General features: G+C 36.7%; 1 protein-coding gene and 1 long non-coding RNA gene across 3 annotated transcripts; one reads left to right on the top strand and one right to left on the bottom strand.

Moving 5' to 3' along the window:
• The first annotated feature begins 26,874 nt into the window (after positions 1-26,874).
• LOC128126731 (uncharacterized) lies at positions 26,875-29,532 on the top strand. Its single transcript, XR_008224839.1, has 2 exons — positions 26,875-27,067; positions 28,758-29,532. It is a non-coding gene; the product is annotated as an uncharacterized LOC128126731 (long non-coding RNA).
• Positions 28,528-33,484, bottom strand: LOC111903845 (NAC domain-containing protein 7). 2 transcript variants are annotated; one of them, XM_023899599.3, is made up of 4 exons: positions 33,246-33,484; positions 30,947-31,131; positions 30,445-30,716; positions 28,528-29,378 (listed from the first exon to the last, which is right to left on the bottom strand). In XM_023899599.3, exons 2-4 carry the CDS (start codon positions 31,104-31,106, stop codon positions 28,746-28,748), a joined length of 1,065 nt encoding a protein of 354 aa, XP_023755367.1. In that variant the 5' UTR covers positions 31,107-31,131; positions 33,246-33,484; the 3' UTR covers positions 28,528-28,745. The 2 variants fall into 2 exon arrangements, with proteins under 2 accessions (XP_023755367.1, XP_023755359.1); XM_023899591.2 differs by lacking the exon at positions 33,246-33,484 and adding an exon at positions 32,869-33,239.
• Positions 33,485-65,255: the final 31,771 nt, after the last annotated feature.

Genomic DNA, 65,255 nt, shown 5'->3' with positions numbered 1-65,255 from the left:
TCATCCCCATCTGTCAACCATTTTAATCTTGATTTTTCTCTGAGATCAATGCTCACCATTTTCTCCAGTTCTGAAAGTCTACTGGGTAATCCAACCCATTTTTTAATTTCAGGACTCTGTAATTCCTTCCTTTCGACCTTTTTATCCAGTTCAATCAATCTTCCTTTAAGCTTTGATATCTCTATAGCCTCCTTTGAATGTTCCATTAATCTCCAACTTCTAATTTTGTTTTTTAAGAACTTCAGTTTATTAACAAAATATAGATCAGGTGCCCCGTATCCTCTAAATTATGATATTGCCCTGAGAACGACTTCATTAAACTCTGGTCGAAGAATCCACGAATTAAAGAGTCTGAATGGAATAGGCCCATAATCCATCGAACTTAATTCAAGAAAAATTGGGCAATGGTCAGATTGTTCCCTGGGAAGAGCAGTGCATGAGGCTTGTGGGAACTTTGATACAAATTCCGGACATACAAGAATCCTATCCAGTTTAATTAGTTTTGCACCAGCATTTTGGTAATATGTGAACTTAAATCCTCCCATTTTTAATTCATGTAGTCCGCCATCTTGAATGAACTTGTTGAAGTCAAGAGCTGTGATACAACAAAAATTGGAGTTTATCCTTTCATCCTTTCTTCATACTGCATTGAAATCGCCCAACTGTCTTATGACCTGGTACATTGTCAACCAAGTTCCAAACTTGATTGTCATACATGGACTGTATCTCGCTGTCCATAGCCTCTTTCCATTTAGCAGCCTCAGGGCCTGCCATGGCTTCCATGTAGTTGTTAGGTTCATCCAGACCAATCAATGTGTTATCACTGATAAGTGTATCACCTTCCGCAGTAATATGGAAACCATAGTAATTCTCAGGTGCATTCCTAACTCTCGTGGAATGCCTCAGAGGTATATATTCTTTTGTCGGATCAACAAGAGTTTCCTCTTCAGGTTGATTGCTAGTGTTTGAGGTTCCTTCACCATTTGACTCTTGAATTTCTTCAAGGTCAATTTGCCTCCCACTGTTTCCTTGGCTTATGAACTCTCTTTCTCTCTCTCTCTCTCTCTCTCTCTCTCTCGAAAGACTCCCCTCCTTGCTACAAAGACCACATTATCATTGGGTCTGTAGAAGAGCTAACCAAAGGATTTCTGTGGGTAGCCAACGAAAATACACCTCTCACTTCGGGGTTCGGGCTTATCGAGAGTCTCGCGCCTCATGAAAGCCTCGCAACCCCAAATCTTGATGTGGTCCAGATTTGGAACTTTTCCGGTCCACATCTCATGAGGTGTTTTGGCAACATTTTTGGTAGAGACTAGATTAAGAATATAGGTGGCAGTCTCTAAGGCATACCCCAAAATGAGATTGGTAGCAAATCTCAACTCATCATGGAACAAACTATGTCCAAAAAAGTTTGATTAGGCCTCTCAGCCACACCATTAAGCTGTGGTGTCTTGGGAGGTGTCAATTGTGAGACAATCCCACATTCCTTAAGATAGTCAAGGAACTCTATACTAAGATACTCACCACCCCTATCAGATCGAAGCATCTTAATGTTCCTGCCCAATTGATTCTCCACTTGCTGCTTGAACTCTTTGAACTTTTCAAAGGTTTCTGACTTATGCTTGTTTAAGTAGACATATCCATATCTACTAAAATCATTAGTAAAAGTCACATAAAAGCGGTTAGCATCCCTTGTGGCGGTTCTGAAGGGTCCATACACATCCGTGTGTACCAGATCCAACAAACCTTCGCCCCTAGCACAAGAACCAGTGAAGGGTGATTTTGTCATTTTTCCAAGTAGACAAGATTCACAACTATCATTTGAATTTAGGTCAAATGACTCCAAGACTCCATCCTTTTGGAGTTGGCCTATGCGTTTCTTGCTTACATGTCCAAGACTAGAATGCGACAATGATGCTTTATCCAAGTTAGTGGAAGAATCAATACACAACACATTATTTCCTAGGTTATCTACAACCGACACAACTTCATACACACCATCACAAGGTAATGCTTTAAAATAAAGAACATTATTAAAGAAAGCATTAATACTACCATATTCATTATCAAAAGAAAATATAAACCCTTTTTTGTACAAAGCATGAAAAGAAATAATATTCCTCACCATTTCAGACAAGTAACAACACTTATTCAAATCTAATGTTAACTCACTACTTAGCAACAAAGTATAAACTCCAATCTTTGTGACAGGTGATGCTTTCCTATTCCCCATGATTAAGCTTATCTTCCCATGCTCCACATCCTCACTTCTTCTTAGTCCCTGCAAATCAGAACAAATATGAACACCACAACCGGTGTCAAGGACCTAAGAGTCAGAATGGGGTGAGTTATTAGACAATATAGTGTAAATACCTGCATGGTTGGGTTTCACTTTCCCATCCTTCACATCTTGCAGATACTTTTGGAAGTTTCACTTCCAGTGCGACTTTTCGTGGTAATAGAAGCATTCATCCTCTTTAGGGTTAGCAGAAGGAGTGACGAAACCTTTCTTGGTTCCATTTGAAGAGGAGCCTTCAACGGACTTTCCCTTGGTACCCTTCGAGGGGCTCTTCCTCTTCTTCCCTTTTCCTTGCCCGATTGCCAAGACAGGGGCCGCGATAGGAGTAGGAGTGGTAACAACCGACTTACCCTTAAGACCACTTTCGGCGGTCTTCAAGAGTCCTTGAAGTTTCCTGAGTGTAACTTCCTCCTTGTTCATGTGGTATGTCATTTGGAATTGATCAACACAAGAAGGTAAGGAGTAATGATGTCAATTTCCAACTCCTCATGGAAGTTCACATTTAGATTCAGCAACCGGTCCACATACCTTTGCATTTTTTTGCAAGTGGTAGGTGATGGGTTCACCATCCTTCATTCAGATTGTTATCATTGAGTAGATGATGTCATACCTCTCTTGGTGAGCACTTTGATGGTAGCGGTCCATCAAGTCCTGGTGTATCTCAAAAGGGTAATAGTCCTCATAGGAATTTTGGAGCTCGGCTGTCATCATGGCCATCATGATACACGCCACTCTCGCGACATCTCTCTCATGAGTCCGGAATTCAGCGATCTCCTAAGGAGTAGCAGTGGACTCATCAATTTCCTTCAGCTCCTTGTTAAGGACATATTCCTTGTCCTCGTAGCGAGTGACCATCCTGATGTTCCGGATCCATAAAGTTGGAACCATCAAAGATGACTCTCCCACAAAGGTTCATGAGAGAGAAGGAGCCGGTAGGGTTTGAGCCAAAAGAAACATTTTTTGAAGACATATAAAAAAGAAGAAAGACAAGTTTAGATTAGATATAAAGATATTCCTTAATAAAACACCCAAATGTAATATTAAGGCTAGGACCCAACACAATCTTTTATAACTTAGAAAAGGGATGCCGTAATCCAAGCTATAAAATATTTGAAGGTAAGTGAATGACGATTCACCAATTTCCACCATGAAAAACGAAATAAATTATTAGGTTTTAATTGGTTTTGAAACTCCTAGATTCTTTGAGATTCACTAAACTTTTCAATGACATGTTTCAATCTCGAGTGTGCCCTTCAAGTTTTGTGACTGGGATGCCAAGGATCACAAAACAAGGTGTGAAGTAACTATGCAAATTACTTGGTACCCTTAATATTTACCCCTCAATTGATGTGCCAGTTAACCACACATGCTCCACTAACGACTTAAACAAAGTGCAAAGTGTAATTTCATGGGTTAGCACCTTATTCACATTTTCGTAAAATAACTAAGATTGGGAATGTATAAAACATTTAGTTACTTTAGTATAATTATACTTTTAATGAGGATTAAAGTCATTGTCCTACCCGTTCGGCTAACGACCCTCCACCAGTCAAGGAAGCGGTGGGTGAGAGTGGACACCCACTAAGCTGCCATTTTATAGGCAACAACCTTATACTCCCCTTATGGCTTTTTGAATGAGGCCTACTAACGGTAAAACGACTTGATCTTATATATATATATATATATATATATATATATATATATATATATAAAACTTATAATATTATAAAGTATAAGGGTTAAATTTTAACTTTTAAAATTCTAGGGGTTGGAACTAAAGTTTTTAAAGTGACTTTACATGTTCCAAAACTTGAGGGCAAGTTTTGTAACTTTACAAAACTTTTCATCTTTCATAATTTATGAATTAATGATGTAATAAAATGAGTGACTTTTCATTTTATGTAACCTATGTGTTTCTTTAATGGACTTTAAAAGAAAGACTTTTGGTATCCATTAAAACACATAATGATCATGAATTAAACATTAAACAATTTTAACAAGTAATTCCTATGATCTATCAAGAACTCATAAGAACATGAATATTCCTATCAAAATTTCAAGAACATATGAACATGAAATTTTGATATTAGCCATTGTAAATGGATTAGAACAACCATTACACCATCTAAAACAAGTTTTAAAACACCAAATCAGTTTAGGGTAATGTTTCTAGTCCATTTCCAGCATCAAAAGTCGAAAATCTGCAGTCAGAGGCTCCTACTCGTCGAGTGCATGAACCTACTCGACAAGTAGGATGAATTTGTGCTTGGAGTCGTCGAGTCCCCCCATGGACTCGGCGAGTCCACTGTCCAGACAGCAAGATTTTAAGCTTTTTCACAGTTTTGCATCAAATATCAAGCAAACAAGCTTAGTCTATGATATCACTGTAAGGTTTTGAGCATTCTAACACTCTTAAGGTGTACATGCAACCCTAGAAACCTTGGATCTATGTTTTACTATGATGGATGAAAATTTGATTTCCAAGGTTTATATCGTATCTAGCATACATGGGGAACTTTTAAACATAAAAGTAACTAAGAAAACATACCTTTTAGTTGTCTGGATTCCTTGAAAACCTTATGAGCCTAGCACCTCAAGTTTGATACCTCAAATGTCTCACACAACACCAAATGCACTTGGAATAACTTAGAGAGAAATAAAGAACACTTAGAAATCGGCTAGACCTCACTTGTGTATCTTAGTGACCGATTTTGGTGAACAAAGTGATGCTTATGTAGTGTGTTACGATTAGGGTTACACCATGTAAACCCTAATTGTCATGACTTTTCATTTCCATGACCCATGGATTCTATAAACACCATGGAGCATCTATGGAGCATGCTATGGGTTTTAGCCCATCTTGATAATCCATGAAGCATTAGCCCACTATATAAGTATGAATGATTTACACAATCAACCCATATATTTAATTAGTCTCCTTTTGATTACTTAATTAATTCCAAATTAATTATTGATCAATACTAATTAAATAATATTATTAATATATTAGAACGTATAATATATTAATAAACCTTAAGTGTTATTTCTCTCATTTTAGTCTATCTAAATACATGATGCCATGCAACCCAAATGGACCATGCCAAACTTGGTCAAGTACATACCAGAAATAATTATGGACTTAAACACCTTATCTAACAGTTTCTTCACGTGCTCATGTCCTACTGACCAGAAGGTTAGATGTGTCCCGAACTTCTTAAGGTCTGGGGCAAAGGATTGGTGGAGATTGATGACTGGGTTGTATATGGATGACAAGAGAGCTGCTATTAGTTGGGAGCAGTTCAGGGATATGTTCCACGCTTGCTACATTCCATGGGTTGAGCGCGAGTGGTTGTTACATGAGTTCTTGAATCTAAGACCGGGTACGGCATCGGTGACAGAGATTACCCGCATGTTTACCGAGAGGGTGATGTTTTTCCTGGATTTTGCTTCTGAGCAGGCTTAGATGACACGTTATCTGAGGATGCTCAAGACTGACATCCGTCAGTTTGTTGCCACCTAGCGATGTGATACGCTGCCGGCTACATTGAGGATTACTAACACGAGGCCAGGTAGAGCAGAGCCCCCGAAAGCTCTGGGACGCGCCTTCCAGCTCATAGCAGAGGAGGTTAGGGCAGCACCAGATGTGGTTGCTTGTATGTTTCTATCCCTTATCTTGCTGATTATATATGTCTTATGCTTATCTGTTTGTAACTGTGATTAGGTATGTTTTTAGTGAACTCCTTACCTGCATTGGTTTTATTTAACTCGGGGGCGAGTTAGTCGTTTGTATCTCAGACATTTAGTAGGTAGTTCAGTGTGCCAGTAGGAGAGCTAGAGTGTCCGTTGCGAGTCTTTATCGCCAACGAACACGGGGTTTATGCTTCTTCATTCTACCGGAGAGGTGAGTTAGAGATCTTCGGGGTATCCTTCCCGATAGACTTGATCCCGATTCCCATGGAGGATGTGTGTGTGATTATGGGTATGGACTGGCTTAGTCGTTTCAGTGCCATGATCGACTGCAAGGGTCAGCGGGTAGTGGTTCGAACCCAAGTGGGGGAGAACTGATTGTTTATGGAGAGGGTACCAGATTGGGATCACGGTTTTGTTCAGCTGCCAGGGCTCGACAATACATTCAACATGGGTATGCGGGTTATCTAGCGTATGTAGTGGATACACGGGTCAGGGATCAGATTTCAGTTTCAGAGGTTCCAGTAGTCAGGGAGTTTGTAGACGTGTTCCCGAAGGAGTTACCAGGAGTACCTCCAAAGAGGCAGATCGACTTTAGGATCGACCTAATGCTAGGTGCGGCTCCTATCGCCAAGGTGCCGTACTGGTTGGCACCACCAGAGATGTAGGAGCTCTTCATCACAGTTGTAGGAACTACAGGGCAAGCAGTTCATTTGTTTGAGCAGTTCTCCATGGGGAGCACTGATCCTCTTCGTCAAGAAGAAGGACGGTTCACCCCCGATGTGCATTGATTACCGGGTGTAACATCGTAAATTTTCAAAATAATTTTTCATTTTTAAAACATTCATTCATTCATAAATAATGTCAAACACATTGTATCAAATGATATTATCACAAAAACGTTTCCCCAGAATCTTTACAAAAACTCCAATGCGTGTGTGTGTACAAATCTTGCCGGCGCCTTCCCGCGCTCATCATTAGTACCTGAAACACATAACACAACAATGGTAAGCATAAATGCTTAGTGAGTTCCCCAAAATACCACATACATCACATACGCCACTCAAGGCTATAATACGACCCTCCGGTCAATGTGTCTCAACGGGACCCTCCAGTCCCGTAGCTCGTTGGACCCTTAGGTCCTGTCATAGCTCGTTGGACCCTCCGGTCCGGTCTATATCATCATACAACATACAGATATCATATAGCACATATTCTCATACATAACACATAAGACCCTCTGGTCATCACATAGTACCACTCTAGGTAATGTATAGTGAGAAGACTCACCTCGATGTCTCGAAGAATATCTGACTCGGAAGAAGTATGATCTAGCCTCCGCCTAATCACATAAAGTAATACTCTCATAAATACAACTGTACTTAACCCTAAAGTCAACAAGGTCAATGGTCGAACTTGACCTGACTTGGCGAGTACACAAGGGCAACTCGGCGAGTCCACACGTGTCCACTGACTCACTTAATCCCTCTCTCGACACGTCGAGTTCTTCCCCTGACTCGACGAGTTCCACCTGACATGAATCGAGGGGCCACCCTGACTCAACTCGCCGAGTCTCAAGAACAACTCGGCGAGTTCCACTTCAACTCAATCCCCCCCGACTCTCCCTGACTCACTGAGTTATACCCTAACTCAGCTAGTCCACTCACTGAGTGATTAACGGGCAATCTTCATACTACTCGCCGTGTCTGCTCTTCGGAATCGGTGAGTTCATGCCATGCACAAACTCTATACAACTCCTGAGGTCAAATCTATTCCATACAATCATAGATCTGGCCTCCCCAAGCATGGTAATCACGTAAAGTTCGGACCCTGACACACATATAATATAGAAATGGTCCAAAATGGCGATTTAGCCCCAAAAATGACATTCTAAGCTCATGACTTCCAAAATGGCTCATAAAGCTCCAAGGGTTTAGGTCTCTGGACCTCTTTGAGTCCAGATCCAAAGCACAACTCGAAAAGGGGACTAAATACTCTACATACTCTTCTTCTAAAGGGTTTAAAAACCCTAACTCTATGAATCAAAGCTCAAAACTGGAGAAGGTCCGAAGGAATATCTTAATATGAAGCCTTTGATCCCTGAGGACACTAGATTTGCACTTCCTTCAGCCTTCTTTTGCCTTGGACACCTTCTCCTTCAAATTTCACCAACAAAAACTCTAGATTGCCTCTCCTTTCCTCACAAACGCTCTAGATATCTTTAGGGTTTCTCTCTGGGGGTTGGTGGCCACAAATGACGGCCATAAGGCCCTTTAAATAGGTCTCAAGCCCTGGAAATTTGGGTTTCATTAAACAGCATGGACTCGCCGCTTCCACTCATGAACTCGCCGAGTCCAACTGTGAACTCGCGTAAAAATCCGCGACCATACTCGGCGAGTCTAGACGCCAACTCGCCGAGTACCCCCACAAAACCCAAAAATAAAAGAACAAAATATTATACCTGGGAATCCGGGTGTTACACCGGGAGTTGAAAAAGTTGACGGTGAAGAACCGTTATCCACTCCCGAGGATAGATGATCTTTTTGATCAGTTGCAGGGAGCATCTTGGTTCTCCAATATATACCTGAGGTTCGGGTATCATCAGGTCAAGGTTAGGGAGGAGGACATGGAGAAGACTGTGTTTCGGACTCGTTACGGACACTACGAGTTCGTGGTGATGCCGTTTGGGCTCACCAACGCACCTGCTGTATATATGGACCTGATGAATCGGGTCTGCAGACTGATGCTCGATTGCTCGGTCATCGTATTCATAGACGATATCTTGGTATACTCCAAGACTCAAGAGCATCATGAGGAGAACCTTCGTGAATTTTTGGGAGTTTTGAGGCGGGAACGACTTTATGCCAAGTTCTTGAAGTGCGAGTTTTGGTTACGAGAGGTTTAGTTCCTTGGATACCTCATTAATCAGGAGGGGATTTTAGTCGACCCGGCCAAAATCAAGGCGGTTATGCAGTGGGAGGTTCCGAAATCTCCTTCGGACATCAGGAGCTTTCTGGGATTGGCAGGGGACTACCGGAGATTCATACAAGATTTCTCCAAGATTGCAGTACCCCTCACTCGTCTGACGAAGAAGGGGGTGGATTTCCTGTGGGGCCCCAAGCAGCAGTGGGCGTTTGAGACCCTCTGACAACGTTTGTGCGAGGCTCCAGTATTGACTATTCCAGAGGGAGTAGTGGATTTTGTGGTGTTCTGTGATGCATCCATCACGAGACTGGGAGCGGTCCTCATGCAGAGAGGACGGGTGATAGCCTACGCATCTCGACAGCTGAAGCCGCACGAGACGAGATACCCTACTCATGATCTAGAGTTAGGAGCGGTGGTATTTGCTCTCAAGATTTGGAGAAATTATCTCTATGGGGTCCACTGTACCATATACACAGATCACAAGAGTCTGAGACACATCATAGATCAGCCGAACCTGAAGATGAGATAACACAGGTGGTTGGATGTAGTCAAGGACTATGACTGTGAGATCCTTTACCACCCAGCTAAAGCGAATGTGGTTGCGGATGATCTGAGCCACAAGTCAGCTGGATCTTCCACTCCAGTGATATGTATGAGGATCTCGGTGGATTCCCCACTCGTGAGTTTGATCAAAGAAGCTCAAGCTGCGTCAGGAGAATTGGAAGCTTGAGAATATCAGGGGTGAGAACACCTGGTTTGTGCAGGACAACTGGGGGCTATTGACCCGCTACAGTTAGGTATGGGTTATGATGTCTAGTGGGGTCAGACAGACTATATTAGAGGAGGCTCATAAGTCTCGTTTCTCTATTCACCCGGAGGCCATCTGTAACATCCATAAAACTCATGCCAAATTTGAATATTTTTTTTAAAACTTTTAAAAAAATCATTAATTTATTACAATTCGTTTTCAAAATAGTATCATATCAGAGTTACCAGAAATCATCAACATAAAATCGAAGAAGTGTACGGTCACGCCTTCGCCTTCCCGCGATCATCCGAAGTACCTGAAACAATAATCGATAAATGTAAGCTCGAAGGTTTAGTGAGTTACCCCCAAAATACCAACATCATACATATATAACCATATCATATAAACATATAAGCAAACAAAATGCATAATGAGCCTTCAGCTTGACTGGACCGCCTCGCAGGCCTTCAACCTATCTGGACCACTCTTCGAGCTTTCGACACGACTGGACTGCCTCACAAGGCCTACAGCCTATCCTTACCGCTCGCTGGGCCTTCGGCCTAACTGAACCCCTTTGCAGGGCCTTCAGGTTATCCAGACCGCCCTGGGTATGTTGACCTTCAGCACAAATCAAGACCGCCTCAACCCAACCCCCAATCAACAAACATGTGCACATACATATCATATGCTAGCATATATATAACAGTCAAACCGATCTAACAGATCACTAATCATAGCAACATCCTATTACCAGGATACAAACCTAACTGGTCACTAACATAACATCATCCTATATACCATGATACCGACCTAACCAGGTCACTAAGCATATCACCATACTAACATTTAGGATGAAAATTAATAAGCATATCATGCAATACACCTGGATACAAATTCGATAAGGGGCGACATTGGTGCCTTCGACTTTGTTAGTATAGTGAGGATAACCCACCTCACAATTGTCGCGCGAAAGTGATAAGCTCAAACTCTCAGATCACCTCCACAAACTCCACCACCTATATTCACCACAGAACCATATCCATAAATTTCTAGTTTCCCAAAATACCCCAGAAGTCAAACTGGTCAACCCTTAGTCAAAGTCAAAGTCAACAGTCAAAGTCAACATTCCGTGTTGATCCAACTCGCTGAGTGCCGCTAGCAACTTGTCGAGTTCCTTAAGGGTTCTAAAGGTCATAAAACCCTCACTGACTCGCCGAGTTTATGACCAACTCGTCGAGTCTATGCGTAATCTGAATTCGAGGAAACCTTAACTGGCTCATCGAGTCACTCTACTGACTCGCCGTGTCCATACAGAAACCTTCCAGGCCAATCTTCATCGGACTCTCCGAGTTGGCCAAGCAACTCATCGAGTCTCTCCATTCCTTCTCATTTCAGATGCTTATAATCCACCCCAAAGCTCCATTTCGCAAATCTGAGTTCCTAAAGCATACTTCTTACGTAAAGTTGCAAACTTTACGTACATGCAAGGTGTAAATGGCCAAAATCAAGCTAGAGAAGAGGTTCTAAGTTAGGATAAGGCATTATCTTGCTAAAGGCTGGAACTTTATGGCCATAAGAACCAAGATGAGTTTAGCTCCCAAAACGATGTGGATGGAAGATCCACTTCCTCTTCTTCAATCCACGCCTCTAAATCTTTGAGTTGTCTTAATGAAAGCACCAAAACACCCTTCATTTCCTCATAGACTCAAGAATGGGGTCTAAATCGATTAGGGTTTCTTTTTAGCCATCAACAAGTGATAAAGGGGATGAATGAAGGGACTTAAGGTCCTTTAAATAGGGTGCAAACCCCAAAATTAGGATTTTCTCTTTCCAGCTCCAACTCGTCGAACTGCATTCCTACTCGATGAGTCAGGGCATCCAACTCGTCAAGTAGACTTTTCAATATGAAAGAGTAATACTAAAGTTAATACCTGAGAGTCGGGGCATTATAATTCTCCCTCACTTTCCTCAAAGTTTGCTGCGGTGAACATCTCCGGATAGTGCTCCCGCATCTCAGCCTTCGGCTCCCATGTCCACTCAGACCCTCTATGGTGCTCCCATTGTACCTTTACCAAAGGTATCTTCTTGTTCCGCAGAATCTTCAATTTCCTTTCTAGAATGGCCACGTGCCTCTCCACGTAGTTCAGATGCTCATCAAACTAAATGTCATCCAATGATACCACCGCCTGCTCATCCAGGATGCACTTTCGCAACTGCAAAACATGAAACGTGTTGTGGATCCGACTGAGTTCCTTAGGAAGATCTAATATATAGGCCACCTTGCAAACCTTGGAAATGATCCTGAACTGCCCAATGTATTGGGGCCCCAATTTTTTCCTCTTCCTGAAGCGGATCACACCCTTCCAGGGCAAGACCTTCAGGAGTACCATGTCACCGACCTGGAACTCTAACTCTGATCGGCGCCGGTCGGCGTAGCTCTTCTGTCGACTCTGCTGGGCGGTCTGAAACTGTTGTCTACTCTGTTGAATCTTCTCGGTAGTCTATAAGACTACCACGGTCCGACCCATCATCCTGTGGCCCACCTCACCCCAATAGATCGGGGTGCAACATCTTCGCCCGTACAACTGCTTAAGAGGTGGGGCACCAATACTGGAATGATAGCTGTTGTTGTAGGAGAACTCTGCAAGGGGTAGGTGGGAATACCAGACCCCACCGAAATCGATGACATAAGCCCTCAACATGTCCTCAAGGGTCTATATAGTCTGCTCACTCTGGCCATCGATCTGCAGATGATATGCTGTGCTAAAATGCAACCGAGTGTCCAGCTCTTCCTGGAACTTCTGCCAGAAATGAGAGGTGAATCTATAATTTTCCGGTTGGACACAATAGAGACCGAAATGCCATGGCGAGCAACAATCTCGCGGACATACATGTCAGCTAGATTTTCGGCTGATGAGCTCTACCGTATGGCTGGGAAATGGGCACTCTTGGTCAATCGATCCCTGATGACCCATATAGCATCAAATCCCTTCACCTTCCTCGGCAACTTGGTAATGAAGTCCATCGTGATTTGTTCCCATTTGCACATGAGAATCTCTAGAGGATGTAGCTTGCCATGCGACCTCTGATGCTCGTCCTTGACCATCCTGCAGGTCGAGCATCTCTCGACATACCAAGCGATTTCTCATTTCATGAACGGCCACCAGTAGGTCAAACTCAAATCGAGGTACATCTTGGTGGTTCATGGGTGAATAGAGAAATGAGACTTACGATCCTCCTCCATAACCATTTGTTTGACCCCACCAGACATCGGAACCCATGCCCGACCGCATCGGGTCAATAATCCCCGACTATCCTGCACAAACCGGTTGTTCTCACCCCTAATCCTCTTCAACTTCCAATTTTCCTGACGCATACCCTCTACCTGGACTTCCCTGATCAAGCCCATAAGTAGAGAATCCACTGATATCCTCATACATAATGACGGAGTGGAAGACCCACCTGACTTGCGGCTCAGAGCATCCGCAATCACGTTCGCTTTACCTGGGTGGTAAAGGATCTCACCATCATAGTCATTGACTACATCTAGCCACATGTGCTGCCTCATGTTCAGGTTCGGCTGATCCATGATGTGTCCCGGGCTCTTGTGATCCGTGTAGATGGTACAACAAACCCCATAGAGATAATGCCTCCAAATCTTGAGGGCGAACACTACCGCCCCCAGCTCCAGATCGTGAATAGGGTATCTCGCCTCATGCGGCTTCAACTGTCGTAACGCATAGGCTATCACTCATCCTCTCTGCATGAGGACTGCTCCCAGACATGTGATGGATGCATCACAATATACCACAAAATCCTCGACTCCCTCCGGAAGAGTCAATAATGGAGCCTCACATAACCGCTGTCGGAGGGTCTCAAACGCCCTCTACTGCTCGGGGCCCCACTGGAAATCCACCCACTTCCTCGTCAGACGAGTGGGAGGTACTAGAATCTTAGAGAAATCCTGTATGAATCTCCGGTAGTACGCTGCCAATCACAAAAAGCATCTGATGTCTGAGGGAGATTTCAGAACCTCCCACTGCATGACTGCCTCAATTTTGACCGGATCGACCAAAATCTCCTCTTGGTTGACGAGGTGTCCTAGGAACTGGACCTCTCGTAATCAAAACCCGCACTTCGAGAATTTATCATAAAGCCATTCCCGCCTCAGAACTCCCAATAACTCCTGCAGATGCTCCTCATGCTGCTCTCTGCTCTTGGAACACACCAAGATATCGTCGATGAATACTATGACCGAGCGATCGATCATCGGTCTACAAACCCGATTAATCAGGTCCATAAGCACTGTTGGCGTGTTGGTGAGCCCAAACGACATCACCATGAACTCATAATGTCCGTAACGAGTTCAGAACACAGTCTTCTCCACGTCCTCCTCTCTGACATGGACATGATGATACCCAGACCTGAAGTCTATCTTGGAAAACCAAGACGCACCCTGCAACTGACCAAACAAATCATGTATACTCGGGAGCGGATAACGGTTCTTCACCGTCAACTTGTTCAACTCCCGGTAGTCGATGCACATCCAGTGTGAACCATCCTTCTTTCTGACAAAGAGTATTGGCGCTCCCCACTGGGAACTGCTCAGGCGAATGAACTGCTTTCTCAGCAGTTCCTGCAACTGAGATGGCAGTTACTACATCTCCGGTGGTGCCAACCGGTATGACGCCTTGGCAATAGGGGCCACACCTGGCATTAGGTCGATCCTAAACTCGACTTACCTCTCCGGAGGCACTCCGGATAACTTCTCCGGGAACACATCAAGAAACTCTCTTACCACTGGAACCTATGATACTGAAATCTAATCTCGGACCCGGGTATCCACCACATACGCTAGATAATTTGCATACCCGTGCTGAATATACCACTGAGCCCTGGTAGCTGAACAAAACCCTGATCCCAACCTGGTACCCTTGCCATAGAAGACCAGTTCTCCCCCACTTGGGGTTTGAACCACCACTCGCTGGCCTTTACAGCCAATCATAGCACCGGAATGACTAAGCGAGCCCATACCCACAATCAGACACACATCCCTCATGGGGATCGGAATCAAGTTGATCGGGAAGGAAACTTCAAAGATCACCAACTCACATCTTTGATAGATTGAAGAAGTAGAAACCCCATGATCGTTGGTGATAGAGACTCACAACGGACACTCTAGCTCTCTTATTGGCACACTGAACTCCCCACTAAACGCCTGAGATACAAACGACCGACTCGCCCCCGAGTCAAATAAAACCAATGCAGGCAAGGAGTTTACTAAAAACGTACCTAATCACAGGTACAACAGATAAGCATAAAACATATATAATAACTAAGATAAGGGATAAAAACATACCAGCAACCACATCCGGTGCTACTCTGGCCCCCTCGGCTGTAAGCTGGAAGGCGCATCGCTGAGCCCTCGGGGGCTCTACTATACCCTGCCTCTCATCGGTAATCCTCAATGTAGCCGGCGAGGGAGCCTGTGCCAGCCTAGCAGCTAGTTGCTGACAGTTGGTCTTCACGTGACCAACCTGATGACAATGATAACATATCCTCATATCCAAGGCTGGGTGGACTGGCGACAGTACCTCACGTAATGCCCCTCCTTGCCACGTTTGTAGCACCCACTAACCAATCGGCACACTCCTGAATGAACCTTCCCGCACTTCCCGTAAGTGTAGCCCTGCTGCCCTCTATACCTAGTATTAGCGGTCTTAGACCGCTTCGGCGCTGGCTGGGACTATGCCGGGGCCTGCCTTTTCTCTCGAACCTGCAACTTAATCTCAAGCCGCCTCCGCCTGGCGGCCTCCTGTAGATCTAGCAAAGTATCACATCGTTGGGTGGCAACAAACTGACAGATATCGGTCTTGAGCATGCTCAGATAACATGTCATCTGAGCCTGCTCAGAACCAAACTCCGGGCAAAATATCGCCCTCTCATTAACATCCGGGTGATCTCCGTCACCGACTTAGTACCCTGTCTCAGATCCAAGAACTCATGAGCTAACTTTTTCCGCTTAACTTGTGGGATATAGTGAGCAAAGAAAATATCCCTGAACTGTTCTCAAGTAAGCCCAACTCTCTGGTCATCAGTATAAGACCCAATCATCATGTCACACCCCGAACCAGACAGCGGACACGTCCGGGAGCTTGGATGACTTCATCTTGTAATGTCATCAAAACGTATATAATTGAAACAACACAACACCATTATCATACATATCAAAATACAACCATCATTGTTTACATCAAGTATAGTATCATAAATTACATACCAAAATATTCAATGTATGATGATAACAAAATACGACAAATTCCACATGTTCTTGGTGAGTTCATAAGCATGTTTGAATGAAAAGTTTTGTATTGGTCGTAAAACTCCAGAAAATCCAATATTTTCTGTAAAATGGTTTGGAAGTGATGTATCAAAATCAAGTATTAATGCATGTGTGTTTTCTGTTTTGGAAATGTATATAAAAATGTAATCCAGAAAATCTTGTATTTAGTGTTGTAAGTAGAAGGTATTGTTTAATTGCATGTTTCCCAGAAAATTCGATATTTTCTGTTTATAAAAGTGTCGTGGTCTTAAAACCCTAAGACCGAGTATCAGTTTATGTATGTTTTCATATCGACAAGATTTTATATGTATTCTGTAAATTTATGATGGAGTTAATCTCTACGTGAGTCGTTATAACCATACTTGATAATGAAAAATTCGCATGTCATGAAAATTTTCAAACACTGACTTGTTTAAGGTAAGGTTTGTCACCCCAGACTGGCCTAGTCTAACTTCAGCGAACAGCTCAGGTGTGGGGTGTCACCCCCCATACAGATCTATACACAAACTCTTGCTCTCCCTCCAGGAGACTTTGGTTATAACTACAGTCTATGATTGTACACTCGAGAGATGTCAACCGACATGTCTCACTAGATCCTTAATTGGGTTTACGCGAATATTGTATTACACCGTGTATAATGTTTCTGTGTATGTTTTAAGTTTGCAAAGTCCAACGAGTATGTACGTGAATGTATGAGGTCCAACAGACATGTAGAAGGACAACTACGACCCACTAAACATGTAAGTTATTTCCAGACCCAATAAGCATGTAAGTTATTTCCAGGCCTAATTTCAAATAAAATGACATTTCTAGCCTACTTTTGTTAAAAATAACATTTTCGGCCCAATATCATGAAAATTGACATCTTCGGCCCAATTATATAAAAGTTTACCTTTTTGGCATAATTTAATAAAATTGGCATTTTCAGCCCTTTTTAACCGAAAAACAACATCTTTGGCTCAAATTTGTTTAAAATAACAATTTAATCCACAAAAGTCATAATTTTTCCAATTTGGCCCATAAAACCTTGAAGGCCCAATTTAAGCCCATTTTGTAAAAAATTACTCTTTTGGCACTTTTTAAAACCATGAATATCATAAAGATCCATTTTTTATATAAAAATGACTCATTTGGTCCTTGAAAAACCGTAAGTATCATAAAAGCTTCATCTTTTTGTTTATTTGTCAAAAATGGTCCCTTTACAAGATTTTGTTTAGTTTTTCAACATCCTTAACATGTTTAACACTTTCATCTTCATGGTAAGTTGCCTAAAGTGTTTTAGTTTAGAAATATCACCATGTTTTGGTAGAGTTTTCGATATTTATGAAATTTCATCACATAATCACAACATATAACCTAGAAAACACACATAAACATGCACAAATACATTGATCTATCACAAAAGCAACTTGTATTCTCCCTAAAAACATAGTAAAAACCGAAAACAAGGGGGTATGAACTCACGTAGGGGTGTTGGATTCGGTTTTAGTGAAGAATGAGAGAGATTCTCGGCCTTGCTTGTTTCTTGAGGAGAGTTTTCGAGTCCTAGGGACTTCTAAGAGCATGAATCACGGTTTAGAATGTTAGTAAGTGAAAGATTTGTCATATGAAGTTAAACACTTTGAATAGAAAGTATCTTACTAAGTATGAACTTTAATGGAATGTTCTTGAACACACACACAAACACACACAAATTTCTTGATGAGAAATGAGAGGCCTCTTTAGAGTTATTAGAGGATTTTAGGGATTGAAGATGGATGAATTGGGGTTGGGTGTAGGATCTTTGGCCGTAAATAGAGAGGAAGGAGGAGAGAGATTACAAAATTTTGCATGAAGGATAATAGGTTTCTAGATGTATGTGATTATCTTGATACATGATAGATAATTATGTATTGTCAAGCTTAAATTAAATCTTTTCCCATTTCCTTTTTTTCCTTTTTTTTGAACCGTGAATGAGGTGAGGGAAGGAAAGAATTTGATGCTGGGCTTGAATTGAATATATCCGAAATATAAGGTCCACTAAAGGAAGTTTTCGACTCATTGGGCCTACCTATGTGTTTACGGCCCAATAAAATAAAAAGGAATGGAGTTTACGACCCATTAGGGATAAGATGAATCATTCTAGGCCCACATGGCCCACAATACTTTGGTTTCATGAATGTGTGTCTAATTAGGGTCCAAATAGAGTTCCTTGGCCCAAAATGGCCAAATTGAGAGTTTACTAGCCTATTAGGCCCAGTAAAAGGATTCTGGTCCAATTTGAGTTTTAACAGGAACATTAGGGTTACAACCCACAGTTGAGTGTATGAAATGCTTTGAATTAGGTTTTTGGAATGAACATCATGTATTATCAAGATTAAAGTTGCAGAACACATCAAAAGTTGATTATATATTGACAGAATTTCCTAAACAAGAGTGCTAGTTGTGACATCATCCCCCCGGTAGAGAGAATTTCATCTCGAAGTTCTTTTGAAAGGTAGGATCATGAATGAGAGAATAAGTGATGCGACCTCTGATGCTCGTCCTTGACCATCCTGCAGGTCGAGCATCTCTCGACATACCAAGCGATTTCTCATTTCATGAACGGCCACCAGTAGGTCAAACTCAAATCGAGGTACATCTTGGTTGTTCACGGGTGAATAGAGAAATGAGACTTACGATCCTCCTCCATAACCATTTGTTTGACCCCACCAGACATCGGAACCCATGCCCGACCGCATCGGGTCAATAATCCCCGACTATCCTGCACAAACCGGTTGTTCTCACCCCTAATCCTCTTCAACTTCCAATTTTCCTGACGCATACCCTCTACCTGGACTTCCCTGATCAAGCCCATAAGTAGAGAATCCACTGATATCCTCATACATAATGACGGAGTGGAAGACCCACCTGACTTGCGGCTCAGAGCATCTGCAATCACGTTCGCTTTACCTGGGTGGTAAAGGATCTCACCATCATAGTCATTGACTACATCTAGCCACATGTGCTGCCTCATGTTCAGGTTCGGCTGATCCATGATGTGTCCCGGGCTCTTGTGATCCGTGTAGATGGTACAACAAACCCCATAGAGATAATGCCTCCAAATCTTGAGGGCGAACACTACCGCCCCCAGCTCCAGATCGTGAATAGGGTATCTCGCCTCATGCGGCTTCAACTGTCGTAACGCATAGGCTATCACTCGTCCTCTCTGCATGAGGACTGCTCCCAGACATGTGATGGATGCATCACAATATACCACAAAATCCTCGACTCCCTCCGGAAGAGTCAATAATGGAGCCTCACATAACCGCTGTCGGAGGGTCTCAAACGCCCTCTACTGCTCGGGGCCCCACTGGAAATCCACCCACTTCCTCGTCAGACGAGTGGGAGGTACTAGAATCTTAGAGAAATCCTGTATGAATCTCCGGTAGTACGCTGCCAATCACAAAAAGCATCTGATGTCTGAGGGAGATTTCAGAACCTCCCACTGCATGACTGCCTCAATTTTGACCGGATCGACCAAAATCTCCTCTTGGTTGACGAGGTGTCCTAGGAACTGGACCTCTCGTAATCAAAACCCGCACTTCGAGAATTTATCATAAAGCCATTCCCGCCTCAGAACTCCCAATAACTCCTGCAGATGCTCCTCATGCTGCTCTCTGCTCTTGGAACACACCAAGATATCGTCGATGAATACTATGACCGAGCGATCGATCATCGGTCTACAAACCCGATTAATCAGGTCCATAAGCACTGTTGGCGTGTTGGTGAGCCCAAACGACATCACCATGAACTCATAATGTCCGTAACGAGTTCAGAACACAGTCTTCTCCACGTCCTCCTCTCTGACATGGACATGATGATACCCAGACCTGAAGTCTATCTTGGAAAACCAAGACGCACCCTGCAACTGACCAAACAAATCATGTATACTCGGGAGCGGATAACGGTTCTTCACCGTCAACTTGTTCAACTCCCGGTAGTCGATGCACATCCAGTGTGAACCATCCTTCTTTCTGACAAAGAGTATTGGCGCTCCCCACTGGGAACTGCTCAGGCGAATGAACTGCTTTCTCAGCAGTTCCTGCAACTGAGATGGCAGTTACTACATCTCCGGTGGTGCCAACCGGTATGACGCCTTGGCAATAGGGGCCACACCTGGCATTAGGTCGATCCTAAACTCGACTTACCTCTCCGGAGGCACTCCGGATAACTTCTCCGGGAACACATCAAGAAACTCTCTTACCACTGGAACCTATGATACTGAAATCTAATCTCGGACCCGGGTATCCACCACATACGCTAGATAATTTGCATACCCGTGTTGAATATACCACTGAGCCCTGGTAGCTGAACAAAACCCTGATCCCAACCTGGTACCCTTGCCATAGAAGACCAGTTCTCCCCTACTTGGGGTTTGAACCACCACTCGCTGGCCTTTACAGCCAATCATAGCACCGGAATGACTAAGCGAGCCCATACCCACAATCAGACACACATCCCTCATGGGGATCGGAATCAAGTTGATCGGGAAGGAAACTTCAAAGATCACCAACTCACATCTTTGATAGATTGAAGAAGTAGAAACCCCATGATCGTTGGTGATAGAGACTCACAACGGACACTCTAGCTCTCTTATTGGCACACTGAACTCCCCACTAAACGCCTGAGATACAAACGACCGACTCGCCCCCGAGTCAAATAAAACCAATGCAAGCAAGGAGTTTACTAAAAACGTACCTAATCACAGGTACAAAAGATAAGCATAAAACATATATAATAACTAAGATAAGGGATAAAAACATACCAGCAACCACATCCGGTGCTACTCTGGCCCCCTCGGCTGTAAGCTGGAAGGCGCATCGCTGAGCCCTCGGGGGCTCTACTATACCCTGCCTCTCATCGGTAATCCTCAATGTAGCCGGCGAGGGAGCCTGTGCCAGCCTAGCAGCTAGTTGCTGACAGTTGGTCTTCACGTGACCAACCTGATGACAATGATAACATATCCTCATATCCAAGGCTGGGTGGACTGGCGACAGTACCTCACGTAATGCCCCTCCTTGCCACGTTTGTAGCACCCACTAACCAATCGGCACACTCCTGAATGAACCTTCCCGCACTTCCCGTAAGTGTAGCCCTGCTGCCCTCTATACCTAGTATTAGCGGTCTTAGACCGCTTCGGCGCTGACTGGGACTATGCCGGGGCCTGCCTTTTCTCTCGAACCTGCAACTTAATCTCAAGCCGCCTCCGCCTGGCGGCCTCCTGTAGATCTAGCAAAGTATCACATCGTTGGGTGGCAACAAACTGACAGATATCGGTCTTGAGCATGCTCAGATAACATGTCATCTGAGCCTGCTCAGAACCAAACTCCGGGCAAAATATCGCCCTCTCATTAACATCCGGGTGATCTCCGTCACCGACTTAGTACCCTGTCTCAGATCCAAGAACTCATGAGCTAACTTTTTCCGCTTAACTTGTGGGATATAGTGAGCAAAGAAAATATCCCTGAACTGTTCTCAAGTAAGCCCAACTCTCTGGTCATCAGTATAAGACCCAATCATCATGTCACACCCCGAACCAGACAGCGGACACGTCCGGGAGCTTGGATGACTTCATCTTGTAATGTCATCAAAACGTATATAATTGAAACAACACAACACCATTATCATACATATCAAAATACAACCATCATTGTTTACATCAAGTATAGTATCATAAATTACATACCAAAATATTCAATGTATGATGATAACAAAATACGACAAATTCCACATGTTCTTGGTGAGTTCATAAGCATGTTTGAATGAAAAGTTTTGTATTGGTCGTAAAACTCCAGAAAATCCAATATTTTCTGTAAAATGGTTTGGAAGTGATGTATCAAAATCAAGTATTAATGCATGTGTGTTTTCTGTTTTGGAAATGTATATAAAAATGTAATCCAGAAAATCTTGTATTTAGTGTTGTAAGTAGAAGGTATTGTTTAATTGCATGTTTCCCAGAAAATTCGATATTTTCTGTTTATAAAAGTGTCGTGGTCTTAAAACCCTAAGACCGAGTATCAGTTTATGTATGTTTTCATATCGACAAGATTTTATATGTATTCTGTAAATTTATGATGGAGTTAATCTCTACGTGAGTCGTTATAACCATACTTGATAATGAAAAATTCGCATGTCATGAAAATTTTCAAACACTGACTTGTTTAAGGTAAGGTTTGTCACCCCAGACTGGCCTAGTCTAACTTCAGCGAACAGCTCAGGTGTGGGGTGTCACCCCCCATACAGATCTATACACAAACTCTTGCTCTCCCTCCAGGAGACTTTGGTTATAACTACAGTCTATGATTGTACACTCGAGAGATGTCAACCGACATGTCTCACTAGATCCTTAATTGGGTTTACGCGAATATTGTATTACACCGTGTATAATGTTTCTGTGTATGTTTTAAGTTTGCAAAGTCCAACGAGTATGTACGTGAATGTATGAGGTCCAACAGACATGTAGAAGGACAACTACGACCCACTAAACATGTAAGTTATTTCCAGACCCAATAAGCATGTAAGTTATTTCCAGGCCTAATTTCAAATAAAATGACATTTCTAGCCTACTTTTGTTAAAAATAACATTTTCGGCCCAATATCATGAAAATTGACATCTTCGGCCCAATTATATAAAAGTTTACCTTTTTGGCATAATTTAATAAAATTGGCATTTTCAGCCCTTTTTAACCGAAAAACAACATCTTTGGCTCAAATTTGTTTAAAATAACAATTTAATCCACAAAAGTCATAATTTTTCCAATTTGGCCCATAAAACCTTGAAGGCCCAATTTAAGCCCATTTTGTAAAAAATTACTCTTTTGGCACTTTTTAAAACCATGAATATCATAAAGATCCATTTTTTATATAAAAATGACTCATTTGGTCCTTGAAAAACCGTAAGTATCATAAAAGCTTCATCTTTTTGTTTATTTGTCAAAAATGGTCCCTTTACAAGATTTTGTTTAGTTTTTCAACATCCTTAACATGTTTAACACTTTCATCTTCATGGTAAGTTGCCTAAAGTGTTTTAGTTTAGAAATATCACCATGTTTTGGTAGAGTTTTCGATATTTATGAAATTTCATCACATAATCACAACATATAACCTAGAAAACACACATAAACATGCACAAATACATTGATCTATCACAAAAGCAACTTGTATTCTCCCTAAAAACATAGTAAAAACCGAAAACAAGGGGGTATGAACTCACGTAGGGGTGTTGGATTCGGTTTTAGTGAAGAATGAGAGAGATTCTCGGCCTTGCTTGTTTCTTGAGGAGAGTTTTCGAGTCCTAGGGACTTCTAAGAGCATGAATCACGGTTTAGAATGTTAGTAAGTGAAAGATTTGTCATATGAAGTTAAACACTTTGAATAGAAAGTATCTTACTAAGTATGAACTTTAATGGAATGTTCTTGAACACACACACAAACACACACAAATTTCTTGATGAGAAATGAGAGGCCTCTTTAGAGTTATTAGAGGATTTTAGGGATTGAAGATGGATGAATTGGGGTTGGGTGTAGGATCTTTGGCCGTAAATAGAGAGGAAGGAGGAGAGAGATTACAAAATTTTGCATGAAGGATAATAGGTTTCTAGATGTATGTGATTATCTTGATACATGATAGATAATTATGTATTGTCAAGCTTAAATTAAATCTTTTCCCATTTCCTTTTTTTCCTTTTTTTTGAACCGTGAATGAGGTGAGGGAAGGAAAGAATTTGATGCTGGGCTTGAATTGAATATATCCGAAATATAAGGTCCACTAAAGGAAGTTTTCGACTCATTGGGCCTACCTATGTGTTTACGGCCCAATAAAATAAAAAGGAATGGAGTTTACGACCCATTAGGGATAAGATGAATCATTCTAGGCCCACATGGCCCACATGGCCCACAATACTTTGGTTTCATGAATGTGTGTCTAATTAGGGTCCAAATAGAGTTCCTTGGCCCAAAATGGCCAAATTGAGAGTTTACTAGCCTATTAGGCCCAGTAAAAGGATTCTGGTCCAATTTGAGTTTTAACAGGAACATTAGGGTTACAACCCACAGTTGAGTGTATGAAATGCTTTGAATTAGGTTTTTGGAATGAACATCATGTATTATCAAGATTAAAGTTGCAGAACACATCAAAAGTTGATTATATATTGACAGAATTTCCTAACCAAGAGTGCTAGTTGTGACATCATCCCCCGGTAGAGAGAATTTCATCCCGAAGTTCTTTTGAAAGGTAGGATCATGAATGAGAGAATAAGTGAGGGTACTTTTGCTTCATCTGGTCTTCGCGTTCCCATGTGAATTCTGGTCCACACTTAGCGTTCCATCGAACCTTCACAATCGGAATACGACTCTGTTTCGTACGCTTCACTTCCCTATCCAAAATCTCGACCGGTTCTTCGATGAACGGGAGTTTCTCATTTTTTTCGATTTCTTCTAGTTTAGTGGTATTTAATTAACTAAATTTTTTGTATTTACAGAGAAATTTTGATTTGGATAAGCTTAGCTTTAATCCCCAACGTGCTCAGTTGTTGCATAGAATTGATGCAAGTCTACAAAAAATTTATAGAGGCCGGAAAAACAAAGCACATACTTATTTTCAGAATGTTGGACGACTTGCAGATATCCCAAGGGCATTAGCCACCCCCACCCCCCAAAGAGTATATCACCTGCAAATTGAGCGCACACAGTCGAACACTTTCAAACGCCTGAATTTATAAAGCATTCGATGACAAACAAATGAGTTTGTGCACAAGAAAAGGTTGTAAATAAGGGGGTATCGTGCTTGTATAGCAGTGTCTGTCTTAAAGAAGTAAGTTATGCTATATTTAACTGTTTATTTAAAGTATAATTAATCTAAATTTTAATGTTAAATAGGGCATTAATGTTAAATATGTATGTGGTGAATTTTTGTTTTCGTGTGTGTGTGTGTGTGTATATATATATATATATATATATATATATATATATATATATATATATATATATATAATGATGTTAATCAAGTTTTTTGAAAATACATAATACTTTGCTCCAAGTGATCAATAAACAAACCCAACCTTTTTCTGAAGCAAGCGATCTGACATTACAGGACATAAAAAATGTTCTGAAAAATTTTAAGGTGTTCGACGTGGCTATATCAGAGGAATCGAGGGTAAACCTTCTACGGTTGTGTCGATATACGATCGGGAACAACCAATGACACAACCATCGCCATAATCACAGGTAACACGACTGTTTAATTTCAAAATCTAATACATACATACATATATATACATATACATATATATATATATATATATATATATATATATATATATATATTTGTTAGTTTGGTAATAGTTTATATGTCGGTAATTGTTAGTTTGGTTATAGTCTGATATATTGGTATTTTGTAGTTTGATTATAATTTGATATGATGGTATTTTTTTAGTTTGGTAATTGTTAGTTTATGAAAGTATAATGCTATAAATGAAAAAAATGAAAAAAAGTAAAATGCTATAATGTGTTATATGCAGTGTGTGTAGCATGTATATTTAATTCTAGTTAGAAAGTACTATGTTATAATGGAAAAATGAAAAAAACTAGGATGCTATAATCGTCATGATCTTAGTTTGTACTTTGTTTATATTTTCCTAAGTTTAGTTATAGTACAATGCTATAATGGAAAAATGAAAAAAAGTATAATTCTATGATGTATATGCAATATGTGTAGTATGTATGTTGTTTGTACTTTGCTTATATTATTGTAAGTTCTTGGTTTAACTTATAAGACTGTTGTTTTCTTTGTAGTTGGACATGCTTCAAACAATTTTAAAAGACTCGACATGTAGTGCTGCACTTGAAAAATGGTTTTATTCGTTGCGACAACGAAATGATATAGTAGGAATGAGGAGAGCGATGATGACAAGTAACTATTTTTAGGATATTTGTAATGTTTTGTTTGTGTAAAGATTTGTAGACATGTATTTTGGATATTTGGCAGTATGTTTGGATGAGTATTTTGAACGGATGTCATTTAGATTAATATTTTGGACGGATGTTGGATTAGATTAATATCATAGCAGTTTTTATGATTTTTATGTAGGTTTTTTCTAATTTTAATGTTAAATACAAAATAAAGAAAAATACAATTAATGACGATGCCTTTAGTGACGACACACTTGTATTAACGGCGACATATAGACTTATCGGCGACTTTGGGAGTATTTGCTGCGAGAAATCAACGGTGACAACTCATACTTTTAGCGGCGACGCTTTTCACTGCTAATACTCATATTTCTTGTAGTATTCGTGTTAGAGCTCACTTTGAATGCATAAACAGATTGTAACTCCTCCCTCCCTTATTCTTATAAAACTTCTTCTTGTTTAAAAAAATCGTATGATGGGATTGTTTTGAGCTTAAATACTTTTTCGAATCCTATATTATAAACTTTTAGAAGGTTTTAATATCGATGCATAATTTATCAAAAAAATCGAAGTATTACAATAGAATGATAGATTAACATAACCGTCGTATTAATCAATACATAGATCTAAGGAAGGGAAACGCTATATCAAATAATAATAAAAAAAAGACCACAAACGAACCCTAACTCCAATGAAAGAATTGTCTCTGTCGTCAAACTTGGTCAAAAGGTTTATTCTCTGTGTGTGGATGTGGTTGCTCTATCTTAATTGTGAACCTATATGAGTACCATAAGAAGAGCACGCCTCATGATGGTGTCTGCTGTGAAGTTGGCATCGCTTAAAAGGGAAAACAAATTGTAAAAACACAACCATCTTATTGACCTCAAACAAAGTAAGACCTATCATTATTATTGTTCCTTGTTTGTTAGATTCATTACAGAATCATCGACTCATGCCATTACTTGTCTTTTCTTTTTCTCAATATTTTATAGATGGAGAAGATCTCAAGATCCCACCTGAATTCCCTCAAACTTCATTATCAGATTCAGAATACAAACCTCGTAATATATAGATATTCTCTCTTAGATTGCTTCAGTGAATTCTTCGGTTATAAGTGGGAGTCCTCGAATTCATGGTAAGTCCTACATTTTTTCCCATAAAGCCAAACATGCATACCGTAATACTGTTTCCCTTTTTAGGATCTTGTCTCAAAATTTATAGTTCTTTATTGTTATTTTTGGGTAGTTTGCGTAGATTTTAATTTCTTAACTTTCGTTCAACATTTAAACGGATCACAGGGTTTCCATGCATGAAAGGCTTTACATTTCGAGATTCATTTGTGCTAATTTTGACAAGTTGATGGACTGTGGACTTTATAGAGAAATTGTCCATAACAAGCAACTTTTTATCCTGTTCTTTTTTGCTTTTATGCCATTAGTGTATGTTAAACTTGTCATGATCCCTTGATTAACATACTAACCAGCGAAAATAAGCAAACCATTCAGTGTCTGGTTCGACGTACCTTCTTCACCAATCATGCTTTTATCTCTATTTGATTTTACACAACTATGTTTGCCCATACTAAATGATATTATGTTGTTTGGCAATTATTATACGGAAATTTGGCCTCTTGTTTCAATTCCATAGGGATCCTATCTAGAGTGATAATTAAGCGGTTTCCTTTTATTACAAAACAATGAGCCAAAGGTCTCCATCTATGTTTGTAGAGCTAATTACAATCTCTCTCTCTCTCTCTCTCTCTCTCTCTCTCTCTCTCTCTCTCTCTCTCTTAATTTCAATTTTTATATCAATTTTCCTTTTTAATCTCATGGTATGCCATGAATCCTTTGGTAAATCTGCCCGAAAAAAATATATATATTTAAAGTATACCTTTGAAGGCAGTATAGTGTGAACCTTATTTATGTAGAAAACTTTGTATAACAGAAGAGAATTATATTGCACGTTTTGAGAGGGAGTTACATGCATGGTTTTCATGTTAATTGACATATACTCCGATTACCAGGTTCATTTCAGCATCCCCCCAAGCATGCATCATGTCATAAACTTCTTTTGCAAAATTATTTGTCATACACTAGCTACCACACCTATGCACACTACTGATTGATAGTGCTACTAATTTTTCGGATACGCTATTTTTTCTTTCCATCAGCTATATATCCCGTAAAATCAAAAAGCTTGTTAGTTATTGCGCTGTAGGTGAATTGAAGTTTTCCGTCCATAAATTTGTTATGCAGGTACTTTGTTCGGATGTTTTTATATTATTAAGAACATTAATCTAGCAACTTAATCTATGGTTATACGTACTTATAGTATAAACATATCCAGGACTTAATTTTCATTATTTACACTACAAAATTTTGAATATTGTATTATCACTACAAAATTTTCCAATGCATGCATATTATATAAATACGTTTATAAATTTTCGTTATATACGCTACAAAATATTAGATTTTTATTAAACATTCGCATGTGCATACAAGGCAATGAATGATTAAGCAACAAAACCACGTATACAATGATGATCAGGAAAAATGCATTAGCAATATATATCAATTTGAACAAACGATCGTATTTATAACGAATACCAAATTATTAAAATCAAGATAATACATATTGTATAGCTTAGCACAACAAATTTGATGACCGATATTAGAATTATTATGTACAACAACTAGATCAACAGTTTGATACTTTGATATATTAGTACATACACTTTAGTCACTATAATATATGCCTCATTTTTTTTCCTTGTTGAACAAGGAGTTCAATTAAAGTTCTGTTTTGATTAATTACTTCCACAGATCAATATGGCAGGTGGAGGTGGATATCGAGGCGCCTTCTGAAGCCATCTCATCACTCTTAGACTCGCTTAAAATCATGTTCACCTGTTCAGCAGCCATTTGAAGAGACGATGTAGGAGGATTCAAATAATTGTTTTCCTTGGTGACTGCATCTTGATCGTTACTAAACTGAGAAGCAACAAATTTATCCATTACACGCCAATCAGTCATCACTTGAACATCATTTCCACCACCATCACCATTATTATTATAACCATAAAGCAAGTTGGGGTTCAATTGGTGATCAGTTGGAGGTTGAAAAGTGGTTGCATAGGAAGCGTTAATGTTACCAGCTGAAGATTGTGGAAATCTAAGAGACTCTAATTGAGGAAGCTGGAGGAAGGAGTGCTCACGAGGGAAGTTATAATGGATTTGATCATCAAGCTCAGATTTCGCAGGAAATTGATGCTGGAATGAACTGTTCGATGTATAAGGATGAGAATGAGATACTCGACTTGGGGATTCAAAATCCGGCATGAATGAGACTTGATCATCGTACCAACACACAGAATCATGTTCGTCCATTCTACGTACGGTTGTTATTCGTTTTTTGAACACCCTGCATACAACCCATCCTTCCTCCTGTTGCAAATTATAAAGAACGATGCATGCATTAGAATCAGTTGATAATAACTCATCTTACTGTTATATCGTTTTTGTTTAAAGGTAAGTATATATCGGGATAGCTGATGAATATTACCAAAGCATGTGTTCAAAAATTATCTTTCATTTTGCATCTAAAATCCATTGAACTTATTAGAGTTTAATTAGATTTTAATGGACAAATACATAATCATTTTACTTTTTATATTACTCTATATTAAATTAATTTTCTTATAATACATTGAACTCTATATAAAATTCAATTAAATATATTTTTTAAAATTATTTTACTTTCAATTAAATATATTTTTTAAAATTACAAGGTTATGTTTTTGAAGAGTTTAATGACTATTGAATTCCATATTGTCAATATATATATATATATATATATATATATATATATTTTTAAAAAGGTATATAAAAATATATATTGAATGCTAACAAGACATTCAAAATGGTTGGACATATCATCTCATTCACTCTCCTGTTAAACTATATTTTCGTAAAAGAAGCTTTTTGGTGTATAAAATTAATTCTGGATTCATTTGGTAATAACAAACTAATTCAAGAATATTTAACTCATTGAAGCTGTTAATTTAGTCATAAAAGTTCTCCACTTTCAACGTACCTTGATTAATGGACAATTTATTAAACTATCTTCTAGAAGAAAAAAATTTGTTTCACGAGATAAATAGCAAATGAAAGGTTTTATTTTTTATACGAAATAGTTGCAATTAATTTTTTGTGATGTACCTATATAGGTTCACCCGTGGAAAAATGCATGCGATCAATTTTGTTATATATTTAGTGAAACTAAAACTTGCATAATAAATTTTCCTTGTTACTCGAGAAAAAAGAGTGAGTGATTTTTTTATATTATTATTATTATTATTTTGGATAAATATACGAAAGACCTGATAATAGGGTGAAAAATATATATATATATATATATATATATATATATATATATATATATATATATATATATATATATATATATATATATATATATATATATATATATATATATATATATACTACTTGCCTGAGTCATAGCATTTTCATTGGTTTCTAATCTATACTCGTGCATGATCCAATCTGATTTCTGTCCATTAGGAGCTCGACCCTTATAAAACACCAAGGTCTTTCTCATGCCAACAAGATTGTGCTTTGAGTATATGGCCTTATCTCTTCCAGTCGCTTTCCAGAAACCAACTTTTGTAGCCCTATTAGTTCGAGTTCCTGTCGGATATTTCTTGTCCTTGTGGCTAAAGAAATACCACTCATTTTGTTCTTCAGTTCCTAGCTTGCATAATTCTGTTAAGGTAACATAAATGCAGTCAAGTTACAATTCGAATGTCCATAATTATCGTAAGACATATTAGCATATATAATTATAAGTGCTTAGGGAGTTGGAAAGTTTGCATGCATGAGATGTGTAATGCCATACTAATTAATTTGTATTGCACAACTCAAACACATGTATCTAGAATGCAATTTTCCAGGAGCATCTAATTAATTAACTTGTATTGGTTCATGTTGAATACCTTGAAGATCCCATGGTTCAATTCTATAGAGATCAATATCTTTGATAACATCAAGATCAATTCTTTTAGCTGCAATCTTTTTCCTAAGGTAGTAATCTACAAGCTCTTCATCCGTCGGGTGGAATCTAAAACCTGGAGGAACGTGTGAAAAGGTATTCATCCTCTCAAAGGTGTGAGTCTACAACCTGCAGTGGGCAAATACAACTATTGGTCAGTAAAAGAAGTAGAGAGATAATGTATTATGTCGATGCATTCTCAATCCACATGCGTTATAAGTTTATCAATTGAATTGTATGTGACAAGTAGAATAAGGACATGCAGTTGCATTGCTGCGGAGTTTATGGAGAACGAAATGAGCGGTATTTGAGTATAAGGAATTGAAGAGAACTTATTTCACCATTCTAGCAAAATTAACGATAAAAGCTCTTTGCCACTTCAAAAAAAACTTTTCCTGATCTCAGTAGTGGAAGCTGATCAGTTTTGTACAAAGAATCATGTTTAAGAAGAAAAAAAAGTTATTAATTCAATCATCAGAGCAAGTTCTTGGACTGGCTAATGTTTTTTTTTTTTTTTTTTTTTTTTTTTTTTTTTTTTTTTTTTTTTTTTTGTTGATTCTGAACCTATATCAAGTTCAAGAAGTTAGGTGAAATTAACAGAAAATATTTTCATAGCTAGTCTTTGAACATATATAGTGTTTATAGAACATTAATCATATTAAACTCTTGAATTAAGCCCAGACTGATAATACAAAGAACATAAATATTATATAGAAGTAAATTAGTGAAACGAATAAACCTAGCTATATCTTATAGGACTTCTCAATTAAATACAAAACATATATATCATAAATGTAAAGCCGAAATATTTATTACTCATATCATATTTTGAACTCTTAATCTTTATTAAGCCTTACCTTTGCGGAATTAATGATTAAATACAACTAATTAACATGATTCTTAGTGCTCTTCATACTCACTTTGAGCCAGATACATTCGTAAGTAACTAACACCTAAGCACCGGTTTTTGAAGAGGATAACTTCCTAATATTGTAACGGGTATATATATAGTCTTTTCTTACACGATATGAATCCTTAACCTTCCAGTTAAGGAAGAGTAAACATAATTGATGTTATTCATGTATAAGATTATATAGAAGTGGCAAAAATCGAGGTACATTAATTGGGCGAATTTTCTGTAATGAAGAAGAAATTCCTAATGTAGAAGAAGATAAATCAGATGAAAACACAAAGAAAAATAGCAGAAATATAGTGTAGGGTAGAATGTAAATCAATGATGTGAACAAAATGAAATGCAGTGTGTCGACAACGTTTCTGCCATGCATACTCATGGGAGAAGCACCATTTTATTACTTCATGATCAAGCTAAAACTACTCAAGTTTGCTTTTTCTTGAGGAAAACCACTCAAGTTTTGCACCACCCATCAAAAGTGAATAACCAGATAATAATGCATTATAAATAACTACATCTTAACAATGTCAACATACTAAATCGCTTCAGATTAATACACCTATAGAAGTGCATTGAATCAATCTGCTAAGATTTAGTTAGCAAATTGATCTCAAACCAAAAATGGAAACAAAAAACAAGAAGTTCAATTAAGGAATATAATCATCGAGGTAAGAAGAAAACATAGATGACCATGAATTCTGATCTGTAAAAATGACTGACTAAAAGTTGGAACTTTTGTAAGTCGATTCATTGAACGACCGAATATATTCTCCTCTAATCTTCATACATAAACTATGCTGGAACGTAAGTTAGACGAATAATCATATCATGGGACTAATGTTGGATTTGAGAAAATCATTCCCAGGAAACTGAATAATATCAGAACACACACATACGTAAAGAAACTTTAAAGAGAGAAGATCATGAAGAAGATGAAGAATAACAATCAAAACCTTGGAAATGGTTTTTTGATCGATCAACTAATCAAATTTCTTCAGATAGATCTGGTTCTTCTGCTACCAGTAGATGGTGATCAGAGAGAGAAATAGTTCCTTTTGGTACAAGATCCCTCGTCCTCAATTAATAAGCAAGCAAAGGAGACAAAAAAACAAAGGCAAAAGAGCAAAGAAGAAAAGAATGTTTGGGACCCAAACGTTTTATATCCTCGGGAATTGAAGTGATGAAAAGAAGTTTGTCCTTTGGCTGTCTAAAATAACATCAGATCCCGAGGAAATAAAATCTAATACAACAAATAGAAAGGAAGCACACAAAGTTGTTTTGTTAGAAGAGCTACATAAAACCAAAGGATGAACACAAAAGTGTATCTTACTTAATTACAGAATTATATCTCTATATCTTTAGATATTTGAAGAAGATGATGGGAAGAGCTTGATTGCCGGAAAAGCTTCCTGCTGAGAAAAGAGAGGAAGATGATGCGGAGAAAAGGTGGCGGTCATTCACTAATACTCCACCATCCGGCACCAGCTACTGATGGAGACCACACCAATTTATATATCTATATATATACACACAAACACACACACATATATATATACCAGATTATCTCTTTTCTTCAGTTTTTTAGGTCAATGGAGAGAGAGAGAGAGAGAGAGAGAGAGAGAGAGAGAGAGAGAGAGAGAGAGAGAGAGAGAGAGAGAGAGAGAGAGAGAGAGAGAGAGAGAGAGAGGTGATTTTTAAGAATGTGACGACATCGGATCACTTAAAGGACACCCACACCTACATACCCGACCAAAAAGAATGTTTGGGAAGATTTCCTCTTTGGAGTCTTTGTTTCTATGGTTGGAGCTTCTTATTTTAATTATTTCACTAGATTTTACTTTGTTTTTGTTTCTATGGTTGGATCGCGGAGTATCTTATTTTAATTATTTTAGTAGATGTAAAATTCGTGTAAAAATTAATTAGTTTTGAGACATATATAAAAGTCTATCAAAACAAAAATTTATATAAAAGAATATGAAAAACAAATATTTTGAAAATAAAAATTTGAAATAAATACGACTAGAAGGATAAATAAGTATTTTTCATAATAAGAGAAAATTGCTCTCCTATAACATATAATTATAAATAGATAATATACTCGTATAATTCAATCGCATCTACTCAATGATTTATGTTTAAATAAAACTAAACATGATTTACGATTTAGTATTAAAATTTTATGTTGTACATTTTTATTTTGAAATTACTTGTCTATTAATTTTTCTTTTTAATTTCCATCATAATAATTAATTGATATATAAACCATTGTTTGTAAATTAATCAATGTAAGGATTTTTTTTGTTAATTAATTAAAAGCCACTTCTTTGAAAAAATTTGAATTATAATAAATATAATTTTTTGATAATATTTATTTAATTTGACTTGTCCTTCTATATTTACAACATTTAAATATTTTTAAAATTTTGGAAAATAGTATCCAATTAAATATATTTTTTATAAATTAATTTAATAATATGATTTATGTGTTGGATTAAACATAATATTTAAAATAATAAATAAGTATATTGTAATATTTATTTTAAAGAAGGGAAAATGACCTAAAAAGGTAATATAACTTTCACTTTGTACACCTTTAGTCATGATTTTTTTTGTGTGTAAAATAAGTCATTGAACTTATTATTTTTGTACACATTCAGTCCAAAGATTGAATTATGTTTTGCAGCCAACAGGAGCAATCTTGAAGAATAAGGACTAAAAGTGACAAGTGACGGAACTTTGGAGGATTGAAGAATTAAAGAAAAGAAAATCCCAGCGAAAAGCTAAATCCACATCGTGGACTTCACTTACACGACATGGAGTTGGTGATTCTAGAAGATGATTACACGGGAAGTCAAAGTCCTTGCCCGATAAGGATTCATTCAAATTCGCGATGTGGAGTCCTAATCCACGACATGGAGTGCAAAATCACGAATATTACATATATCCTTGGTGCTTATGATTTTAAAAGGTTGGCCAGAGACTAAGAAGGTTAGAATACGATTCTGGAAGAGAAAAACACAGAGAAATCAAGCATTAACATCCAAGGAAGACGAAAGAGTTGAAGATCGCAACTTTATCTTTTAATTTGGTACAATTGACTATGTTTTTATTTATCAAGTTTGAGTGTTTGATTTTAGCCATGAGTAGCTGAATCTAGCTACTCCCGTTTAGCTAGATGAAACTTCAACTCATGGTTTAGTTATTTAGTTAGAGATTTTGTTAGTTGTTTATTGCTTGTGTTTGATTGTTAATGCCAAGCATGCTAATATTTGATACTTAAATTTCTTGAAATTCATGTTCTGTGTAGCTTAGTGAACAATAAATCGCATGAATTTGAAACTTAGTAATTTAGTGGCATTAGATTACTAGAGCTAGGATTGAACCAATCTTAGATTAATAATTAAAGTATTTAAATTTGGCTGTGTTAGAGAACATATATTGTGATTATAATTATGTTTGTTTAACTGATTTTACATAGCTCCATTCATAATTCATAATTGATTATGTGTTAAATTATGTGTGACCATGCATAGTTCTACATGAATTAATTAAATATTAGTAATTTGGGACTTGAATTGCTATTAATATAATAATTGGTAACTAACATGAGTTATCCATAATTAGTAGCTAACCATCGAGGAGAAGTGGATTCAAATTAAACAAGAGTGTTTTTAGTCATTTATTGAATTTGATAATTCGGAAAGTAAGTTTGTTTGAACTTGTAAAATCAGATAAAAAATACAAATTTCTTTTTTTTGTTTTAAGATTAATATTTAGTAGATAAATTAGTTAGCTTAATCTGTTCCTTGTGTTCGATACGTAACTTACTTTACTGACTAGGTACACTGCATATAGGTGCATTAGTATATAAGTAGTTAGAGTTATATATTTAAAGCTAGATAGGTATAATATATGCACATCACTTAATTATTAATTAAGGTTAATTATTTTGTTGATTAGGTGGAGTCTAGATCCGGCAGTTCAGGTGCTAGGTTTTTTCGTGTCATCAGTATCAAGTGAGTCTCCTCACTTACTCTTATATGTATGGTAGGGTAGTTGTATCATTATGAACAGCAGGGTTTAGCTGCTATGTTATGTTATTTTATGACAACTATATGTGACTGAGGCTGTTGATAGCCAACCAGGGTTGCTGATAACCCTTTGAGCGTGTTGTTAGCTCACCAGGATTACTGATATTCCTAGGGTTGTGGATATACCATAGTTGTTTATTTATGTTGTGTTATATGTGTTATTTTGGGGAACACACTAAGCTTTGTGCTTACAATTGTTGATTTATATGTGGCAGGTACTTCACAGGACCACAGGAAGCTGAAAGTCTGATTGTACACACACACTGGGGAATTTACTACTGGGACATATTCTTATGTACTATGATATTTATGATACTTGTTGCTTTGGGATGATCCTGTATTTGATAAGTTGGTTGTGAAACTATGGTTTTTCGAAATTTAAAAATGAAAAATTTTGTCGAAAATTTGAGGTGTTACACCTTTACATTCCTAAAAATAGCAAGAGAACCTTTAGTTATTGCAAGAAAGTCCAAAACAATCATGTTCACTTTCTTGAATCCCTATTAATATTAATGTTACCATCTTTCTTCCCAACCTATTTTTCTTTTTTTTTTTTTTTCTTTTTTTTTTTTTTAATTTTTAGATTTGAACCTGCCATAAAATAAGACATACCATGTACCGATTTACAGCCGTTTAAATTAGGGCTTCCATTTATCCCATTATAAGTTGCTTGATAGTCTTCTCTTGAGGTTTTCTTTCCATCCTGATAGACTTTTGCAATAGACAAAAAGAAAGAAAATATTTCCAATAAAATTGAGCATAAAGTATTCTCCAATATCATTTCGTTCTCTACCTTTGAGAACCAAACAAATGCAAAACGCTTCCCTAATTTAGATAAGTTTTTGGTGATGTAAACATGATCTACATTGTCATGTTTTCCACAAAGAATCCACAAACCACACACATCCATGTCGATAGGGAATTTTGGCACATAATAAATTACAAAAATATTTTCGATGGATTTAAAATCAGGGTTAACACATTTTTGTTCAACCCTACACTTACAGACCTTTTGAAGTCATATAAATCGATTTTCAGATTCCTATCATCCACAATAATCTTTATTACCCATCACATAACCTTGCATCAATATTCACTAGTGATCGGAGGAACAAGAATATCAAAATACCCCCCCCCCCCCCCCCCCCCCCCCGCGCTGAGATACCCGTTAGATATGAAACCATATCATTGAAAAATATAAGTTTTTATATATTTGAGTTTCTGTTCTTTATCGTCTAAACCAAAAATAGATGAGTACTTTTACATTGAAAATTGAAAATGTAATTGTTGAGCCAATTTATATATTTAACTTTAAAAAGACTATTATTTACACTTAATTAGTTGCAAACAAGGGCTCTCTAACTTGACAATAGCCAAACTATTTCACTCATCTAATTTGTTAATTTACCATGATGGAAGCCAACTGAGGTATAAACTTCAACATGGAAGGTCCAATGTCAAATTCTCATACACCCATACTATTACTAGTCCATACTATTACTAGTGTTCTGTGATTTCCCTAATATTATTGGCCATGGGATGGTTTTGACTGGCCATTTTGATGGTGTGATTTACTATTTTTCACCATAAATAGAGTTTTCATGTCTGTTTATTGACATGGAATTATTGTTAGGAACAACTAGTTAAACATGATGATTCATACATAAAATCATAAGAATATACCTCAAATTAACGTAACTTTCTATGTGAACAAATTTATATATAGAGTTATGAACAATACACATATAAGGAGGCTATAGACAACCTAAAAACATAGACAGACGTCTTTTTATGGTTTAGTCCAACCCTCAATCCAAAATCTTTCATTTGGGATAATAATTTTCAATTTTTTTTGTCATTTAAGTATTAAGCCAAACATACAACCATATTTATAATTTATAGATAGCTATCTTTGTAACTTTGCGAGAATGTGCAATATTATTATTACAGAAAGTTAACGAATTGTGGGTGGCAAAGGGTTTTTGTTGACCGCTATTAGGTTTATTTATTTATTTATTTTCATTGGTTGTCCTTTTAGAGATTGAGACATATCCTCCATGGAAATTTCGAATACACTTATGGTTGGCAACGATGTGGGTTTCCAGATTGCGATTGATGATCCTGTGGTACATGATGTGCTTGACAATGGTTCTGGTGTTGAAAAGAACCCTCAATGAATTGTCTATGTCTTAATGTCAGGGGGTGTGGTGAATCACACAAAATAGTATGGGTTTACAAGAAACTAGAGTTGCTGATTCAAATGATATTGATTTCAAGGGCATGTGGGGAAATTCATATTTCGAGGTAGCCTTCGTGAATCAGGTACGAAGATCAAGTGACATTATAAGTATATAGGACCCGACAATATTTGGTAAGTCTCATATCGCATCCTCTAGAAATTTTTTAGTTGTATCTGGGCATTGGAATGGAGTTCCTAGCATCACTACACTCGTTAATGTGTATGGTCCTCAATCAGCAACATATAAAAGAAAGCTTTGGGATGAGCTTCTTAACCTCAAACATAGTACTGATGGAATATGGATCTTGTTGGGTGATTTTAGTGCTATTAGATACGATCATGAAAGATTTAACATGATATTTTTCCGTGTAATTGCAAAAGATTTCAATAACTTCATAGCAAGTGCTGGTCTCCAGGAGTTCAACCATGGTGGCAAGAAATTCACTTACCTTTGTGATGACGGTTTAAAATTGAGCAAGCTTGACCACTTTCTCATGTGCTCTAATTTCATCGCCCATCAAGCACTTACCACTGTCTTGGTTCTCCCTTGTGACTACTCTGATCACATTCCACTGGTTCTCAAACCCTCCAATCAAGATTTTGGACCCCCTCGTTTTCGCTTTTTTTTATTCTTGGTTACTCCGGGAAGGTTTCAATGAAGCCTTCTCTAGTGCATGGTACTCTTTTAAGGGTTTTGGAATACCTGATATGTACCTCAAAGCTAAAATGAAATTTTTCAGGAAGTCGATAGGTAAATGGCGCAAACTGGAATCCGATAATGAAGCCAAAAAATTGCCGCAATTAAAATCGGAGGTTGAATTGTTACAATCATGTGCTGAATCCCAGATTCTCACAGAGGATGAAGTCAACACTCGTAGAGCTCATAAATCTCTGATTGTTGAATTGGAGAAATTCGTTAAACAAGACATTCAACAAAAGGCTAAGATAAGGTGGTTAGCTGATGGTGACGGAAACTCTCATTTTTTTCATGGAGCTGTCAAGAATAAAAACATAAAGAATCGATTACATGACCTACTAATCAACGGGGCGTGGAACACTGAACCATTAGCCATTAAGATGGAGTTCCATCGATTTTTTGAGAATAAATTCTGGGATAAATGGCCAAGTCGACCAAAGTTTATCTCCAATGGCTTTAAAACATTATCCTCCGCTGATAGTGATCTCTTGGACTCTCCGATCACAGTAGAGGAGATTAAAAATGAAATTTGGTGTTGTGGAGGCGATAAATCTCCTGGTCCAGATGGGTACACTTTTAAAGTGTTAAAACAACAATGGGGAATAATGCAACACGACATCATTCAGTTTGTCTCCCATTTTGAACGTTATAGAAAAATTGCACATGGATGCAATGCATCCTTCATTACCCTTAATTCGAAAATAAAGGACCCTCTACTCCTTGGTGATTATAGACTGATAAACCTGATCGGTTTCTTATATAAGGTTGTATCGAAAATTTTGGCATCAAGACTTAAGGCGGTTGTAGGATCCGTAGTTGATGAAGTGCAATTTGAATATGTAGAGGGTAGACACATATTAGAAGGGCCTTTGATCATTAAAAAAGTGTTCTCTTGGGCTAGGAACACAAAAGAAAAATTATTCATGTTAAAAATCGACTTTGAAAAAGCTTTCGATTCGATTAATTGGGGATATTTAGACTCAGTGATGGAACAAATGGGCTTTAGCAGAAAATGGAGGAACTGGATCTGTGGGTGTCTCACCTCATCAAAAGAATTTGTGCTTGTAAATGGATCCCCAACTGACGAATTCAAAATCACAAAAGGTGTAAGGCAAGGTGACCCATTATCATCTTTCCTCTTTATTATCGCCATGGAGGGCCTAAACCAAGAAATAAGAATAGCATTAGAGAAGAAGCTCATTATTGGAATCACACTACAAAATCAAGGCCCTTCTCTCTCCCATTTATTCTACGTGGATGATGCTATCTTCACTGGTAAATGGGACATCTGTTCCGTCAAAAGCCTAGCCAGAATCTTGAAGTGTTTCCACATCACATCTGGACTTAAGGTTAACTTTCAAAAATCCAGGTTATTTGGTATTGGTATTTCTGACACAGATTTACATCGACAAGCTCAAGTCCTAGGTTGCCTTCAACGTACGTTCCCGTTCACTTACTTTATTGTGCCTGTAGGGGAAAATATGGCACTAATGAAAAATTGGCGACCAATCATTGAGAAATTCTAGTCAAGGTTATCTATTTGGAAGGCGAAAACTCTATCATTTGATGGCCGACTCACTTTAAATAAGTCAGTCCTTAATAGCTTACCAACATACTACCTCTCTTTATTCAAAGCACCTGAAGGTATCATTGCTGAATTAGAGAAACTCCGTAGAAGATTTTTGTGGGGTGGTGATGACAAAAAATCCAAAATACATTGGATATCATGGGCCAATGTAGTCATTGATAAATCAAAAGGAGGACTTGGAGTTGGTACTCTAAAAGCGCAAATCTTAGCCATATTAACCAAGTGGTGGTGGAAATTGAAATCAAGGGATTTTTATCTCTGGAAATAATGCATCGTTTGTTGGATTAGGTGTCTAACCCATAACTATTTTAGGTATGTACTTGATTTGATTATGAGCATGGTCATTTTGGGTTGCCTTCACTCATGCAACTTGATAGGATGACAAGAGCAGAGAGAGTAGAATTTATTACATGAATAATAAATTGGTACTCGAAAATGGTTTTATTAATATATTACAAGTTTAATATATTATTTGGAAAGCATATTATTTAATTAGTATTGATCATAAATTAATTTGATATTAATTTGGTGATCAAAAGAGACTGATTAAATAAAGGGGACAAATATTGCAATTAATTGTTAGTTGCTAGTTGGGCTGATGGACTCCATAGAGTGGAGTGGACAAAATTTATGGGGAAGCCCATAAGATTTCGTCTAAGGGCACTAAGGAAGGAATTCATGGGCTGGTTAGGCCTTAAGAAGAAATTAGGGTTTCCTTCAGAAACCCTAGTAGCCCACACAACTATATAAGGAACCCTTTACATAGGATTTTTGCCCCCCCCCCCCCCTATGAGTTTTATGAGAAACCCTAGCCGAAATCCTTCCCTCTCCAAGTCATCTTGTTGCATTGAGTGTTTGTGATTCTATTAGAGGTGCAACATTTGAGGAACTAAGATTTCATAAGTCAAGATCAAGAAGGATTGTGATTGTTATTGCTACATAACAATTAAGGTAAGATCTAAACCCTAGTCATATGTGTTTTTCAGATTTGTATGCTAGTAATTAAGGTTCATTGCTTTGGTATTCATAGTTGTATGTTTAATTAGAAAAGCCTAGATCAAAGTAATTAGGGTTGCATGTACACCATAGGAATGATGTTATGCACATAACCCACAAGTGGTATCAGATCCTAGGTCGTTTTTCTAGTTGAATAGATGCAAAAGTGAACTGCCAAAGGATCAAAAAGTCAAATTTTTGTTGTCTGTGCAGCCGACTCGGCGAGTCCATCAGTGGACTCGACGATTCTAGGGTGCAGTTGCCGTCATTTTCGATTTTTTGAGTAGATTTTGATGAGGATAATTACCTAAACTCGTTTTTCTTGCCTAAAATCGTTTTTTCATGTTTGGTATGTTAATCCTTATTAAAATTAAAGGATTTTATTAAATATGGATAACACATGATTATTATGATTCAAATATTTGACCTAGTAAGTTTGAAAAGTTTCAATTTACACCCTTTAGGTTTTATAGTTTAAATTTAAACTTAAAAGTTTTAGTTTTTGAAATTTAAATAGTTAAACCCTAATATTTTGAAAGGTTTCAAAATTTGTCCTCAAGTTTTGGAATTTAAAATTTAATTTAAAGGTATTAATTTTGAAATATTAAATTTTAAGACCCTAGTATTTTGAAAAGTTTAAATTACACCCTTATGGGTTTATTAATTTAAGTAAGAGTTTAATTAAAAGAGATAATTAATAAATCCATAATTATATGGTTTAAGTTAATCAAATTAAAAGTATAATTTGTTAATAGAGTAAACCACTTAGTATTTTAAAAGTGTAAAATACACCCTTAGATTATAGAATTAAAAGTTTAATATTATATATGTATAAGTAAATGTCAGTCTTACCGTTAGTAGGCCTCATTCACGAAGCTGGTCTATATGGGGTGTTTAAGGAAATTGCCTATAAAATGGTGATTCAATGGGTGTCCACTCTCACCCACCGCACTCTTGACTAGTGGAGGGTCGTTAACCGAACGGGTAGGATAGGACACAACCTTCCATTATAAGTATAATGAAATAAGAAGTAACTAAACACTTTTATAAATTCCCAAATCTTAGTTACTTTAGGAAAAATGTGGAGATGGTGCTAATCCATGAAATTACACATTACACCTTGTTGGTCATTAGTGGAGCGTGTGTGGTTTACCGGTACACTAATATGGGACCAATGAAGGATGAAAATGGGTAGATTGATGTTTATCATAGATCAATGGATCATGTGTTGTTAACCGACACATTGATTAGGTGATTTGTAACATCGAGAGTACCAAGTTAATTTGCATGGTTATCCACACCTTGTTTGTGATCCTTGACATCCCAGTCACAAATTTGAAGGGCATAGTCGAGATTAAACATGCCATTGAAAAGTTCAATGAATCTCAAAAGATCTAGGGGTTTCAATTCATTTAAAACTTAAATTTCCTTTTCATTTTTCATGGTGAAAATTGGTAAATCGTCATTTAACTACCTTCAAATATTCTGCAATTTGGATTACGGTATCCCTCTTCCATATTGTAGGATATTGTGTTGGGTCCTAGCCTTAATATTTCATTTGGGTGATTATTAAGGATTCTTATCAAGTAACTTGAATTTCTCCCGTTTTGTAGATGATAAAGTCTATTAACTATGATCTTCTTGAATCCTTTGGAAAAAGTTTTCCACATGAAGATGATGTTCCACGATTGGATTGTGGAAATGGAAATCAGGCTTCACTACCTCCACCTCCTCCAATAATTCTCCCTAACCCACGTGTTCGAAGACTTGAAAAGTTCAAGGTCACTTAAACCCTATTGTCAAAAAGACACGAAGATGGAAAGTCTATGTGTGTACACATCTTAAAGATGAAGTCACACATTGACAGGTTAAGGATGTTGGGTGTTGATGTCTCAAGGAAGATGGCTGTTGACTGGGTTCTTCAATCACTACCTGACTCATATAGTGAGTTCATTAGAGAGTACTATATGATGGACGACTATGTGACCCTCATTGATCTTACCTATTTGCTTATTGTTGCTGAATCAACATTGATTTAGCGGACTGGTCAAGCAAATTTGTCTGGTAAATCAATGTCCCAACCTTTTATGGACAATGGCAACATTGGAAGTCCAGAAAAGTTTTCTCAACGCAAGAGAAAGGTTGCGTTTGAGATAGTCCCGTATACCATTCTTGAAGAGTCCATATGTTTCTACTGACAAGAGAAGGGGCATTAGTTACGAAGCTGCCGTGACTACCTGAGAGATCTAAGAGATGGGAGAGTCAAAGTGTATGACTCTGCTTCAGGTAACATTCACTATCTAGCTCTATTAAGTTCCTATTTACAGATTCTTAATACATGATGTAATAAGATTGCATTTTGATGTTTTATAGGATCGAAGAAAAGAAAGGAAGCTTAAAGGAAGAGTGAGCTGAGTCTAATCACGAAGAAATGGATTTCGATCGCATGATTCGAATATCATATTTTTAAGCTGTCACTTAGAGAGTTATGATAGATTGCTTAGGAATATGTAATAGCATAGCTTTCATTTGAATTTGCATTATAAGGACAAGTTTTTCTGCACTTTTATAAATAAAATAAATTTGTGATTTTGTCTTATTTATATCCTTGCAATGTTATTTGTAAAAAATTGATGTTTGTATGTTTCTATTCTTAGAAATATTGAAAAATGATTCTTAGTTATGTTAATTATGGTAGTATCAAAAATTTACTAAATAAGGAAAGATCCTCATCGCCCAAGTTTCAATTGGATAGAAACTTGGAATCTTACAACTTGTATTGTGTGATAAATGAGAACCTTCGTATTTGGGAAATTAAGACTAATTCCTTGTTCATACAAGTATGTGAGTCAAGTGAAGGACTAAAGGATCTAGTACACATAGTTGTGCACTAGTCAAGTCCACCACAAAGAAAAATAAGACTATTCGTCATGATTTGCTAAAAGTTTAGTAAATATGGTTATGCTTAAAAGCTTAAGTGTGATTCAGAATCATTGGAAAGGTTTCAATAATAGCAGAACGAATAAGAAGAATCAATAGGGTAGAAAGATAAAAGGTTCTTCAATCTGAAAAGATGGGAGAGTACTTTAGTATCATGTTTTATGATCGTCTCATTGATTATGAAACCATATCCCAATTGATCCTCTAAGTAAATCTTAGTGCACTAGTATGACTAAGAAGAGGAATCAGGAATTGTTGAAGTGGTTGAATAAGAAGGTGAATCATACATCGTTCCAAAATTAAGTCTTGGAATCATACTCCAAGATTGTGATATTGAGTGACACGTCTTCAGTAAGTTTAAAACACTCATCAAGTGTGGAGTAGAAATGTTTCTTACTCTTGCACATTTTAAATTGGTATGTCGTGATGTCTTTTGATAAAACAAATACCAACTAAGATCAATTATGTGAAGTGTTTGTCTTGATAGGAACCCGCACTAACTCTTGAATATTTGTTTGTTAAGGAATGTTTCTTGAGAAGAGAATATTATATGTCAAGATGTCAGTGGGAGTCTTAATGATCTTGAAAAGTTTCAAGAACAAATCAAGAATAAACATAGTTATTCATCACTAGCACACGACTTGAGGTTTATAACCTATCGTGTTAGCATATTTTTGTTTCTGTGCCATTCCAGTAAAATTGACTATGTATGTGAGTTCTAAGAGTTCTCAATTGATTGCATAAAGCAAATAACCTTGATTAATGCAAGTACATTGATCTATAAAGGTGAATTACTTAACAACTTGGAAGCAATGGTGGGCGCTCGTGCTGCCATGAGGCAAGAAATTAAGATTGAACAAGTTCAGTCCATATGAGTTTGGATTTGTCACAAACCTTGTCTTTTGATTATGGTTATGGAAAATTCATATGGATAGGACCACATACACCATAAAATCTAAGTGTCATAATGTTTCTCTCCGTTTCATAAAAATGATTGTGAGGAAATGCTTTCACTAAGAGAGATTTTAAAGAGATAGCAATTGTGATATTTGCATTCTCAAATTCGATTATGTTTACGACAACCGTCTTCATAGTTCGAATTGTGAGATTTGGCAATTAGTTTAAACATTTAAGACTTATTGCTATAAGTTCTAAAATGGTTTAAACACACACATGAGCTTTCTTAGGAAAGGTGTATGATTTTGAAAAGCTTGGATAAAGGTTTATCGAAGTAGCTTGTATTAGAAACATGAACTTTAGGAAGAAAGTGAATAAGTATTGATTTCTAGAAGTCCAACTGATTTCTAAATACATGTGAAAGGTAGTGGGAGCATAAGTGTTATGTTGGTAAGGATAGAACTATCATGTTAGTGGGAGCATGATTATTGTGTTGATAATTAGCAATATTAATCATAGATAACAAAAGTTTTACTTTGCAAAGATCAGGGGTTGAAAAGTTGTTTTGCTATAATTAAGGGAGAGGAGCTTGTACTTCATTTCAAAACCTAGAAGCTTAGATGAATAAATTTTAATCAAATTTACTCAAAGGACATATATGAATGGTATGTTAAAAAGATTCAACATAAGGGAATTCTATGTATATATATATATATATATATATATATATATATATATATATATATATATATATATAGTAATATTATAGCGAGAGACTGGTAAGTATCATGTCTTTATGTAAGACATTATGTATCGTATCCCATACGCTTCAGGTATGGACCATATTGAGATTATTATGAATAGATAGGACTCTATTTATAATGAATTGTCATATGGAAAATATGGAAATGTTTCCATAAATGGGAGTTGGATATCAAGAATCTATGTCTAGATTAGAAACTTTTATGCAAGAAGGATGTTCAAAGGAATGTACTTTGAATGTGAGAGTTCATATCTATGGAATTGCCTTGTAACAATCTCCAATAGAGCACTTTGTAATATCATTGGCAAAGTCTTGGTGGCTTTGGTTCTGTGACATTACGAAAGGATCGTTGTATAAAATGTTAAAATCTAACATATTATAATAGTGGAAAGAATTTGGTATTCTTACACTAATGATAAGGATTAGGAGTTGTGAAATGAGGATCATTGGAAATGTGTTCAATTGATCTATTTCACAAAGTAAGGACCGTAGGTAAACATAGTGTCCATGCTTGGAGCATGGGACAACTATTATTATAATTCAAGTAATAAGTTGATTATCCGAAACATTATACAATGAATAATGTGTAATCAATATGGTGACTAAATAAAAGGTGTTTTATTTATACTCAAAAGTTTGGGGCCATATTGGGTTCGATTATTCTTGTGTTTCACTTTGCATGTTTTGACTTCTCGAATAATATGATTATTCAAACCATCCACAGTCGATCATACTTTGGAAGTAGGTAATGAGGTAAGACTGTCATGAATCCGACTGTAGATTGTCTAAAGCATTTTTAGACATAGCAAAAGTCTGCCGCAGTGTTCATGAGTGCTCCTGAAATAAGATTTGAGTATTGTATTAAACCCACGCTCACTTGAATCACTTTATGGATTTTATCAAGAGTGATTAGTGAGATGGTAATATCTTATATTCTTGAAACGGAGACGTGTGAGTTGTAGTTTGCAAGTCGGTTGCACATTGATAATATGTAAACACACCAATAACTTGGTGTTATAAAACATATTGTTGTGTGTGATTTGATGAGTAGGTACAAGAGAGCATTTGAGTCGAAGTTTATCCGTTCCTTTTACCCAAAGTGGGATAAAAGCGATATCTGTGGGCCCCTCGATGATTTAGTGATGACACCCTAAGCGCTTGGCCAAGCCGATACTAAGTTGATGTGTTCAATTGTAGTATATTGTCAGTCGTCATAAATCGGAAATCCGGAAGCAACACATGAACAAAGAATGATTTTAATCCATGTCTTAGTTCATATGATATCTAGAATGGAAGAATATATGATCCCTTATCTAAAAGACACGTTTGTGATATGACCAGACTTTGACAGCGGCTTATGAATGCTACGATTGCTGATCAGATTCTGAAGTCATAGGCAAAATAGTGATTAGAGTTATCTAAGTGGAAGACTATTGGATTAGGTGTCTAAGCTCATAAGTATTTTAGGTATGTACTTGATTTGATTATGAGCATGGTCCTTTTGGGTTGCCTTCACTCATGCAACTTGATATGATGAGAAGAGGAGAGAGGGTAGAATTTATTATATGAATAATAAATTGGTACTCGAAAATGGTTTTATTAATATACTACAAGATTAATATATTATTTGGAAATCATATTATTAAATTAGTATTGATCATAAATTAATTTGGTGATAAAAAAGACTGGTTAAATAAAGGGGACTGATATTGCAATTAACTGTTAGCTGTTAGTTGGGCTGTTGGACTCCATAGAGTGAAGTGGACAAAATTTATGGGGAAGCCCATAAAATTTCGTTCAAGGGCTCTATGGAAGGAATCCATGGGCTTCTTAGGCCTTAAGCAGGAATTAGGGTTTCCTTCAGAAACCCTAGCAGCCTACACAGCTATATAAGGAACCTTTTACATAGGATTTTCGGCCCCCTATGAGTTTTATGAGAAACCCTAGTCAAAATTCTTCCCTCTCTAAGTCATCTTGTTACATTCAGTGTTTGTGATTCCATTAGAGGTGTAACATTTGAGGCACTAGGCTTTCATAAGTCAAGATCAAGAAGGATTGTGATTGTTATTGGTACATAACAATCAAGGTTAGATCTAAACCCTAATCATATGTGTTTTTCAAATTTGTATGCTAGTAATTAGGGTTCATTACTTTGGTATTCATAGTTGTATGTTTAATTAGAAAAACCTAGATCAAAGCAATTAGGGTTGCATGTACACCGTAGGAATGATGTTATGAACATAACCCATCATCATTTCCATAGACAATCTCATCAAAAAACCAGTCACAACGATTGCTAAAAATTCAAATGTTGTTTGGTGTAACATAACAAAGCAATTAACTCTTTACCATCCTTTGATGTAAATTATCATGAGTTGTGCAGTGTAAATCCAATTTCCAAACATAGTTTCCTTTTCTGGAAAGACAGGTGGTGCGGGGACTTAACCTTACAAGATCGATTCCCACGATTATGATAGTTTATTTTGTTTACTTCTTTTTATAGTTTATCTTAGAATTTTTAGATGTTTTTATTATTAATGCATTGTATATTCTTTATCGTCTTTATTATGGATCGTACCGGGTGCTTTTTATTTTGCGTAAGGTATTTTGCAGGTTTTCGTGTTCGTTGCGGTTGTGGGTTGATTGGAGACGGGCTTAGTGGGCTCTCGAGGTATTGTTGGGCTTGGCGGATCCATAAAAGAATATTTAGGCCTTAAGAGTTAAAGACTTGGATATTTTGGGCTTATAAAGATGGGTCATAAACTTTTATTTTGGGATTGGAGTATCCATTTTTTTAGCTAAATGATGATTGGTTGGTTTAAATCACATGGATATGGGGGGGGGGGGGGGTAAAGGAATCTTTGGTAGTGGAAGAATGGAGTGGAGGAATGAAGAGCCAATAGCATTACAACAACACTTGCGTGGGTGGAATTTCCGTCGCGCGGGTACTCGCACAACTGCACAGTTTTGGCATTTTGGTCATTTGGCACACCATAACCTTGGGGGATCAGATCTCGCAGCCATGACTTTGATTTTACACCATCGGAGAGTTGAAGAAGGCGATTTTGGAGCTTGAAACCCATTTATTTTCATCTTTCTAAGTCATTGGTAGTTTCTTTATGCAATTAGACTCTTGTGATTGTTATTTTGTTTCCATAAGTGGCTAATTTCTCTATATTGGTTAACTTTGGTTAAAACCTTTGAATGTTTGTGGGTTTTTGAAGGATTCATGCAATTAGACTTTTGTGATTGTTATTTTGCATTGAATCATTGAATTAACTTAGAACAAGGGCTTTATGATGGTAAAAATCATCTCTAGTTTATGAATAATATCTCTTTTATGGATGTGTAAGCATTAACATCCTCTAGGAATTGGGGATTCCTTCTTTCTTAAGGCTAATTCACTTCTTGGGTTCAATTGCTTCAATTAAACCCTTGATCTTGATTAAGAAGGTGTATTGTGGGCTTCCCCAACCTCCATACTACCTAAGAGGAATCTTGGCATATCATGCTTTATGATTGCTATAACCAATTTGGGGTGAATGATAAGCTTCATGTTGAATCCTAATAATAAACACACAAATGTTCATTGTCTTGAATTGCCTTAGTTAACAAACTCTCTCCAATATTTGAGCATCTCAATATCTTGCTTAATTGAAAGTTTTTTTTAGTTATTCAAGTCTTTTAGTTTTCAAGTAATAAACACCCCCCCCCCCCCTTAGTTTAATTGTAGTTAGTTAGTTTATTTACAATAGTTCTTTTAGATTGCATTGGTGATTGAATACATGTTGTGAACCATTACCCCAAGGATTGATACCCCTTTTTACCATTATATTACATTTTATTTGCAAACAAAGGGTGTAATTTGCTTGGTGGACTTGACATCCCACCAAGTTTTGGCGCCGTTGCCGGGGAAATTGGTTATTATTATTTGATTTTTTATGCCTAGGTCTACAAGAACCGGTGAACTACTCTACAATCCGAAAATTAAAAAAGAAGCAAAAAGGCTGAAAAAGTTGATGGCTTTCGAGCAATACATCATTCCTATGGTGTACATGCAAACCCTAATAGCTCTTGGATCTAGTTTGTCTAATGAACATGCAATTGAATATCCAAAGCTATAAACCCTAGATCTAGCATATAATTAATCATATTAATATAAAATAGAGTTTAGATCTAACATTTGATTGTTATATAGCAATAAAAATCAATTCCTTGGCTTCAGAAAGCTTAGTGCCTCAAGTGTTGCACCTCTAATGGAGTCACAAACTCCACTAAGCAACAAGAATGAAGAGGGAAGAGAGGGGAGGCACCAAAACCGGCTGGAAACCCTAATCCAAGTGTTCACCACGTTTTTGGGGCCATAAGAGTTCCTTATATATGTTGGCTATTAGGGTTCACAGCTAGGAAACCATAATCTGAGTGCTTAAGCCCTAAGCAGCCCATGGACTCCCTCTTTAGAAGCCTTGGACGATTTCTAATGGGTTTCCCCATAGAATTCGTCCACTCCAACTTCTATGGAGTCCATTAGCCCGTCTATGTAATTATCTTATAATTACACAATAATTCCCTTAAGTTTAATTAATCTCTTTTAGCCACAAAATTAATTCTTGACTAATATTAATTAAACATTATGATTTCTCCTTTAATATATTATTCTTATAATATATTAATATATCATAATTAAACATCTCTCTCCTTAATTCATCCTACATATTGCTATGGTGAAGGCAACCCAAAAGGACCATGCTTATAATCGGGTCAAGTACATACCAAAATAGTTATGGACTTAGACACTAATCCAATAGTCTCCCACTTGGATAAGTCTAATAACTATTTTGGCATAACTTCAGAACCTGATCAGCGATCGTAGCTTTCAAAAGCCGCTGTCAACTCTGATCTTATTAGATACGCGTGTCCTTTAGATAAGAATCATATATTCCTCCATTCTCAAGATATCGTATAGACACAAGACATGAATTTTAATCATTCTCTCTATATTGTTTCCCGACTCCCGATTTATGACGACTGACAACAGACTACAATTGAACACATCAACTTAGTCCTGACTTGGCCAAGCGCTTAGGTGTCATCACTAAATCATCGAGGGGCCCACAGATATCGCTTTTATCATACTTTGGGTAAAACGAATGGATAAACTTCAACTCATATGCTCGCTTGCATTCACTCCTCAAATCACACACAACAATAAGTTTTATAACACTAAGTTACTGGTGCGTTTACTTATCATCAATGTGCAACTGACCAACAAATAACAACTCACATGTCTCGGTTTCTAGAATATACAATATTATCATCTCACAATCACTCGTGATAAAATCTATTAAGTGATTCATGTGAGCGTGGGTTTAATCCAATACTCTAATCTTATCAAAGCACTCATGAACTCTGCCGCAAACTTGTGCTATGTCTAAACACTTTAGATAATCTACAGACAGATTCATGATAGTCTTCCTTCATACCTACTTCCAACGTATGACCAACTGTGGAGGTTCGAATAACCCAGTTATTATGGAAGTGAAAACATGCAAACTGAAACACAATAATAATACTTAATCTTATATGGCCTCAAAACTTTTGAGTATAAATAAAACAATTATTTTTAATCACCATATTGATTACTCATTATTCATTGTTTACTGTTTCAGAAAATCAACTTATTACTTGAATTACAACAATAGTTGTCCCATGCTCCGAGCATGCACACTATGTTTACCTATGGTCCATACTTTGTGAAATAGATGAATTGAAAACTTTTCCAATGATGCTCATTTCACAATTCTTCATCCTTATCATTAGTGTAAGAATACAAATTACTTACCACTATTAGAATGTGTTAGATTCTAACATTTTATGAAACGATCCTTTTGTAAAGTCATAACACAAAAGTCACCATGACTTGGCCAATGAAATTACTAAGTACTCTTTCAGAAATTGTTACAAAACAATTCTATAGACGTGATGTCTCTCACTCAAAGCACATTCCTTTGAACATCCTTTTTGCATAAAATTTTCTAATCTAGACATGAATTCTTAATTTCCAACTCCTAATATGGAAATGTTTCCATATTTGCCATACGACAACTCATCCTTAATAGAATCTTATCTATCCACAATAATGTCGATATGGTCCATCCAACACTATACTTCCAACTACTCACAAGCAACAAATCCTTGGCGACCCTTAGATCATCCTTTGATAGTTGTTTAATAATTTTAGTAAAAAACCGTTCTAGTCCCTTTTCCCTCCTAATGCGCTAAGCATTTGGAAAATTTTAGAACGATCAAACATTATAGCACATGCAATCGATCCTATACCCGAAGAGTATGAGACAAGATTCATAATGTCTTACACAAAGATGTGATACTTTACCAGTTGTTTGCTATAATATTTCTTATTACCATGTTCTTACAATTTTGATTATGAAAAGGGATGTCGTAATCATAACCAAATTTTGAGAATGCAATTATCCTTTCCATATATAGAATTTCCTCATGTTGAACTATTCCAACACAACATTCATATATATTTGACTAAATTTGATTAAAATTCTACAATCTAAGCCTTTAGATTTGAAATGACGTATAATATTGTCTCCCTTAATTATAGCAAAACAACTTTTCAACCCTTGCGACTTTGCAAAGTATAACTCTTGTTTTCTATAACTAATATTGTTAACTTGCAATACTTACAATAATAATCATGCTCCCACTAACATGATGATTATTTCCTTATTGGCATAACACTTATGCTCCTACTAGCTTTGACATATATTCAGAAAACAATGTAACTTCTAGAAGACAATGCTTATTGAATTCCTTAAGTTCATGTTTCTAATACCCGATGCTTTGATAAGCCTTTATCAAGCTTCTTAACTTTAAACACCTTTGCCTTAGAAAGCTTAAATGTGTGTCTTATACAAATTCAGAACTTATGTTACTAAGTCCCAAATGTTCAGACTAATTGTCAAATCTCACAATTCGAACTATGAAGAGAGATGTCGTAATGATAATCGAATTTGAGAATACAATTTACACAATTGCTATCTCCTTAAAATCTCTCTTAGTGAAAGTATTTCCTCACAGTTATTTTTATGAAGGAGAGAAACCTTATGTCACTTAGATTTTATAGTGTATGTGTTCCTATCCATGTAAATTTGTCATAACAACAATCATAAGACAATGTTTGTGACAAATCCAACTCATATGGATTGAGCTTGTTCAATCTTAATTTCTTGCCTCATGGCAGCACAAGTGCCACCATTGCTTCCAAGTAGTTGAGCAACTCATCCTTACATATCAATGTACTTTCCATTGATCAAGGTGCTTGCCTTTATGCATACAAATGAGAACTCATAGAACTCACATACATACTTAGCTCAACTGTAATGGCATAGAAACAAGAGTATGTCAGCCACGATAGGTTATAAACCTCAAGTCGTGCGCTAGTGATGATCAACTAGGTTTATTCTTGATTTGTTCTTGAAACCTTTCAAGACCCTTAAGGCTCCCACTTACTCCTTGACATATAAGATTCTCTTGTCAAGAAACTTTTCTTGACAAACAAATATTCAAGAGTTAGTGTAGCTTTTATCAAGAAAAAACACTTCACAAAATTGGTCCTAGTTGGTCTTTGTCTTATCCAAGACGTCACAACTTACCAATTTCAAATGTGCAAGAAAAAGAAAACTTTTCCAAATTCCACATTTGATGAGTGTTATAAACCTACTTAAGACTTTTCACTCAAGTCACAATATTGACTCTAAGACTTGATATTGGAACGAAGTATGATTGGCTTCTTGATTTAATCATTTCTACAATTCTTGATCCTCTTCTTAGACATACAAATGCACTAAGACTCACTTAGAGGACCGATTGAGAAATAGTTCTTAATCATTAAGACTTATCATAAAACACAATAAAAGGTACTCTCCCTTCTTCTTAGAATAGAGAAACTTTTATCTTTCTGCCTACTTGGTTCTTCTTATTCGTTCTGCTATTGATTGAAACTCTTTGAATCAACTCAGAATTATACTTAATCTTATACGTATAACCATATTTACTAAACTTTAGTAAATCATGACGAATATCTTTGTCACTCTTGTGGTAGACTTGATCAACGAACGACCTAGTGTACTCGATCTCCTAGTCCTTCAATTGACACTTTGTCAAAGAATTAGTCTAAATGCGAAGAATATTTGAAAGCACTTTCGAACCATCACACGGATTCCAACCCAACAATTTCCCAAATGTGAAAGTTTTTCATTCATCATACAATACATGTTGCATGATTCCAAGTTTCTATCCACTTGAAACTTGGGCGATGAGAAACTCTCCCTATTTGGTAAACTCTCGACACTTCCACAAATAACCAAATTAAGAATTAGATTCATCATTGCTAATAATGGAAACATTCAAACATCAATTTTTCATACATGCCATCGCAAGGATAAATAAATAAGACAAAAACAAAATTTATTTTATTGCGTAAAAATTTGTCCTTACAATGCAATTCAACTGAAAAACTATGCTATTACATATTTCTTAGCAATCTACCCTAACTCTAAAATAGCAGCTCAAAAATCCGATCTTTGAATCCATGCGATCGAAATCCATTTCTTCGTGATCAGATTCAGCACGCTTCTACCTTAAGATTCGTTTCTTTTCTTCGATCCTGCAAAACATCAAAATGTAATCTTATCACTTCATGTATTAAGAACAAATAAAATAGGAACTTATAGAGTTAGTTAATGGATTTTACATGAACTAGATCCATACGTCTTGACTCTCCCATCTTTTAGATCTCTCAGGTAAACAAGGCAACTTCGTCTCCAATGCCCCTTCTCTTGGCAGTAAAAGCAAATGGACTCCTTTGGTACATAGCAAGGGACAATCTCAGCCTTTTCTGGACTTCCAATGTAGCCAGTGTCCAATGAAGTATGGGAGTTTGATCGACCAATCAAGTTTGCTTGACCAGTATGCCAGATCATCGCTGATTCAGCAACAATAAGCAAATATGTCAAATCAATGAGGGTCACGTTGTGAACCATCATATAGTACTCTCTTACGAACTCAATATAAGAATCAGAAAGTGACTGAAGAACCCAGTTAACAGCCAACATCTCTGAGATATCGACACCCAACATCCTTAACCTGTCAATGTGTGACTTCATCTTTAAGATGTGTGCACACACAGGTTTCCCATCTTCGTGTTTACTTGCCAAAAGGGCTTGAGTTAGCTTGAACTTTTCAAGCCCTTGAACTTGTAGGTCAGGGAGAACAATTGGAGGAGGTGGAGGAAGTGAAGCATAACTCTCATTTCCTTGATCGTATCTTGGAACGTCATCTTCATTTGGAAAGTTTGTTCCAAAGGATTTGGGAAGACCATTGTAAGATTTAGACATCTACAAAACAGGAGAAAATTCAAGTCAGTTGATAAGAATCCTTGATGTAACACCTAAAATAAAACATCAAGGCTAGGATCCAACACAATACTCTACAACCTACAAGAGAGATGCCGTAATCTAGTTATAGAATATTTAAACGTAGGTAAATGACGATTTACCAATTTCCACCATGAAAAAACAAAAATGAAGTTTAAGTTTTAAAAGAATTGAAACTCCTAGATCTTTTGAGATTCATTGAACTCTTCAATGGCATGTTTGATCTCGATTATGCCCTTCAAGTTTGCGACTGGGATGCCGAGGATCACAAACAAGGTGTGAATAACCATACGAATCTACGTGGTGCACTCAATGCTACTATCACCTAATCAATGTGTCGGATAACCACACACGCTCCCTTGATCTATGACAAACATCGAGCCACCCTTTGACACCAATGCCAAACACAAGTTAGTGTGTCGGTTAACCACACACGCTCCACTAACATCTCGACAAGGGTATAAAGTGTCATTCCATGGATTAGCATACAATTTCACATTTTGCCTAAAGTAACTATGATTTGGGAATTTGAAACATATTTAGTTACTTTGTACTTCATTATACTTATAACGGAAGGTTTTGTCCTATCCTACCTATTTGGCTAACAACCCCCCACCAGTCAAGAGTGCGGTGGGTAAAAGTGGATACCCATTCAATCGCCATTTTATAGGCAATTTCCTTAAACACCCCTTATAGACCAGCTTTGTGAATGAGGCCTACTAACGATAAGACTGACTGTTTACTCATATATATATATATATATATATATATATATATATATATATAATATTAGACTTTTAATGTTACATATAGTATAGGGTGTATTTTACACTTTTAAAATACTAAGTGGTCTAATTAAATAAATTATACTTTTAATTTGGTTAAATGTAAACCAAAACTTTATGAGTTTATTAAATCTCTTTTAATTATACATTTTAATTAATTAATAAAACCATAAGGGTGTGATTTGAACTTTTCAAATTACTTCGGTTTTAGAATTTCAAATTTCAAATTTCAAATTAAGACTTTTAATTAATTTTAAAATCCAAAACTCGAGGGAAAGTTTTGAAACTTTTCAAAACATTAGGGTTTAACTATTTAAATTTAAAAAAAAAACAAAACTTTTAAGTTCAAATTTAAACTATAAAACCTAAAGGGGGAAATTGAAACTTTTTCATAAGATAATTCAAATCTAAATTACAAATAATCAATATATCTAATAAAAAAAAAGATAATCTAAATTTTGACAATTATCTTCTATTTTGGCAAGGATAATCTCCAAATATCAAAGAAAATCGGATTTTATTGACTTAAAACGCTTTTGGTAATTATCCCACAGCAAAATAAGCAAGAAATTGGAAATTTCCTCTTTCTAGCCAGCTGACTCGTCGAGTCAGGGATGAACTCGTCGAGTTCACTGTGGACTCGGCGAGTCACCTAGTTGTCTCGGCGAGTCAAGCCTAAAAGATCCATATTTTTTTGTTTTTCAGCCAATTTTCGATCAATTTAGCATCAAATTCACTAACAAACAGCTGTAGGCTCTGATACCACTGATGGGTTTCGAGCAATACATCATTCTTATGGTATACATGCAAACCTTAATAGCTGTTGGATCTAGTTTGTCTAATGAACATGCAATTGAATATCCAAAGCTATAAACCCTAGATCTAGCATACAATTAATCATATTAATATAAAATAGGGTTTATATCTAACCTTTGATTGTTATATAGCAATAATAATCAATTCCTTGGCTTCAGAAAGCTTAGTGCCTCAAGTGTTGCACCTCTAATAGAGTCACAAACACCACTAAGCAACAAGAATGAAGAGGAAGGAGAGGGGAGGCACCAAAACCGGCTGGAAACCCTAATCCAAGTGTTCACCACGTTTTTGGGGCCATAAGGGTTCCTTATATATGCTGGCTATTAGGGTTCACAGCTAGGAAACCCTAATCTGACTGCTTAAGCCCTAAGCAGCCCATGTACTCCCTCTTTAGAAGCCTTGGATGATTTCTAATGGATTTCCCAATAGAATTCGTCCACTTCAACTTGTATGGAGTCCATTAGCCCATCTATGTAATTATCTTATAATTACACAATAAGTCCCTTAAGTTTAATTAATCTATTTTAGCCACAAAATTAATTCTTAATTAATTCTTGACTAATATTAATTAAACATTATGATTTCTCCTTTAATATATTAATATATCATAATTAAACCTCTCTCTCCTTAATTCATCCTACATATTGCTATGGTGAAGCCTACAGAAAAGGACCATGCTCATAATCGGGTCAAGTACATACCAAAATAGTTATGGACTTAGACACTAATCCAACAAAAGTTAGCAAAACAAGCAAAGCAACAACAACTTGCTCAAGCATCTTCATCATCTCCACTAATCAACATAGAAGATCAAGTTCATACTTCAAGTGATACCGACACCGAGCCGAATTCTCCAATTGTTGGTCAATCCTTTGGAGACATTCCGTTTGAAAACTACATAGCCATGAAGCACACTCCACCTCACAATCCCAACCCAAACCCAAACAATCAAGATGCCAATACACCGCCCATCAACCAAGACAACAACCAAAAGAACCTCTCCTTGATATGCCTGATGGGTTTAATACAAACAATCCTATGTGTGCATGCAACCCTAGTATTGGATCTATGTTTTCACTATTAGTTATACAGCTTTATGAACACAAAAAGAAACCTGGCATGCTACTATAATTTTCGAAATTCATATATAAAGCTAGAATACATACCTTTTGTTGTTATATAGCAATAACAACTAGTTCCTTGAATTTCCTTAGCTCTTGAAAGCAAGTACCACAAGTGTAGTACCTCTAATGGAGTCACAAACACCATATGCAACTTGGACGAAGAAGAGAAGAAAGGGAGGCACCAAAAACGGCTGGAAACCCTAATGGAAGTGTTGTCCACGTTTTTGGGGCTTAAGGGTCCCTTTTATACATGTAGGCTATTAGGGTTTACAACTAGGAAACCCTAATTTGACTGCTTAGGCCCTAAGCAGCCCATGGACTCCTTAAACATATCCCTTGGACGATTTCTAATGGGCTTCCCATAAAATTCATCCAACCTATATTATTAGGTGATCCATAGCCCAATTATAATTATCTTATAATTACAACTTCAGTCCCCTAAGTTTAATTAATCTCTTTTAGCCACAAAAATTAATTAACAATTAATTCTTGACTAATATTAATTAAACAATATGATTTCTCCTTTAATATATTATTCTCATAATATATTAATAAATCATATTTAAACCTTTCTCTCCTTAAATCATCCTACATATTGCTATAGTGAAGGCAACCCAAAAGGACCATGCTCATAATCGGGTCAAGTACATACCAAAACAGTTATGGACTTAGACACTAATCCAACAGTCTCCCACTTGGATAAGTCTAATAACTATTTTCCGTATGACTTCAAAACCTGATCAGCAATCGTAGCTTTCAAAAGCCGCTGTCAACTCTGATCTTATCAGATAGCGTGTCCTCTAGATAAGGGATTATATATTCCTCCATTCTCAAGATATCGTATAGACAAAAGACATGAATTTCAATCATTCTCTCTATACTTTTTCCCGACTTCCGATTCATGAAGACTGATAACAGACTACAATTGAACACATCAACTTAGTCCCGGCTTGGCCAAGCGCTTAGATGTCATCACTAAATCATCGAGAGGCCCACATATATCGCTTTTATCCCACTTTGGGTAAAAGGAATGGATAAACTTCGACTCAAATGCTCGCTTGCATTTACTGATCGAATCACACACAACAATAAGTTTTATAACACCAAGTTACTGGTGCGTTTACTTATTATCAATGTGTAACTGACCAACAAATAACAACTCACACGTCTCGGTTTCAAGAATATACAATATTATCGTCTCACTAATCACTTGTGATAAAACCGTGAAGTGATCCAAGCGAGCGTGGGTTTAATCCAATACTTTAATCTTATCAAAGCACTCACGAACTCTGCAGCAAACTTGTGCCATGTCTAAACACTTCAGACAATCTACAGACAGATTCATGACAGTCTTTATTCATACCTACTCCCAACGTATGACCAACTGTGGATGTTTGAATAACCTAGTTATTCTGGAAGTCAAAACATGCAAATTTAAACATGACAACAATACTTAATCCTATATGGCCCCAAACTTGTGAGAGTAAATAAAACCCTTCTATTTATCCACCATATTGATTACTCATTATTTATCATTTAATGTTTCGGATAATCAACTAATTACTTGAATTATACCAACAACTGTCCCATGCTCTAAACATGCACACTTTGTTTCCTATGGTCTATGCTTTGTGAAATAGATCACCTGAAAACTTTTCCAATGATGCTCATTTCACAATTCCTTAATCCTAATTATTAGTGTAGGAACACAAGGTTCTTGCCACTACTAGAATATGCTAGATTCTAACATTTTACGCAACGATCCTTTCGTAAAGTCATAGCACAAAAGTCACCAAGACTTGGCTAATGAAATTACAAAGTGCTTTCTTAGAAATTGTTACAAGACAATTCCATAGATGTGAAGTCTCACATTCAAAGTACATTCCTTTGAACATCCTTCTTGCATAAAAGTTTCTAATCTAGGCATAGACTCTCAATATCCAACTCCCAATATGGAAACATTTCCACATTTGCCATATGACAACTCATTCTTAATAGAATCTTATCTATTCATAATAATGTCGATATGGTCCATCCAATACCATACTTTCAACTACTTACAAGCGATCAATCCTCAGCGAACTTTGGATCATCCTTTGATAGTTGTTAAATTCTTTCAGTCAAAACCAATTATATTCCTTTTTCCCTCTTAATGCGCTAGGCTTTTGGAAAATTTTAGAATGGTAAAATACTATAGCATTTACAATCGATCCTATACCCGAAGCGTATGGGACACGATGCATAATGTCTTACATAAAGATATGATACTTTACCAATCTTTTGCCATAATATTTTATGTGTCATGTTCTCACAATTCGAACTATGAAGAGGGATGCCGTAATCATAATCGAAATTTGAGAACACACAATGTATCCTTTGACTGAAGATATTAAAATTTCTTAATCTAAGCTTTAGATTTTGAAACGAAGTATAATATTCTCTCCCTTAATTATAACAAAACAACTTTTCAACCCATGCAACTTTGCAAATGGAATCTTTGTTTTTCTATAATTAATATTGCTAACTTGCAATACTCGCCATAAAAATCATACAAGCATAACACTTATGCTCCCACTATCATGATGATTATCATATAAGCATAACATTTATGCTCCCACTAGCTTTGACATGTATTCAGAAAACAAATGAACTTTCAGAAAACAATGCCTATTGAATCTCTGAAATTCATATTTCTAATACCAGATGCTTCGATAAGCCTTTATCTAAGCTTCTTAACCTTATACACCTTTGCCTTAGATAGCTCATATGTGTGTTTAAACAATTCATAACTTATGTTACTAAGTTCCAAATGTTGAAACTAATTGCCAAATCTCACAATTCGAACTATGGAAAGGGATGCCGTAACCATAATCGAATTTGAGAATACAATTTTCACAATTGCTATCTTCTTAAAATCTCTCTTAGTGAAAGCATTTCCTCACAGTCATTTTCATGAAGGAGGGAATCTTATGACACTTAGATTTTATGGTGTATGAGTTCCTATCCATGTGAATTTGCCAAAAACAAGGTTTGCGACAAATCCAAACTCATATGGACTGAACTTTCTTAATCTTGATTTCTTGCCCTATGGTAACACGAGTGCCCACCATGCCTTCCAAGTAGTTTAGTAACTTGTCCTTACATATCAATTTACTTTCCATCGACTAAGGCTTTAGTGTGTATTCAAATGAGAACTCATAGAACTCATATACACAATTAACTCAATTGGAATGGCACAGAAACAAAACAATGTCAGCACGATAGGTTGTAAACCTCAAGTCGTGTGCTAGTGATGATCGATAAGGTTTATTCTTGATTTGTTCTTGAAACCTTTTCAAGACCATTAAGACTCCCACTGACTTCTTGACATATAAGATTCTCTTGTCAAGAAACATTTCTTGACAAACAAATATTCAAGAGTTAGTGAAGCATTTATCAAGACAAAACACTTCACACAATTGGTCCTAGTTGGTCTTTGTCTTATCCAAGACAGCACAACTTACCAATTTCAAATGTGCAAGAATAAGAAAACTTTTCCAAATTCCACATTTGATGAGTGTTATAAACCTACTTAAGACTTTTCACTCAATGTCACAATCTTGACTCTAAGACTTGATATTGGAACGAAGTATGATTGACTTATTGATATATCCATTTCTACAATACTTGATACCTCTTCTTAGACATGCAAATGCACTAAGACTCACTTAGAGGATCAATTGAGATATGGTTCTTAATCATTAAGACTTATCATAAAACACAATAAAAGGTACTCTCCCTTCTTCTTAGAATAGAGAAACTTTTATCTTTCTGCCTACTTGATTCTTCTTTATTCGTTCTACTATTCATTGAAACTTTTTCAATCAACTCAGAATTATACTTAATCTTATAAGTATAATCATATTTACTAAGCTTTAGTAAATCATGACGAATATCTTTGTCACTCTTGTGGTGGACTTGATCAACACACAACCTTGTGTACTTGATCTCCTTGTCCTTTAATTGACACTTTGCCAAAGAATTAGTCTAAGGTTCCCAAATGTGAAAGTTTTTCATTCATCATACAATGCACATTGTATGATTCCAAGTTTCTGTCCAATTGAAACTTGGGTGATGAGAAACTCTCCCTATTTGGTAAAATTTTGACATTTCCACAAATAACACAATTAAGAATCAAATCCATTATTGCTAATAATAGAAACATTCAAACATTAATTCTTTCATACATGCCATTGCAAGGATAAATAAATAAGATAAAGTCAAAATTCATTTTATTGCGGAAAAATTTTGTCCTTACAATTCAACTCAATTGAAAAACTATGTTATTACATATTTCTTAACAATCTATTCTAACTCCAAGTAGTAGCTCAAGAATCCAATCTTCAAGAAATGCGATCAAAATCCATTTCTTCACGATCAGATTCAGCTCACTTCTTCCCTTAAGCTTCCTCTCTTTTCTTCGATCCTACAAAACATCAAAATGCAATCTTATCACATCATGCATTAAGAATCTAGAATAGGAACTTAAAAGAGTTAGATAATGGATTTTACCTGAAGTGGAGCCAAACGACTTGACTCTCCCATCTCTTAGATCTCTCAGGTAATTTGGGCAGCTTCGTCTCCAATGCCCCTTCTCTTGGCAATAAAAGCAAATGGACTCCTTTGGCACAGCACATCGGACAATCGCAGACTTATTTCTTTCTGCACTTCCACTGTTGCCAGTGTCCATTGAAGTTTGGGAGTTTGATTCACTAGACAAATTTGCTTGACCAGCACGCCAAATCATTGTTGATTCAGCAGCTATAAGCAAATAGGTGAGATCAATTAGGGTCACGTCGTGGTCCATCATATAGTACTTTCTAACGAACTCACTATATGATTCAGGAAGTGACTGAAGAACCCAGTCAATATCCAACCCACTTGAAATCTCGACACCCAACATGTTTAACCTATCAATGTGTGTTTTCATCTCTAAGACGTGCGCACACACATGTTTCCCATCTTCGTGTTTACTTGCCAAAAAGGGATTGAGTGAGCTTGAACTTTTCAAGCCTTTGAACTTGTGGGTCAGGGAGAACAATTGGAGGAGGTGGAGGAAGTGAAGCATGACTCTCATTTCCTTGATCGTATCTCGGAACGTCATCTTCATTTGGAAAGCTTGTTCCAAAGGATTTGGGAAGACTATTGTAAGATTCAGACATCTACAAAACGGGAGAAAATTCAAGTTAAGTTGATTAGAATTCTTGATGCAACACCCAAATGAAACATCAAGCTAGGATCCAACACAATACTCTACAACCTAGAAGAGGGATGCCGTAATCTAGTTGCAGAATATTTGAAGGTAGGTAAATGACGATTTACCAATTTCCACCATGAAAAACGAAAAAGAAGTTTAAGTTTTAAATGAATTGAAACTCCTAGATCTTTTGAGACTCATTGAACTCTTCAATGGCATGTTTAATCTCGATTATGCCCTACTATTCGTGACTGGGATGCCGAGGATCACAAACAAGGTGTGAATAACCATACGAATCACGTGGTGCACCCAATGCTACAATCACCTAATCAATGTGCCGGTTAGCCACACACGCTCCATTGATCTATGACAAACATCGAGTCACCCTTCGCTACCAATGTCATCCCCAAATTAGTGTGCCGGTTAACCACACACGCTCCACTAACGTTTGACAAGGGTACAAAGTGTAATTCCATGGGTTAGCATACAATTTCACATTTTGCCTAAAGTAACTATGATTTGGGAATTTGAAAAAAACAGCATTTAGTTACTTTGTACTTCATTATACTTATAATGGAAGGTTTCTGTCCTATCCTACCCGTTCGGCTAACGACCCTCCACTAGTCAAGAGTGCGGTGGGTAAGAGTGGATACCCATTCAATCGCCATTTTATAGGCAATTTCCTTAAACACCCCTTATAGACCAGCTTCGTGAATGAGGCCTACTAACGGTAAGACTGAATTTTTAGTTATACATATATAATATTAAACTTTTAATGTTATATATAGTATAAGGGTGTATTTTACACTTTTAAAATACTAGGTGGTTTAAATTATACTTTTAATTAACCAAAATCATTATGGATTTATTAAATCTCTTTTAATTATACACTTAATTAATTTAATAAAACCATAAGGGTTTAATTTGAACTTTTCAAAATCAGGGTTTTGGATTTTAGACTTTCAAAATTAACTTTTAATCAACAATTTAAATTCCAAAACTTGAGGGCAAGTTTTGAAACTCTTCAAAAACAATTAGGTTTTAATCTCACTTAAAATTTTGAATTTGAGACATTTAAATTAAAATTTTAAATATTAAAACTGTTGATTTAATAATTACCATAAATTAAACAATTAATTTAAATTATTAAATCACAAGGGATTATCTAGATCATGAGGATAATTACCAATTATACATCTAAGATATCCAAATCCCTTGAATCCCTCTCTAAATCTCGAAAATAAGGGATGGGATAATTCAAGATCTTTAATTACCATATTTAACAATTAAAAGATAATTACAAGATATGGGATTATCCAAATCCCTAAAATTTAGGATCTAACCTTGGGGAAGGAGGTAATTTCGAAATCCAAGGGTTGGAAAACCCTAGATTTCAAAATCTTGGAGGCTAAGGAAAGGATTTGGGAAACCCTAGCAAAAATCGCCATCTAGGGTTTAGCAACCCTAATTGCGAAAAAATACCTAGCCTTTAGGGTTCATTAGCCATAAACCCTAATATGACAAGTTCATAAATTTGAATAAAAGCTAATAGAAAACAAAAACCAATGGCTCTGATACCACTGATGGGTTTAATACAAACAATCCTATGTGTGCATGCAACCCTAGTATTGGATCTATGTTTTCACTATTAGTTATACAGCTTTATGAACACAAAAAGAAACCTGGCATGCTACTATAATTTTC

This window comes from Lactuca sativa, chromosome 6 (assembly GCF_002870075.4).
Source record: "Lactuca sativa cultivar Salinas chromosome 6, Lsat_Salinas_v11, whole genome shotgun sequence".
NCBI classification, from domain to species: domain Eukaryota; kingdom Viridiplantae; phylum Streptophyta; class Magnoliopsida; order Asterales; family Asteraceae; genus Lactuca; species Lactuca sativa.
This window is presented reverse-complemented; position numbering and strand designations above follow the sequence as displayed.

Excerpts from the sequence above, each read along its gene's own strand:
- LOC111903845 (XM_023899599.3), bottom strand. The coding sequence starts at position 31,106 with ATGAATACCTTTTCACACGTTCCTCCAGGTTTTAGATTCCACCCGACG. Across the intron at positions 30,717-30,946 it reads TGAACCATGGGATCTTCAAG|AATTATGCAAGCTAGGAACT; the intron begins GTATTCAACATG and ends TTACCTTAACAG. Across the intron at positions 29,379-30,444 it reads ATGAAAATGCTATGACTCAG|GAGGAAGGATGGGTTGTATG; the intron begins GCAAGTAGTATA and ends AATTTGCAACAG.